Raw genomic sequence first — 71716 nt, 5'->3', positions numbered from 1 at the left:
ACATACAAAAAGTCTCTCAAACTTTGGTGTCTATTTCTTAATGGGAAAATAGTTTTTTGTTCAAAAAATGATAACTACGTTCTATAAAGCTAATTTCATAAAATTTATGATTTATTAGGCTAAATATTTTCAAAATGGCAATATTGTCCTTAATTTCAATTAACATTCAAAATTACAATTAACAAACAATTATTAAATATTAAAATATAATTTTAAATAAAATAAGTAAAAATATTAAAAATCCAAAAAAGTTTTTAAAATCATGTCTTTTTAAAAGTCATGTTTTTTTAAATTGAACTTTTTTCTAATATGACTTTTTTTAAATCACGTTTTTTTTTTCTTTTCTCAAAATCGATCTTTTTTAAATCATGTTTTTCAATTTTTTAAAAAATCACGTTTTTAAATCAAATTAATAAAAATAAAAAAACTGAATATTTCCAAATATTTCCTTCCCATATTTTTTGGTACTGATTATCTTTATCCGTAGTATATGTATTCTATTAAATGTAGAACATATCAAACATATTTGAAATCGAGTTCTACTAGTTTTAGATTTACAGTAAATGTGTGTAGCTTCTGATTTTTACAGGTTATAGATTTATAATAATGTGTAGATTTCGATTTCTACAAATTTTAAAAGAATATTTTAAGCATGGAATGTATTTTCTAAACATTTTTAGATTACTATTAATTACGTAGAACATGTATTCTAAACATAGTAGATCCTATGAAAAAAACAGATTTCATTTTCTACTTCGTAGAATGTCAATTCTATTTTCTGTATAACAGAATATGAAATTATGATTTAAACATTTTTAGAACTGAAAAAAACATATCATTAAGTTGATATAGATATTTCATTAGTACTTAATATTTTCCAATTTTTTTATTTGTAAAACTATTTATTTTATTTATTTTCGAAAATACTAAAGGGCATTAGAGGAAAAATGGTACAACATAGAATTTAGCCTAATATGATATAGTTATCATTTCTGGCATAAAAAACATTTTTTCCTTTCTTAATTTGTATTTACTATCTAATTATACATTAATATTATTTGTGAAATACTAAATCTGAGAAACTTTTGATGATAATAACCTTAAAACCTCAAAACATAGACTAATAAAAATATTTTTAATAAAAATGAGTAATGACTTAGAAGAGTAAAAAACTCAAATGTTTTCATTCTAAACATATCATTAACTAAGAGGAAATTAAAAACTGTTCTTTGTCAAAAAATAAAAACTAAAAACTGTTATTTCAAAAAAAAGTTGTTTACATAAATCAACAAAAAAAATATCTATACAAAATCAGGCATACAATCTATCTAGACGTTGCTGCATACATGCAAAACACTAATCCTCCATTACTAGCTTACGTTACGTATTTCAAAATATATAAGTATGGATCGTTCGTCAAAGAAGATTCGATCTCCCCAATTTTGTGCAAACTGAAATATCTCTTTTTTTTTTCAAACTGACTGAAATGTTTTTAAAAGTATTGTAGTCATCTAACGGCTCTTATGATTAAACCGATTAACAAAACTTTGTGTCATCGAACCATCTATTTTTTATACTAATAAAAAATTAGTTAAAGAGTAATAAATTAATTTAGATTTGTTTGCAGTGATAAGTTTCACATTTTTTCTCCCATGATACAATATACCACTCAAATTGGTAGAACTAACGTGAATTCCACAATAATCATTTTATTAAAGCCATGTTCAACAGAAAACTAATTAACAACGTAAACGATCTAACACAACACTATTGTAGTAATCTAGCGGCTCGCTCTTATGATTATACATAAAACTTTCCTACGTACCGGCCAATAATCCCACAAAAATTAAAGCAAAAAAATAAAAATAAAATAATTCCACGGTTCAATTTTTTTTTGATATCCTAGATTTAAGCTTATTTAAAACTGTATGTCTTCGTTGACCAAAAAAAACTGTATGTCTTTTGTCATTTATGTGATTTTTTGTGCCTTAAATACAACTACAAGTTTTGATTAAAATTGTGATGTCCTAAACGGTCGGTTCCTTTGTATATGCTCCGGATCGACTCTGCCCACAACAAGCGACTTGTTAGAAAACATTGCACAATTAACAGGATTTTTACACCCAACTATCTATATATTTTATACTAATAACTTTTTTTCATATCAAATTTAAGCAAAAAAAAAAAAACTTTTTTTCATAAAAAGTATAATAAAAAAAGTTGAGATTTATTTATTTATTTATTTTTTAGTTGAGATTTATTTATTTTTTTTTTGTAAAAAATTAGTTGAGATTTATTTACCATGAGAAGTTTCACTTTTTCTCCCATGATACACAGATATACAGATCTTTAATAAAATAGTGATATACATACATATATATTGTATATAAAGACTCGAAAATGATAGCACTAACATAAATTCCACACAAAAAAATCTAAATCACAACGGAAACGACCTAACACCACATTATTGTAGCTCACGAAAGCTAATACTGTATTATTAATTCATGTATTACAAAGAAATAAAAAGGTGGGAATCGATAAGAATACAATTCATACAACTCATGGTGATGAACCTGATGGTGATGGCATTGTGGGGTATTTCGTTGTAAAGTTATGACCCAAAACACGCTTTGTTATTGTATTTATTTATTTTATACATTAATGATGGATCCTCATGTGCTTCGTATCCTCCCTCGACTCTCCTCCATTATTACTTCTTTTATTTCATTCGCATCTTTTTCATCAGTATTTGTCATTTATTCATTCCCCACATACGAATAAGAACTAGTCTAAGAAATTAAAAGACCTAGTAAAATAATCTAAATTTCATTCATTAAACCCTAGAACTCTACCTAAAGCCACGATCCCCCCTACCTATATTCCACCTGTAAAACTCAAGTTGATTCTCTCATCTCTTGTACGTATCTGGGATATAGTGGTAAAGAGTGTGAAACACCAATACGTTTAAGATTAGATTAATTTGCTGCACGAATTTAAGTTAAATTGTGCACTTATACTGATATGAGATATGTTTTCGATTCATTTATATACCCGTAAACAAATTTATCCGTAGGATACTCTTGAACTTGGGTACTAGTCTTAACCTTTCATAAATTCGGAATATCCTAGTTAATTAGAAAAATTATTGTACGTGCCTCACAAGAAACTCGTATTTTGAATAAATATATGAGTTCTAGTATATTTTACTTGTTTAGATCCTCTAGGTTTTATGCCTTTTTCCTACCATGTGCTAGAATTCTATAGTGCATTGTTATTTTTTCCCCTTTTAACTCATATTTGGGTTATATAACTCTACTTTCACCTAAAAGCAATTTAAAGTAGAATATGATTCATGCAAATTTCAAGAGTTGATTGATTATTCGAAAAAAAGAAAAAAAAAATTCAAGAGTTGATTGATTATTTGCTTGTCGTTGTTGGATCGATCATAAAGTTCAGAAAAAGGTAATAAAAACATTTCCTTTATTAGTAGAATACTTTTTAAAAATTACGGAAAAATGGTGATGAAATATGATGTCTCTCACTAAATTACTAATACATTTTACTAGTTTATCTGCTTACCATATATATAGTGTTATACACTTTAGTATTTTTATTCACTACGTTAAATATGTCGGAGACTGTACGGTATAGGATCATTGCTATATAGAATGTAATTTTCATAGTTATTTTTATTGGCTATAATCATGATCAAAATACTAATTAGAAATTTAAAGACTCAAAAGTTTTCATAATGTAAGTAACATGAGGACCTAAGGCTAAAACATTGATATAGACTAGACGGACATAAAACTCTATTATATAACAAAATTTACAACATAAAAAGAAGCACTAAACTTAAAACACATAAACATTGACATATATCTATGGGACCAACCTTAATAATTTTTGTCTTTGATCACAGCAGTTTCTAAAAGTCGCATCAGACTCACATGCAATCGAATTCGTCCACTCCGCGCGGCTTCTTTAATCATTATCACAGAAATATGGAATAGTAATTTCACATTTAAATCATTCGTTTCTCTTTATAGGTTGGTACGAAATATAATATCTAAACAGGCCTATATAGTAAGGTTTACACTAAGTATATGATAAAGTATGATAACAAAAATATGGGCCTGTTATAATGTAGACCAAATATTACTGACAATGATCCAAAACTTGTTATTAATGTTGTTCAACTAAGTTCCCGGGCCGACGTCAAATTATCGCTACAATCTTTTCGTGGCTTATACAGTTATACAAAGGGAGTAGAGATGTCAATCATGGACCTGGACCGCGGGTCTAGCCCGTAAAGAACTGTCGCGGGACGGGATTAGGCCGAGATTTTACAGACCCGCAAATTAGCGGGCTTTGCGGGACGGGTCTTTGCGGGACTGGGTCTTTTGCGGGACGGGACGATGCGGGTCTGCGGGATTACAAAGACCCGCATTTTTTTCCTCTTCAATTTTTGTTTTACCTCAAAAAGAAAATAAAAAGAGTGAAAAAGGTAATTTATATGACTTTCTTCTGAAAAAAGAAAAAAGCTTCAGCAATGATGATTCAAGCTCCGACGATGATGTTTTGAGCTCCATTAGTGTTTTAATTTGGTTTTTTTAATTAATTTTGGGATTAGCAGCTTAGTTTTGGTGTTTGATTATATTTAGTTTTTATTCATTAAAACTAAAAAATTGGTTATGAACTTAGGAGTTATAAGTTAATGAAAAACATATTCTGAAATTATCTTTAATTGGTATGTAAATATGTTTGAGTGTGACAAAATTAACTATAACTATTTTATTTGGTTAAAATAACATGAACAAGACTAAGCTCTGATCAAAGCGGTAACGAGAATAAGCTATGGTTAGAGCCTTGATCGACTAAGCTATTTAATTCTATAACAATGATGTCGTTCAGCTGAAAGAGTTAGTCTTGTTACTGATTAGAGCCTTCTTCGATATGTATTTTATTCTTCATGTTCTCTCGTTACTTATCATTGTTATCTTGTTACATCAATAGAATAGAATATACATTAACATCTCATTTTTACATGCACTTTTTGTTTGGTTATGACTTCATATATATATATATATAATCATCTCATGTTCTATATGCACTTTTAATAGAGAAAATATGCATAATATATTACAAATTTTGAAGAATTTGCATTGTAGACATTTCATGTATATTAATTATGTGAACTTGGTTATGTAGGGGAGCAGCCTGAGGCATATTAGAGCAGCATGCAGCATCAGGAAGTGTTCTGGAGCGGCCTGCAGTGTCAAGCATGATCAGATACCTTACATTAACGTATGTCCCGCGGGACAGCCTGTAAAGGAGTGTGTAATTTGCGGTACGGGCTTGGGACGACCTTTTGAAGACCGCAGCCCGCGCAGGTCTGACCCGCCGTGACCCGCAAAGAGATGAGCCCGCTGCGGTACGGGACGGGACGGATCAACCTGTTTGACATCTCTAAAAGGGAGGAAGCTAAGCTAACAATGATCGAGACAAGGAGAAACAGAATGTTTATCTCTAGATTTGATACACATTTGATCATTAGGTCAACGGTTTGGGTGTTTGATGACCTCCACGGCTCCACGGCTAAGGAGTCGAATAACAAAATGGTAGATTAAAAATAACCAAAATTCAGATAAAAAGTCAAAACAAATCAAACCAAACAAAATGGTTGTACGGTTGTACCTGGTTAAAGTTTGCATAAAATCGAAAATGCAAACCATGAACCAGATTGCACATACATAAGCTCAATAAGCAGGCTCTTAACCATTATAGTGTTTTGACCAGAAAAAAAAAACAAAAACCATAATAGTGTAATGGAATAACCTTTTAAGACGAGAAATACTAATCAGTGTTATAAAACTCAGGAACAGAAAACCATGAATGGTTCCAGTCCTATGAATAGACTCCCAACAAAAAGACAAACTCACAACAGCAAACAGACAGATATTATCTACGCCCATCCCATCCCAGCACAAAGATTCTGTCCCAATTCAACGTTAGATCAAATATTCCCTTGGAAAAAGCCACACAAGAGTCAAACAACAATATATCAGAGACAGAGAAAGAGAACACAAGTTGACAAAATCATAGACACGTTAACTCCAAAGTAACAAAGAGAAATGCGCTTAAACTAAATCCATATACCATTCATCAAACAAATCCTTAATAAATAAACACCGAAGGTAATGAGGAGATATAGCATCCCAACTGATATTATCCGACCATACAACTGACCTAAACACAAAACAAGTAGCAAATGAGGTTCTTAATATTACAAAACACACAAAGCATAACCATATTTTTTTTGAGTTTAAGGTCACACTTAAATTCCTAATCGCATCCTCAAATCTGAGTCAGTAAAATAGCAATAACTAGAAAGCCTCCTTAATAATCGTCTTCTTCCTCCTGCCAAAATACAAAACAGTCCAGAACGTGTCACATACATGTAAAACAAAAAACATAACAAAACAATAAGAGTTTTATGTCTTAAAATAAAATAAAAACCTCTTCGCTTCCTCCTCCAGCTTCGTCCACTTCAGACCTGGACTCATCATCTTCACCTCTACTGGTTCCATTAGCCTAAACAAGAACACAGTAAGACCATAAAAATACACACAATCTCTCTCTCTCTCTATCTCACTCTAGAAAGTCAAAGCTAAGATTTTCATTTACCAGTTTCATGTTGTACTGTTGCATACTCTTATTATATTCACTCTTCCTGGTCTCTGCCTTGGAAGCATAAGGAGCTTTCTCCTGTACTCAAAACAACCAAAGAGTTCTAATTTTTCTTTTTTTTTTGTAGCTTAATTTAGAAAGATGAAGCCTATTTGAATGGCACAAGGACTCACTTCTTCACTCATAGACTTCCACTTCTCTCCGGCAGCCTTACCAACCTGATTATTATGTTTTACACACAGATGATTGATTGATTGATTATTATTAGTTATTCGAATAACAAATCTGAGATTGAGGTACTTACGGCGGCGACGGACTTGTTGTTAGGGTTCGCCTCTTTAAACTCCCGTCGAAAATCATCTCTGTGACAGAACATTAATCAGTTAAAAAAAACTGAAAAGAAAAGAAAAAGAAAAGCAGTGAGGAAAATGTGAGAGGTTTACAGGAAGACGAAGAAAGCGCTTGGAGGTCTCTTAGGTTTGTTTGGGTCCTTCGTCGCCGTCTTCTTCTTCCTTCCTCTTGTTTTCAGTCTGAAATCAAAAAAAAATAGAGGTGAGTGAAGTTCTGCAGATCTTGGATTTCTGAGAAAAATGGAGAGCGGAACCTCTGGTCGGTGCTCGTCGCTTCAGCTTTCGATTGGCCGCCTTTCATCTCGAGTTCTGTGAACAAGAGTAAAGAATCGTTAGCGAATCGGGTGGCTCGGACTGAGTCCGTAGGAGCGAGTTGATTACCTTTGGTTTGTTTTTTTTGTTTTGTTTGACCAGTCGAATCTGTGAGCGATTAGTTCTTACTTTTACTTTTTAAGTACTGTATTTGTCTTTTGACGCAGTACTGAAGAAACACATCCCCACCGTAAAAAGATAAATACAGAATAATGACACATCAGCATTTGTAGTTTTAAAACGCTGCTGTCGCTTAGGGCTGGGCGTTCGGGTACCCATTCGGGTTTCGGTTCAGTCCATTCGGGTTTCGAGTTTTCGGGGTCAAAGATTTCAGCCCCATTCGGATATTTCTAAATTTCGGTTCGGGTTCGGTTCAGATCTTTGCGGGTTCGGTTCGGGTTCGAATAACCCATTTAAAATTTTTTAAATTTTCAAAATTCATTATATACTTTAAATTTTCAAAATCTATAATAAAGATAATATATTACATATAAATTTTCATAACATATATGTCAAAATACCTTAATTTAATATATAAATTAGTTTTCTTTAAATATTTAGATAAAGAATCAATAGATATTTAACTATTTTGGTGTTTTCAGTATACTTTAGCTATTTTAAATATTTATTTTTGACTATTTGCATATATTTTCCGAATATTTTGGAAAACTTAAAGGTAACTTATATATTTTTAATATTTTAATATACATTATATATATAAATAATGTATATATTTAGGTATATAAATTTATTTCGGATACATTCGGGTACCGAAATTTTGAACCCGTTCGGATATTTAATCAATTTCGGTTCGGGTTCGGTGCTACTTTTTAGGATCGGGTTCGGTTCGGTTTTCGGGTTCGGATTTTTTGCCCAGCCCTACTGTCGCGTATTCAAAAAGTATTTTTTAATAGCCAATTATATGATATATTGTTTGGAGCCTTCTCTCTAGGATTTCTCTCTGCTTTCTCTCTAATTTTCTCTGCCGGGATCTTTAGCCTCCGGCCGACGGGTGAGCTCTTGCAGTCACTGTCGGTCCGGTCTCCGTGTTTTCTCTTGCCTTCTCATGCTTTCTTTTAGATCTAGTCTAGCTTTTCTCTTTTGCTTTGTTTTGTTTTATCTCTGTTTCCGGCATCGCACCTCCTTTCGGTGGACGGCCGGCTAAAGTCTCCATCGTTGCGCCTATCCGATTAGGGTGAACGGTCGGCTCTTGGTTTCCGCGTCAAACGGTCCTTGCGTTTTGACGGCAGCTCTGGTGGAAGTTTTAGGGTTTTCTGTTTGTGTCGCGGTGGTGGTTTCTGGCGTCGCGTTCGGTTGAGAGCTTGACGGACTGATGGCTCTATCCGATGAAAGAAGTGACGGCGGTTTTTGAAAGTTGGCGAATGGTGTCTATTTCTATCCTGGAGGAGAGCGCGGTATGGTTCCGGTGAAGCTCTCCGTGGAAGAATATGCGAAGATGAGAGGTACATGCGCTCCAGTCACGGTGAGATCCGGGGAAACGGTGGTTGCCACGACGTCTCCGGCAAGCATCGATGTTGTGAATTATGATGTGATGTTTCGGATCTCGAGGTGAGGAGCGGGTGACGCGCCTAACGCGTGATGGTAGAGCTTACGCGTGGCCAGGTTGTGAGCATGAGTTGACGCGTGGCGTCGTTGGGTTTTATGTGGGTTGGACCGATGGACCAGTAAGTGTTGCTGTTTATGCCCGCTGGGCTTTTGAGCTTTGGTCCATTGTAATAGTTTTAGGGCTTCGGCTGTTGTACTGGGCTTGGCCCGTTTTATTAATTAAAAACTTGACGAAAAAAAGATATATTGTTTATACGCATCGGATTTTGATTTTGAAAGATAACACACTGTTCATATTCATGGAATTTTCCAAACACAGACAAAATTTCACTGAAAAAAAACAAGTAACTCGATCTTGATGTTAGACACGGTAGCCAGCCACCCCTTCCGTGTGGTGAGTTCAATCGGGAATGTCAATGAGAGTGTCAATTCTCTCATCATACTGGCTCAGCGCTGAAGACTGAAGTTTATAGAATACTAAATTTAAATGCCAAAATTTATGATTTAGAGGAAGAATTTTGTGTTTATGCTTCAGTCAGTTAGTTTTGGTCTTTGGACCATGCATCACTAAGGACCAGACATGTATAGTTGTATGTATAGTTGTAACTTATTTTTTTCTCTTATTCTAAAAGGCGGGCACCTAACCGATTAACCGTTCTGTTAGGCATTCTTCGACAAGCCAACACCATGAATAAAGTCAAATCGTCTTAACTAATCATATGACCGATTAATTAGTCAATAAAGCAATTAATCAGTTTTACAATCAATAAAACATTTTATAGTCAATTTCAACTATTTGGTTAATTATAGCTAATATTTAAAGCCCAATTGTAAGTAAAGACTCAAACCATCTAGTGGTTATTTATAGATGTTTTCAACTTTTCCCCTCATCATAACTCACCGATGTGGAATCTTTGTTATGTATTTTTTAAAAAATATTAGTAAAATCTAATATGCACTGTCGGAGAATCGAATCATGGATCTCTAACTGCACCCCACATCATCGCAGTCCACCACCAACGCATCCTATAATATTTATGTATGTACTTTGATAATTATATTCATATTTTGTTTATATATTTATATTAATAATGAAAAAAATATTTAAAATTAGGTCCCAAATACTTTCTGATTTTTTACTAACTCGGTAGACGTGAACCGACCGTCCGACTAACGCATTACGTACTTCCAAACAAGGTTTCTGTGATGGTGATGAAACTATAGATTAGTTAGGAGGGAGGAAAATTCAGGCTATTAGCACTTCTCTTTTTACTGTTATTCTTGTGTCCCAGTGTTTGATTTTGTTTATTTTCAGAATCTTGGTATTATATGTTGGTAAACTTCTCATGTTAGTATTTTTATGGGCTTATTTGTGAAATAGCTAAGAAAAAAGAGAAATTTGTTTTGTAGAGAGAAGGTAGAGAGAGATAGGAAGAAAAAGAGGTGAGAGAGTGTTATTTTGGTTATTGAATGAATTTTGGTTTTTGGTGTTATACCACCCAATTTCCCTATTTTTATTAATAAAAGTGAAATGATACATATATCATCCATGTTAGCTGGAAACTGAATTGAAAAATGCAATTGATATATAAACGATTGCAAGGAAATAGATGAATAAAAACGATGTTAAAAACATTTCCGTACACAAGTTTAGAATCGAAAATGATCTTTATTTCATCCACTACAAGAAAATTAAGTATTAATAGCACATGAAAAACGCTATATAACGATACGATAGCGTTATTAGGTGTGTTGTATCATCGGCCACGATAATAGGTTGAGCACATTAGATAGCGGTTTTTTGCACTAGTACCATATTATGATTTAGTATAGCGCTTTTTATGCAATTAAATAATTTTTAATAGCATTTTTATTTTGTTATTATTTACATTAAAAATTAGTAATTTTAATAATTATTAAATTATAGTTCATTATTTAACAATAAAACATAAAATAGAAATTAATTTATAATTAAATCTGTTTATAAATTGATATCTTTTTCTCATCCGCAAAAATAATAAGAGAGAAAAGAGATGCCTGCGGTGGCCACCATATGAATATAACACATTTCAGACATACACAAAGATATTTCTGAATGACTAAAATGATTTTAAACCCGAATGCCTGTACATTCCCTACGAGACTCAAAACATGCTAAGTTAAAAAAATTCAAGAGAGTAAAACACTTTGATCCAGAACTGAAACGATGACTTCTTAGACCCCTATAGATGATTCAAACATTTCATTGGTGATACGAAGGCATTTTACTTTGAACTTAAAATATTCCTGCTGTGTCAATGTTATTCTTTTGTCATACGTGTTATAACAATGCTGAACACTGTCTAGCGGAAATTAATGGTTGTTTCTTTTCCTAGTCTTTGTTATAAGCTTCTATGTCTTTATCAATACATGAATCAAATAACAATCCTGTTTTAGATTTTAATTTTGGAGCAATTAGAGTTAGTTATTTGAAAATGTATCTCGCGAATCTTTTAACAAAAAAGGTGTCAGCCACACTTTCACTTTTCCAGTGACTTGCGCAATCTAATATAATGTGAGTAATATCAATGACAGACTTATATTTATTCATTTTGACCGATGACAAACATCAGATGTCCTTTACATTTGAGAGAATGAAAATAACAAATTTAAATTTCAGGTGAGAAATATGATGCAAAAGAGGATTAGTACAAAAAGCATTTGCTCCCCATTTGAGGGAGGATTAATATTTTCTTTTATAAGTCGCCAAGCTTGATATACCATCCTAGATGGTTAGTGAGTCAACTAAATATAAAAGCTAAAAATTTAACCCGCGTTGAAACGCGAATATGTTTTATTTATATTGGAATTTAATTTTTAAAGTTTTCATATTTAATTAAGTTTTCAATTTGAATTTGGAAGAAAGGTATAGCATGTGAAAATATGTTTTGGATTTCAAAATATTTTCCGGGTAAAGTGTTTAATTAGAAACATTTAGTTTATAATATAAATAATATTCAATTTTATGCTACAATATAATATTGGTTAGACCAATTGGTTGATAAAATCAATAAAATATATTGTTAAGTTATCGAATATTCTAATAAAAATCTGTTTTTGAAGAGTTTACATAATCTGCCATAAATAATGAATGTTTATAAATGTGATTGTTGGATTTCTCTTAAGAGGAAAATGAAAAAAAGATTTAGTGGATGTATTCCATGTAAATTCTTTAGCAATATATATTTCTTTTAAAATATAGGAATGGTAAAAAGTAAATAATAGTTTAAAATTAGATGAATATTTGTTAAAAAAATATCGAACAACCTTGAAAAGGAAAATTCAGTATTTTCATTTCTCGAACAGTTAGGTTAAAAAGGATTTCCAGAAAATAATATTGCATTTAAATATGATTTTGAATATTTCAAATATTATGTATAATACAAAATTGGAATAATGAAAACTAATAGACATTAGCACATTACATTAAAACTTGATTTTATAGTTAAATCGATATTCATAACTTACTTAGAATATATTAAAGTTATATTCAAATATATAACTTACTAATTGCATATACTTTATAATACTTTATATATATTATAAATTATAGGTTCAAAACATATATTTAAAATACTAATTTAATACATATGCAATTAGCATTACCCTCTGTTCGAAAACTCGGCCGAGTTGACGATTCTACGGCCGCATAAACGTTCTACGGAAGGTGAACGTAGTGATTTTCACTGATTCGGTTGTGTTGAACAGTAACACGCCTAACTTCCGCCTAAAGCATAGAATAAGAAAAATCGGGCGTTTAATTTTCTGAACCCACATAGTTCGTCACCGTCTCCGTTTCCAAGCGGCGACCCCATCGAATCTCCGGTGTGTTCCTCAGCTCCTCAACGGTCAGTCCCTCCGTAACTCTCTTCGCTACCTCAACAAACTCACCCATCAAAACAATCCAAGATTTAAAGATGGGAAACGAGAAAAGAAAAACAATTAAAAGGACTCTCTTAATCTTTCATTTGTTTCACTCCCTCTCATGTTTCTGAGAAACGAATCGTTAATCATTTGTGCAAAATATTTTAAAAAATTGAAAATATGTTTCAACCTAATAAATGGCTGACGGCAGGAAAATAAATTACAGAACCATAGTAGGAAGATGATGGAGTGAAATGTCTATGTTGCCCTCCATTTAGGTTTAAACTAAAAAATCCAAAAATTTACACTGCACAGCTTTCGAACCCACTACTTCAGGGAAGAGACATAACTCCCAAACCACTGCAACATGTAACAAAATATTACACCTAAAGAAACTACCGTATATATACACGTATAAAAGGAGTATTATACGTATAAAATATAAATAATTCATCCCCGCGTACTCCCCGATTTTTTCCCGGTTTTTCAATAAATCGCTAGGCCCGGAAGCACCGCACGCGTAGCGCCTAGCGAGTTTCCGAACAAGGGCATTACCTAATTTATAATATGTGGGAGGACTATTGTTTATAATATATGCATACAAATCATAAGTTAACATAAATGCCTAATATTATGATAACAATGTATCTAAAGTGTATATAAAATAAAATAATGAAAGATTAATTTCTTCAAAAAGAAAACTAATGGCTATTAATAGGGTATATGCAAGGCCACAACTTTGGTCTTCCTCTATTTTCGGGATAATATGCATGTTATTAGGAAAATACATTTCAGATAAATTATTCATGTATAATAAATGATCAAATTTATATTATGATTTAGATGGACCTATGTTTAGTAGTCCAAAATAAAAATATACACAGTAAAATTCAAGTAGAACTCTATTTTTAGAGTAGATCATTGTAACCAGCTCTATAATATGTTACGTTTTGACTAACTAAATGTAAAGATCATTATCTTGCTAACACAAAACAAATGTAATGATAAAACTCTTTTTATTTCTGTTGTATCTTATATTTGGTGATGATTGCAATCAATGTTTTGAAAATCAGACCAGATATCGAATTAGTATAATTATTGGTTGACTGATTGGACCGGTTAATTCTATTTTTAAAAATTAAATAATAAACATAAATCTAATTATAAACCAAACAATTGAATACTTTGTAAACAGAAACTGATAAAACTAAATGATTAACCTTTTAGATTATCATATTTATTTATCCTTACAACTAAACATCTAAATTTTATAAATGTGGCAAAATAAAAATAGTAATAAGAACCAAAAATATATTAGTTTACGTTGTTCTTAAAATAATATAATTAAATAAATAACCATTTAAATAGTGATAGTTAAACATTGATCATGAAATATTAAATTATAATAATAGAAAACATATGAGTTATATATGTTAATATTTTAGAACTGGATTTTAAAGTTGACCTGAATAATTTTACTGGGTTTTGGCTAGATTTACTGGTTTTTCTCAAATCTGGATTTTAAACTGAATCGGATTCTTTAACCAGCCGGTGCGGTCTGGTTTTCTAAACACCGGTAGCAATCGATCAGAACTCCAAAATCATAGGTACTAGTTTTGCTGAAATGGTAAATTCATAGCGTTTCAGGTATTGTATGTGGCTTTTTTAGATTGACCATTGAAAATTTGCTTTAATAAGAAGTAATAATGAATAAGTATATATTATTTTATGAGATTCATATTGATATTTTTAAAATATGGTATCATTTGCAATTCAATCAAAGTATTCATACATGTCTGAACCAAACTGGTCAGCAACGAACAAAAGGACACCAGTATCCTTTGATTGAATTGTAAGCGTTAAAAATTGTATCATTTATTAATTTTTTTGTTCAAACCTTAATTGTATAATTAATTTCAAAGATTGTAAAATTAGATTCTAAGTTATGTATAGACCCACAACTTAATCTAGTTGAGCATGCATTGCTTTCTAAGTAAAACCTCAAACACTGACCAAAAAGGAAATTGAATAGAAAAGATTAAACCGGATTTTCATTGTAGAAGCTGGAAAACCGAATTGACATAAACGATATAATATAAACGATGTTAAGGAAATAAACAATTGAAGATATGAAATGAAAACAAAAAGAAAAAACATTTTCGGAAACAGACATGGAGTCGAGATACAATCTCTTTCCTTAACTCTAAATATTTGTTCCATATTGAGACGGGAAATGGTGAAATATCGAGTTCCATGATACAACCATGTAAAACGAAATCACACATCACTTGTGACCATCTCTACGAACTATAAATTCTAAAAACTCTCGAACTATAGACTTACGTTAGGGGAATTTTTTTGCTGTTGGTTTTTGATTTGAAAAGAAGTGAGAAATGAATGAGGATGAGAGATAATATTAAAAAGAAGACGGAGAGGTACTTCCCGCAACAGCTGCTGCAGGTGGGCGAAAATCTTGCAGAGATCAAAAGAAGGTGAGTTGCAAAACTTCTTCCTTAACACGCTTTCTTATCGTATAAAATTATTTTGGGTGAACACACAAAATGCGTGTTATTTTGATACGAACTTCACGTCGTTTAAAAACGAATTACATGTTGTTTTTTATTCGAAAATAGGTGAAAAACCCAAAAATAATTTCGTCCAAAAAAGTTTTTATTGGACCAAGGCCGTCCACCAAAGAGCCAACACTCAGGCCCCAGGCGAGATCCAGGGGCTAGCGGAGACGACCGAAGGATGGCAGCGGCACGCGCGTGTGAAACAATCAACAAAAAAGTAGACAGCCAACAACAATCACGTGAAAAATGTAGCTACCTGTATAAATAAATGTGGAAAAATAAGATTACACAATGTAAGAATAGACCAAGGAAACAATAGTGAAAGAATCAATCAACAAAAACTAGACATCCAACATCAATCACGTGAAAAATTTAGCTATCTATATAGTAGATGAATCAATCAACCAAGAGTAGACAACACATCAATCACGTGAAAAAATGTAGCTACCTGTATAAATAAAGGTGGAAGAATAAAATTCCACAATGTAATAATGTAAGAGTGGACAAATAATAAGTCACACGTCCCTTTGGACCAGAGGCCGTTCACCAAAGAGCTAACACTCAGGCCCCACGCGCGTGTGAAACAATCAACAAAAAGTTGACAGCCAACAACAATTACCTGAAAAAATGTAGCTACTTGTATAAATAAAGGTGGAAAAATAAGATTCCACAATATAAGAATAGACCGAAGAGATAATAGTGGAAGAATCAATCAACAAAAAGTAGACATCCGACAGCAATCACGTGAAAATGTAGCTACCTATATAGTGGAAGAATCAATCAACAAAGAGGAGACAACCAACATCAATCACGTGAAAAAATGTAGCTACCTGTATAAATAAAGGTGGAAGAATATGATTCCACAATGTAATAATGTAAAAGTGGACAAATAATAAGCCACGCGTCCCTTTGGACCAGAGGCCGTCCACCAAAGAGCCAACACTCAGGCCCCACGAGCGTGTGAAACAATCAACAAAAGTAGACAGCCAACAACAATCAAATGAAAAAATGTAGCTACATGTATAAATAAAGGTGGAAAAATAAGATTCCACAATGTAAGAATAGACTGAGGGGACAATAGTGGAAAATTAATCAACAAAAAATAGTCATTCAACAGCAATCACGTGAAAAAATGTAGCTACCTATATAGTGGAAGAATTAATCATTAAAAAGTAGACAGCCAACAACAATCACGTGAAAAAATGTAGCTACATGTATAAATAAAGATGGAAAAATAAGATTCCAAACTGTAATAAAAGTGGACAAATAATAAGCCATGCGTCCCTTTCTCTTTGGACCAGAGGCCTTCAACCAAAGAGAATTAAGTGTCCAAATGTAGTAAAAATCATCATTGATAATAAGAGTCCAAAATGTAATAAAAGTGTATAAATAATAAACCTTTTGGACCAGAGACCGTCTATCAAAGAGGCAACACTCAGACTTTAATCTCTAAAGGGACAAATGACTGAAAAAATCTACAACCACCTATTTTAATCTACATGGGACAATGAGCAGAAAATTACAATATTGTCATTAATGATAGAACAATGTGAGCCATTCGATTATTTTTCTCTCTTTAAACCAGAGCCATCATATTATAAGGAAATAAGAGAATATAATATTTACGAAAATGCTATTAATGAAATATGAACCATAGCCGTTAGATCATTTGTCTGCTATTTAATCTTAGCCACACAATTACATCTATCTCTCCTTCTCTCTCTTCCCTCTTAATCTCAACCGCATGATCATTTCTTCCTTATTCAAATGCAGTCCTAGGATCTTTCTTATCTAATTTTTCAATTCGACTAGGTATAACTAGTATAACTCGTACAACTGAACATGTTAAGAAATTTTATAACTGGTATATAAATGTTATAATCTATATATAATATGTACCTACAATGATTAACATGACTAGTAAATCATGTTTACATATGAAATAAACAAAAAATATTCTAATCTGTATATGATGACAAAATTTCATATATTTTATTTGAGATTTATCAACTATATTAATCATATTGTTATGATAAACAAGCATCGGAAATATTTTTGCAAAGCTATGAAGTGAAAATACTGGTACAATCTTTAAACCTAGACATACTAGGTGTTTTCCTGCACCATGTGCAGTAAGAAATTTTTAAATTTAACTTATATTTAAAAAATATTTTTATTAAATATTATAGATTATACTATTTTCTTACTAATATTTAATATAAATTGATATATATTAAATTAATTTGTATAAAATTAATAAAATGATATAAAATTGTATAATTATAAAAAATTATCCTAAACAATATTTATAAAATTTGTAAATATATAAGAAACTAATGATCTTACGATTAGATATTTAATTTTTTTTTTAAATTGTTGAAAGCTTTAGTAACACAAATTGTATAATTATGAAAAATAATAATATTTCGAAATTTGAAATTTTATATATGAATATATTTATTTTAGAGATGATGTATGAGATATTACAATATTTTTTAAAAATCTACGAAAACGAAATATCAATATTAAATGTAATATATAAATTATTACCATATTCTAATAAGTTTGCCAAAATATAAATCAACATTAAATAAAATTATCCATGTCATATTTTTCTGGAAGCCATGTCATCAATTTCGGTAGTCATGTCATATTTGTTTTGTGAAATTGATTATAAAGAGGACATGTGGCAAAATCATTTCGCAAATATAGTCTAGAGGATAAATAATTGATATAATTTTTATTATATATAAAACGAGTATTACGGGTACAACTGGTACAACTTTGACATTTCATAAATTTGACAAAACCAATTTAGTATTCCATATGAGAAAAACAATCAAATATCTCAATTTGTATGTATTCATAAGTTTCTCTTAATTCATTTGAAGTTTTGGAATTTTTTTTTAAAATTATTATAGAACTCCGCAAGGTTACATGATCCACCTTATACTATTAAGGTTTGTTAGCTTGTTTGTCCACTTAATTTTTGGAAAACATACATGATATGTATTTTTACAAAATTGATGATTTCAATGTCATCGGGCAAAGACATGTAAACGTAAATAAGTTGTACAACTAATGTAATTGTATTTACTATGTGGTACAACTAATATTTTACATTTTCACTGCCAAAGTACAACTATGCACAAACTCGTACAACTCAAAAACTAGTACAACTATGTACAACCGGTACAACTAGAAAACTGGTACAACTTTGTTTTTTTATTTATTATAAATGACTATACTACCCTTGATGAAAATGCATTCTCAACCATTAGATCATTTCACCTTCTTTAGTCTGAACCACACAATCTTTCTCCTCTCCTTCTCTTTTTTGGCTGGGACCCACTTCTTCTTTCTCTCAATCCTAGATCATTTTTCCCTTGTTCGATCATGGCCACACGATTTCTCTCATTTGTATGTGTATATAACTAATATAACTTGTACACCTAAACATGCGAACAAATGATATAACTAATATAATAGATATAATTGGTATATAAATTATATAATTCATGTATAATATACAACTGATCTAACTGACACGACTAATAAATCATGTTTTCCATATGAAATAAACAAACAAATATCTTAATTGGTTAAATGGTGAAAAAATTTCGTTTATTTTAACTGGGAGTTTTTGATATTTTGTTTTATTACCAAATGGAGATGCGGTTTCTCTCTCGCGGTTACGAGCCTGCTTGGTTAAATATGACGAGGACCACCGTAGACACCACCATCGAGCTTCCTCTTCTTCGTTATGACTTCACTCTTTTTTGTTGTATCTCTCGTTTTCTTTTTCATTGTGTATTTCTTCTTCTTTGTTGCGACATCTCTTTTCTTCACAATAGTGTCTTTTTGTTTATCATCGGTGAGTCACTCTTACTCATTGCCGACGGTCCCTCTTTCTTCTTTTTCAGCTAACTCATGTATTTGAAACCATGGTTAAATTTTTTTCTGGTTCCGTATCTACTTTTTTTTGGTTTTGAGAGCAAAAAGATGAAGATATTTTTTTTCTAAAATAAACAACTAGTATAACTAATACAACTTGTAACAAATCATTATCCAAATCAAATATTATTAAAAATATTACTATTCATGTCTTTGATACATGCAGGCAGGAAATATTAGAGCAACATGTCTTCTTGGCTCTACATCATTTTTTTCCATCTTTATACGGTTAAAACAAAAAAAATAAAAATCACTATATTAATTGCACATTTGTACTACTTGTATATGTTATAATGGGTATACTAAGACTATTTATACTAGTTATACTCATCGTAATTGTACTAGTTGTACTAATTTGAGTTGTACTAGTTGTAGTTGTACTAGTAGTATTAGTAATATTTTGCGTTCTTCTTTATCTTGAATCTCGTAAATAAAAGATAAAATTTGATTCTAGATAAGATATAATTGATTAAACATGACAATAGATTGATCGATTTGGAATAAGAAAGAGAAATTTGGAGAACTATTAAAGAAATTTTTTGATTTTATTTTAAAGTGGATGAATATTAATAGAGAAAATAAAGAGGAGGAAGAAGAAGATTAGGGTTAAAGTTGGGTCAGGGTCTGGATCCGGGTTGAATATTCTTATGATCTTTTCCCCAATTTATATTTATTTTTAATTTGTTTTTTTGTTAAAAATAGGAGAGGTTCATTCTAGATATTTTTACCCCCTTTGTCCTATACCAGTATTTGATCCTGGCCCCAAGCTTGCCACGCCAAGCCAAGCCGAGCCGGCCGGAGGATGGATATATATACTGTTCAACTTAGCTTCTCCCAACCGATGTGGGTGTTTCCTATTTTGATTCATTAAAGCCAAAGGCTTTTTAAATCACCCGTAGGCCCATTTCTCTTCACTCTTACCGTTTATTATTTTTAGCCAATTTGGCTTAATAATTAGGTCCAACATTCATTAGTGTAGTCCTTTTCTTAACCGGTTCCGGTTTACCAAACTAAATCGTACCCCTCTCCTCTTCCCTCTGCCAACAGTCAACTGTGAATATTGGTCGCGCCGCCAAAAGTTGAGATTTCATCTGTTTTCGAAATCTCCCTTTTTTCAGTTTCCTCTGTAAGCTAGGCGGTGATCTCGCTTCACTCTCAGGTAGGATCGAGTTATATAAACACCCTGTTTTTACCAAATTATCCTTAGATGTATTTTTTTTTCTCATTTTGAAGTGTTCTCTGTATCGATAGTATTGCATTATCTGAATTGTTTGATCTATCAATAGGAAGCTAAAACTCTTGCTTGGAAGTTTTTGTTTTTGCGTTAGTGTGAACTGACAAAACTCTTTTGTTTAGTTTGGTTGGTGACGGTAGGTTTCTCGATAAAGCAATTAATTTTCTTCTCCAATGTTTTTAAAACATTACACAACATGAAGTTTGTAAGATTAGTATGAATAAAGGGCGAAACAATAATTGTTTGATGTAATGGCGCCACTTTTTACTACTGTGTTACACATAAATAGCTTAGGAAGATACTTCTAAACGTTTGTGATACATGTCCTGTTGATATTACATATATGGTTTCTCGCCTTTTATTGATAAAATTTTGCATCATTTCCTATGAGGTAGCAGAGGATACTGGAAGGTGGAATCCGAAATGGCTGATATAATAAGACAACCTCTCGAGCAGATACACGGGTTTTCAAGAAGATGTTTGTTCCGGGTCATATCTATGGGTTCTTTACCCATTCACATGGCCTTTATCATGGATGGAAACCGTAGGTATGCGAAGAAGCGCGGTTTAGAAGACGGGTCTGGTCACAAAGCCGGTTTCTCTGCGCTTATGTCGATGCTACAGTACTGTTACGAGCTAGGTATCAAGTATGTAACTATATACGCATTTAGCATAGATAATTTTAGAAGAAAACCTGAGGAGGTTCAGTCTCTAATGGATTTGATGCTGGAGAAGATCAAGTCTTTACTTGATAAAGAGAGTATAGTGCATGGATACGGGATACGTGTGTATTTCATCGGTAACTTGGCGCTTTTAAGTGACCAAGTGAGGGCTGCTGCAGAAGAAGTCATGGAGGCCACTGCTAAGAATAATCGTGTAGTGCTTCTTGTCTGCGTTGCATATAACTCGACAGATGAGATCGTACAAGCTGTCAAGAAATCTTGTGTTAACAAGCTAGTTAAACACTCTGAGGGTAGAGATAGGGACATAGAGAGAATACAGTTGGTGGATATTGAGGAGAATATGCAGATGAGCGTGGCGCCGGATCCTGATATACTGATCCGGAGTTCAGGAGAGACGAGGCTGAGCAACTTTCTTTTATGGCAAACAGGTAACTCTCAGCTTTTCTCTCCTGATGCTCTGTGGCCTGAGATTGGCCGTAGGCATTTGGTCTGGGCTATATTGAACTTCCAGAGAAGTCATTCATACTTGGAGAAGAAGAAGAAACAGTTGTGATTGTCTTCATCTTTTCTTCTGGCCTTTTTTTCTTTTTGTGATGTGTTGTTTATGTGGGATACTGTCAAAAGGAAACTTGGGATTGCATAGAAATGGCATTGTAATTATTCACACGGTAAATACTCGTTTGGGAGTTTTCTATTGAACTAGAAAGTCCATCCTATACAAATCCAGTCTTGTAAATACACAAGCACAAAGTCATTACTATATACTTCATTCATATGCACTCTTTACTGTATAAAGCATCATTGAGAACCAAACAATACTTGTATTGATCGGACCATGGATGTAACCATATCCTGATTGCGACTGAACCTGCGTCGTTCGAAGCACACCGGATTGTTTGGTGAGAGCAACAGTAGAGTAGCACACAGTGGTTAATTTCGATAATATTGAATGCTATAAGGGAAAAGAAATCAGAAGAGAGAATAAGATAGACAAACGTTTCTGATAACAATATCTTGGTTGCATCCCAGAATCGTCATTGATCTTTGTGTGAGATCACACAAAACTCTATACTTATTTGGAATACGGTTTTTATATCATTTGTTACGCTCCAACTTTTACTGCTAATAGGCTTCTCATATACGTTCACTTGGTCCATGGACTCTATTCCATATAACAGTTGGTGCATTATTTTTCTAGAGATCCAAAGGTCTTCATTTGTACAGTCATAAACAGAGCACGTGGGTTGGAATCTTTGTTATCCAAAACAAGACATAATCAGATCAGTCCCCTTCCTTATCTCTCAGTTCGACAGATCAAACAGTTTCAGTTTTGAGAAGTCAAACAAAGACAATTCAGATTGTTATAAACCATGAGAATCTTGCTATCCAAAAAGGCATTCAGAATCTTGACCCCACGTTTTCAAACGCTCCGGTTGACCCGCTCCTCCTTCTCAACCTCATATTCCGGCGGATTCTCCGACGATCCCGAGCCGGAATCATGGAGAACGATGGAGGGTCTTCTCCGATCTCCCGCCAATTTCTCTCCTCTATCCCCAATCACGTTCTTGGAAAGATCCGCCAAAGCTTACAGAGACCGAACAAGCGTTGTGTTTGGTTCCGTCAAGCACACTTGGTTCCAAACTTATCAACGTTGTCTCCGTCTCGCCTCTGCTCTTACACACCTCGGAATCTCTCCCGGCGACGTGGTTAGTTAGTCTCTAAAAACTTGTTTAAATTTTTCTTGTCTGGTTTTGGTTCAGATTAGCTTAGGTTTTTTGATCGGAACATTTAGGTTGCGGTTTTGGCGCCGAACGTTCCAGCGATGCACGAGCTTCACTTCGCTGTTCCGATGGCTGGTTTGATTCTCTGTCCGCTCAATACTCGACTCGATACTTCAACGCTCTCTGTTTTGCTCCAACACTCTGAGGCGAAGATCCTCTTCGTTGATCATCACTTACTCGAGGTTGCTCATGGAGCTCTTGATCTTCTTGCTAAATCAGACAGAACAAGAAAAACACCAAAGCTTGTCTTAATCTCTCAGTCTAACGATGATGATGATGATGATGAGGATGATGACAGATCATCATCAAGCTTTGATTCTAACCACTCTTTTGATCACGATTACGAAGCTCTGGTTAAATCGGGAGACAGAGACTTCGAGGCGATCAAACCGAGAAACGAATGGGACCCGATCAGTTTAAACTACACTTCGGGGACGACCTCGAGACCTAAAGGTGTAGTGTGGAGTCACAGAGGAGCTTATCTCAACTCTCTCGCTACCGTTTTCCTTCACCAGATGTCTGTCTCTCCTGTCTACCTATGGACGGTACCCATGTTTCACTGCAACGGGTGGTGTCTCATTTGGGGAGTAGCGGCGCAAGGCGGTACGAATATATGCCTCAGAAAAGTCTCTCCTAAGCTGATCTTCAAGAACATTGCTACACACAAAGTAACGCACATGGGAGGAGCCCCAACGGTGCTGAACATGATTGTCAACTCCGCGCGTGAACCGCTTCCTCACAGGGTCGAGATCATGACTGGCGGGTCGCCGCCTATGCCGCAGGTCTTGGCTAAGATGGAAGAGTTGGGATTCAACGTGTCTCATCTTTACGGATTGACAGAGACATATGGTCCAGGGACACACTGCGCGTGGAAGCCTGAATGGGATTCGCTTTCGTTGGAGGAGAGAACTAAGTTAAAGTCTAGACAAGGGGTGCAGCATTTGGGTTTAGAAGGGCTCGAAGTGAAAGATCCGGTGACGATGGAGACTGTGAGTAACGATGGTGTGACCATGGGTGAGGTAATGTTTAGAGGAAACACGGTGATGAGTGGATACTTCAAGGACTTGGAGGCAACGCGAAAAGCTTTCGAGGGGGGTTGGTTCCACAGTGGTGACCTCGCTGTTAAGCATCCGGACGGGTACATAGAGGTAAAAGATCGGTTAAAAGATGTGATCATATCGGGAGGAGAAAACATAAGCACGGTGGAAGTGGAGAGAGTTTTGTGCAGTCACCAAGCTGTTGTTGAAGCTGCTGTCGTGGCGCGTCCTGATAATCACTGGGGACAGACTCCTTGCGGGTTCGTGAAGCTGAAAGAGGGGATTGATGGTGTTGAACCAGAGGAGATTATTGAGTTTTGTAGAGATCATTTGCCTCATTACATGGCTCCAAAGACTATTGTGTTCGGGGACTTGCCTAAAACCTCGACAGGGAAAGTACAGAAGTATCTGCTGAGGAAGAGAGCCGATGCGATGGGTAGCTTGTGATACACGATTACACGTCATCAGAGAAATAATAAACAAATGGAATGATGGTAGAAAAATGAATGGAATCACAATGATTTATGTAACATGAATGGTAGTGTTTTTTACAGGAATTTAGTGGAATATAAATAGAATTTGATTTAAACTAAATAAAAATGTTAAAATAATATAAAACTGTTATTTTATATTTTCATTCTTTGTATTCCATCTATTCAAGAGACTTTTTTTTGTTTTTGAATGATTTTTTACTTCAGCTCTTCTCTTTCAGTACATGGAATTAATGAAATAAACATTTTTCTCATTCAACTCAAATGATTACATTTTTGTGAAATCTTTATGAATGGCTCATTCCACAAACTTTTATTCCAATAACATACATCAAGGGGTTGATTGGTATGGTAGTGGCTGTAGATGCTTTGTACATCCATTCTTTCTAAAGTAATTTTTTAAAGCAGTCATGCTTTATATTTTAAAAGTAACTAGATTTTGATCCGCACACCCGTGCGGATATATATTTCAAAAATATCAAAGTATATAAAATTTAAAATTTGAAGAACCGAACAGATCACGATCCGAAAGAGTAATACCAAATCCGAACCAAAATTGATTAAATATCTAAATTATTCAAAATTTTGATATTTAGACAACTGAAACTATAACCAATTCGAACCGAAGTATTTTGAATATCAAAATGTATTCGAAAAAGATTTATATACTTATATTATATATATATAAACTTATATATATATTAATTATTTTTAGTTTTAATGTATATAAAAACATCCAGAATATATATGATACTTTTTGGTTTAAATATGTGAAAATAAATAAAAATAATCAAATATAAATATCTGACATAGTGGAAGTACATTCAAAACACCAAAGTATTTAAAATAATTATTGATTTTGATCTAAAATTTAAACCAAACCAATTTATATGTTAAGTTTAGATATACTGACATATTTTATTCAGATTTATATACAATATATTATTTTATTTATAGATTTTAAGAAATTTAAAATATATAATAATTTTGAAAAATAATTTAAATGGGCTACCCGAACCCGAACTGAACCCGCAAAGATCCGAATATAATTCGAACTGAAATTAATGGGGATGAATTCTTTGATCCCGGAAACCCAAAACTCAAACAGATCCGAAACGAATCCGAATAGATACATGAACACCCAGTTCTAATCATAATTTGAACTGAAATTTAGAAATATATGTAAACAAACAGATAAACAATAAAAAATAATAAATATCGAGTACTACATTAGAAAGGGTCGGTTAAATAGGATAAATCAAAAAAAAAATTGTTAGTTGTGATTTTAACGGAAAATCATTCAAAATATATGATTTAAATTAATGTATATACTTTCCTTTTAGATTATACCAAATTAAAAACAGAATATACTTTGTAAATATAAGGAGTACATGTTTTGCAATTTGCAAGTTTTAGTTTTTCGAATATAATGGTTGTCTTACTTAATAGATATCTTTTTATTGATATGGTGACTGCGTAGAAATATGAAACAAATTTGGATGTTGTTTTGTTTTGGAATATCTAATCTATTAATTTAGGGATTATCTACTATTTGAAGTTCTCATTTAAATTTTGGACTCTTTCATAGTTGTTGCTAGAATATATCATACTTCCTATACAATGTAACTTACCAACTTAAATTAAACCAAATCTTAACCAACATAGATTAGTTAAACCTAACCAGTAACACTTTTATTATATTTTTGGTTAATCTCTTAATATAATTAGATCATATAAAACTGAACCACTCTTAAATCAACGAGTTCCATATCATTCCAGACATAAGAAAAAAAATATCCAACTCATTTACAACATAAGCATACAAAGACTGTGTATGCTTATGCTCATTGATCTTCCAAAAACCTAATAATTGTGGCATAGACCAACATAGGCTCATGTTCGTATCACTAACTTTACTTCCATATATTTACTCTTCACCTACATCATATCACAACATACACAGTTATGCAAGAACATGATTTTTTTTTTGTTCAAACATCTAATCTATTAATTTAGGGATTATCTACTATTTGAAGTTCTCATTTAAATTTTGGACTCTTTCATAGTTGTTGTTAGAATATATCATACCTCCTATACAATACAACCTACCAACTTAAATTAAACCAAATCTTAACCAACATAGATTAGTTAAACCTAACCAGTAACACTTTTATAATATTTTTGGTTAATCTCTTAATATAATTAGATCATATAAAACTGAACCACTCTTAAATCAACGAGCTTCATATCATTCCAGACATAAGAGAAAAAATATCCGACTCATTTACAACGTAAGCATACAAAGACCGTGTATGCTTATGCTCATTGATCTTCCAAAAACCAAATAATTGTGGCATAGACCAACATAGGCTCATGTTCGTATCACTAACTTTACTTCTATATATTTACTCTTCACCTACATCATATCACAACATACACAGTTATGCAAGAACATGATTTTTTTTTGTTCAAACAACCAAATAATGATGGCATATGGTCAGTAGATTTTTTAAATATGTTTTTTTATATATTACATTTTACGAGACTATGTGTATAAGTTTTTTTTTTGAAAAAAGGCATAACTATGTGTATAAGTTAAAAGGTAAAAGGTGTGACAAGGCAAATTATTATACTAAAAATGAAAGAAGATTAAATACAAACTAATAACAAGTACAACACAAATTATAATACTATTAAATTCTATATATATTTAATAAAATATTATATATATGTCTAATATGTATATATATATATAAATGTTACACAAAATATATATAATATTATATACACATATTATATATACCATATATTATTAATTGAAATTTGACAAATCAATTTCCGTCCTTTAGGGCGGGTCCTAATCTAGTACAAATTATTAGGTATGATTTTATATACTTAATGGTGATTGCGTGGAAGTAGGAAGCATTTTTGAATAGTATCGAGTTTTGCAAGGAATATTTTGTTTCGATTTTTGTAGGCAGAATAAATCTAATGATATCCTTATTATACTAACTAACATAACTAAGTTTTGTTTTAAACATCATAAATCTCTAAACCATATTCAGTGTTAAAAAATCGCTAAACCATAAATTCGCTTAATACGCTAAAACCATACCTTGATTAGATCGATATACAATTTTGGTCTACATAATTAATACCAATAAAGATAATGTTAATTTGACTACATTGACCGCCTGCTATTCTTAAGAAATCGTCTATATGCTCTCATTATTGTCTATCATTGTTCTTCCATGAAGAAACATTCTCTTCTAAAATATAAATTTCATGTTTTTAAAAACCTATCGTTTGATTAGTAATGGGTTATCTATTTTATGAAAGGTGAGGTGCAAGTTAACGCAGGAATATTGGTTTTGGTATGTGTAAATCTCAACGATGTAATTAAGGTATGTGATGGTTAAATATAATTAATTATATATTGTCAACCGAACGGACTGGTTAAATGATTTTATTGATGTACAAAATTAAGGGAAAATTGCCAATATAGAACAAAAAAACAAGGGTGTTGTCCCCTAGGTATAAATCCATCATATAGTTGTCCTAATGGTATAAATCTTTTCATAATCCCAAAATTAACCTTTCATTAATTGATTTAAAAAGTATATAAAAAGAGATTAATTAAATCTTAAATTAATTATAATGAAAAAGGTATTAAAAAAGCTTTTAGTAAGCAAAAAATAAAATAAAAAATAACATGAATAAAACTGTGAAATTTTTTTAATATTTTTATAAAGTTTACAAAGTTTAATTTTATTAAAATTTTATTAAAATTTTTATTAAAAATTTGGATAAAATTAAATAAATTTACAAATGTTTTAAACTTTTTATAAAAATTAAACTTTGTAAAATATTTTTTATAATGTTTAATATTTTTATTAATTTTTTTTTGTAAAGTTTTATTTTTATTTTTATAAAGTTTACAAATTTTATTTTATTATATTTTTATCAAAAACGTTTTAAACTTTTTATAAAAATAAAAAATTTGTAAAACGTTTTTAATAAATTTTATTTAATGTTTTTTATTAAAATTATTTTGTAAATTATTTTTATATTATAAAGTTTACGAATTTTATTTTTATTAAAAAAATTTTAAAAAGTTTTATTTTTGTTTTACCTTTTAAAAACATTTAAACAAAATCTCATGTTTTAACTGAACTCCAAATCGGCTAAGCTATCTTCTTCCATATCAAAATCTTCCACAACCATTCTTTTTAAATCCTCTAAGGTAGAATTTGATTCCAATAAATATAGCCTAGCCCCTTTGTCATCAGCAGCAAAAACTCATCCAGTAGTTGCACCTAAATTCCAAACACTACATGTGGTATAGATATGCATCATAGAGAAGAAGAGTTTGTGAAAAAAATCAAAAGAAAAGCTATGGAGAAACCATAGATTGATGAAGAAGAAAAATGAGAATCGTTTTTTTTTTACAAGTAAAATCGAAAATAACACGTTTTAGGAAGTTAGAATATTTTTAGGAGATTTTTAGAATATTTCCTTAACTGAAATTTTCATTAATTTTCGCAAATATCAGGTAATCTTATCCGTAGAAGGCGCCTTCTAAAAGTTTAGAACATTGACAAAAATCCAGAACACGCTTTCTACTTTTAGTAGACGGAAGAGTAAATTTTAGAAAACACATTCCGCAAAATTTAGAATACTTAATAAAAGTAGAAGATGCTTCCAGATGAAAAGTAGATAGCTTTAGGATTAGTAGAATGCGCATTCCACATTTTTAGAAAATTAGTAAATAGTAGAATGTACGTTCTAAAAATAGTAGATGAACGTGTTTATTTTAGAAATCGCTTTCTACTATACCATTTTCCGTAGAAGGCACATTCTACCTTTAGTAGAACGTATTTTCAAATTTTTATTTATCAACTTTTTGAAAGAAAAAAAAATACCAGCGTGTGTATATATGTGTTTTATTAATTGTTTATATTTTTAATATTTTTTTTTGATTCACAAAAGTATTTATTTTATTAGTTTTCAGAAATACAAAGGGTAAAAAAGAGAAAAATATGACAAAAAATGATTTATACCAAAGGGACAATACTGTTGTTTTTTTGTTCTCTATTGGCAATTTTCCCCAAAATTAATGGGTTAGTAAATGTGTAAAACTACTGTGTTTAGATTAGCGGCATGTCATTGTAATTATTTAAGAAAATTAAGGGTCAAGTTCTATTTGTACTTCAGTTTTAATAGATTAGAAGTTACAGAAAAAAAGTTAGAGAACGAAATATATGCCAAAAGCTTTGCTTCATCTCTATGGATTATGGTATATTTAAGGAAAGAAAAAGATATCACCGCGTGGGAAATGAAGAAACAGATCAGCCATGCACAAGCAGTTGCTATAATTAGATTTCTTGGGCGGTAAGGCAAACGGTTTTGTACCTCAGAAAGATTTTTAATTTAGTAAGACATTTAAAGAAGGCAATAGAATATTCTACCGCGTCTGAAACGAGTTCAATTCGTAGGAAGATTTCAAAAACAATCTTTTTGTCTTCTTTCTTCCTATTCAGTTTCTCTATTATAAATCTTCATCGTGGGTCAGACGATTTAGACAAAAACATCAACTCGACAAAGAAGAAGAAGAAACAAAAGTTTTTTCTTTCTTGTTGTTGTCTGAGAGGTTAAAGATTGTTATTTTCTTGATAGAAAATGGCATCAAACGACGCTGGAAGGCCGTTACCTAAATTTGGGGAATGGGATGTGAATGATCCGGCAACTGCGGATGGATACACGGTGATATTCAGCAAAGCCGGTGAAGATAAAAAGACGGGAAGGAGTTCGACAAAGACGGCTTCTCAGAGGAAACAAGACGGTGATAAACCAGCGGTCAAGAAATGGCTTTGTTTTACCTTTTCTTAAACTTCTTTTGTGTTGTGTCAATTGTTATCCTAAGGGAGAACTTAGCTTTGAGCCTTTGATAACTCTTGTCTTAGAACTTTTTCGTTTTGGTTTAGTCATCTGATAAAATAAACTCTTATGTTTATTTTCTTACGATGAATCAACAAAACTTGTAGTTTTTTTTTTTTTTTTTTTTTTTTTTTTTGTTCAACAAAACTTGTAGTTCTCATTTTGTAACTGAATGGAAAATTTTAGAAATACGAGAATGCGAAAGAGAATATTGATTTTGAGGTGATCACCTCCCTTATACATCCTTTTTTTCTCAGAACTTCAGATTCAAACACAATTTGTTCACCTCCCTTATAAAAATCATTTTGTTTAAACTCTGTTGATTTGGTATGCAAGTTGGTGTATCAATGCTTTGTACCGGTTTAGTGAGGAAAATGAGAAGGTGATTGAGTTTTTTTGAGGAAACCTAGAACATTAGCCTCCAAAGATTGTCGTTTTGGGGGTTTCGCCAACAAATTTGTAGAGGAAAGTGTGTTAAGGGAGACAAACCCTGAATTTGGGCCGATCATTTAATAATAGTGAGTTGCTCAAAATTTTTTTAATAATAGTGATTGTATATATAGTTGAAAAGAAGCAAAATTTTGAATTTTAGGTAAAAAGATTATGTTTACTCCTTGTGTTTGTTTCAATATAAGTGTTGTAAAGCTTTTTGAACATGAATTAAGAAAATACAAACTTTTATACAATTTATCTTAGTTATATAGAAGTATCATTAAATAAAATTAATTAACCAATTAAAAATAAAGTATTTTATAATTGGTCAGAAATTCAAATGATAATAAATTCTATTAAAATAATGTGAACATTAATTATTTTGCAACAAAATAATTGTTTATTAAACACCATTTAAATTAATGCAAAAAGCATTTTATTATGTAATACTGTTACAAGATATGAAGTCTGTAAATTATTCATAACATAAAAAACGTTTTATTATGTAAGATGAACATCAACACAATATTCATAACAAATAAATACTGCATAACTCAGCTTGTGGCGGCTAAATTTTCATATCACACAGCATTACGATCTGTCCTATTTGTTTCTACTGGATCTGACATACTCTTCATTTCTTTTTTCTTAGCCCATAAGACGAGGTACAATCCTCCCACAATAATGACTGTACCTATAATGCTGCATCAATGTTGCCAAGTCACATCAATAACGTTCTGTTACTTGAATCGATATCTCAAGAAATCAATACTAGATGAAGATTTAGTACCTCCCGGAATGTATAGGCTCTTGTAAAATAAGTGATGCAACGATGACGACGACAACAAGTCTTACAGGCCTAAACATGGACACAAATACTGGTCCATTAGCGTCCACACACCACACAATGACAGCAAATGCCATCCCGGAAATCATAATTCCCTAGAATAGGCGACAATAGTTAACCAACAAGATCGATAAAAAAAGCTTTCAAAAAAGAAGAAAAAACAAGATCGACAAAAAAGAGCGAGAGAATACAATTTAATCATGATTTTGGTTTATTTACCGAAAATATGCGGGCAAACAGTTTAATATCCCATCCTAGTCTCCATTCTTCTAAATCGGGTTTCCAAATAAGAGCCACAAAAAGAGCCATCAAGCTCCCCATCATGTTCATCAAAGCAGTGTTCCAACAAGGTCCTCCAAGTCCGTTACCTATCTTAACCTATTTCGTATATAAAAATAATCTTTATACCATTTGTATGCATTTGTCACTGTATTGATACTATTAGCATTTAGTAAGATTGGAGAATGTTAATAAAAAACAAAGCAATTTGTTAACTCTTTTGACTGATGACGATGAAAAAATAATGAAATATACTCCAGATGTTCCCTTACGTAAAATGTTTTTAGATTTTTTTTTTGGTTTTATTCTTTTTATGTAATTCAAATTATACATCTAATTTCGTTTCAAGAAAAAATTCATCATAACCTTTTTTGTTTCAGCTGAAGAATTGATTTAAATTTTAGCTAAAAACTTGAATAGAATTATAATTTCAATTCATATTACTTAAATTTATTAGTGTAAAGAGTTCAAATTCAGTAACTTATTAGTAAAAATTAATGTGTTATGCATGTGGCACATTTTGAACGGATACCTAAACAACTAGGTCTAGATGTAACACTGCATAGGATAGTTCATTACGCATCGCTTATTATCCAAAACAACAATTGGTGGGCTAATTAAGCAATATATGTAACTAATCTTTAATTTAAAACATTTTGTTTTGTTTTGAAAACTCTAGATTTTGTAAATCCTAGGTAATCTGCTATGGAATAACCAATAAATTTTAGTTACAAAAAAATAACCAATACATTTATGTCACCAGTTATCATTACTCTTTCTATTCTCTAATATAAGGGGTTTTTGAAGTTGTTGTTTATGATTTGATTTTTTCCAGTTATCCATCTAATTTATAGTCGCTAACGATTATGTAATAATTCTGATTTAGTTGAACTATAAATAATACTAGAAAATATGACAATTTAGATGAGAAAAAATGATAAATTAAAAAAAATTGAGATCATTGATGTATTTATACTAACTTTAAATGATAGTATTTAGCTAAAAAGTAAGACAACACTCTTTTTCTTTCTAAACAGGATGATTACATGCTCTAATTATATACTCCATCCATTTTAATCCATTTTACAAAGAGTGTTGTCTTGCATTTTCTATACAAAATTTTAAGTAAATTCTCATTTTAACCTCATTATTTCAATGTATTAAATGGAGATAGAAATTAAAGATACAAACAAGAATTTTTAATAGTTCTAAAATCATAATTATCTGGTGTTAAAAAATAATTTTTAACTTGTGTAAAAAACGTCAAAATAATACATTTATCAAACAAAAGAGTTATAATGAAAGAGAAATTTACCTGCAATAGAACCCAAAAGGAGTAAGAGATTACGCCTCCTAGTGCAAGAAATGCCGCAAGTATAGAAATGTTGGGAGTGGTATCACTGTGTGGCCGGCCTCCTAGATGAATACGAGACGACCAAAGATGGATCTCTTTTCCTTTGTACAATACAAAGAAAAATGTTCCACCAACTCCAAGTAGTGTCCCGATCACTTTAGCTTTTCCATATTTTGATCCAAGATGTACATGTTCCGTTCTTTGATATATATGAAAACATGTAAGTATATATTTTAATGTATATATTGATTTCCTCTTAATTTTAAAGGCAATTCATACAAACATAAGAAAAAAAAATCTTTTTAGCAACAATCATTTTAAAATGTTTGACTAATAACAAAATATTCATATCAAAATGACCAAAAAATCTTTACAATAGAAACAAGTTTAAACTCTAACTTAGAAATTGAAAAACTTTTATACCCAGTAACTAAAAATTTTGGAACTTTAAAGAGTAAACAAATCTTTTCCACAAAATGATTTGGTCTGATTTGAAATTTAATTATTAATATTATGATTATTTTTGAGAAAACTTGTTGTTTTATAATATATTTATCTGAAATCTTTACAACTCTTCAGCTTTGACTAGTTAGTTGAGTAATTTACATGATATGTTAATATATTATAGGAAGTTTAAAATACATATGTATACACACGGAAAGTGAGTAGTATGAAGTAGTTACAAGTTTTGCACTGTGAGTTGTATATATAAATATGGTTTCTGTATATATTTATACGGCATAACTTACACTTCTTTTGTTCAAAAATGATTTACACTTCTAGTCAATATATCATACATCATAATTTTATTTAACTGATAGATAAAAGTTTAGATCATTATAAGAAAATTAATATTATAAATAATAAACCCCTCTCTACTTAATATTTTTAGTTTTGTTACATCATATAACAAATATTTAACAATCTTTTTATTCAAAATAACATCTGGAGTTCTACAGCCAAAAATCTAAAAATATACAGTCTAACTAAGATCCAAAATTCACCATTATAAAAAAAAGATGCACATTTATCTGTCACAAATAGGTATGGGCACGGATCGGATATTCGGATGTTTGAAGGTATTTATGATTTACTTTGTATGTTACGAATATCTAATTTTTCGATTTGTTTTTTCTTCGGAAGAATACGGATATTCGGAAAATGGATATCCAGAAAATAAATAGATATTTGCAGATATTTATGAATACTTACGGATATCTCATCTGTTTTTTGATTAATACAAATATTCTCAAAAATTCGATGAAAATTTGTTTTGTATAATATTTTTTTGCATGATTTATAATATACAAATTAAAATAAATAGTAAATCTACATATTTTATAAATTTTTTAAACTTAGTTAACAATTATAATAACACAAAACTTAAGAAAAAGTTATAGTTGTCATAACTTTTGATGTAATACTGTTATATAAATAACAATGTGGATATAATTTGTCAAATCATATGTTAGAATAATAATTATAAAATTTAATACATTTAAAACTTTATATACATATATTTATATATTATCGGATCGGATTGGATATCTACTTTCCAAATTTTTAATATTTGTGATTTTTTCGATTTTAACGGATATTAATTTTTAGTATTTGCTTTGCTTCAAAAGTTTACGAATATCCGGAATTTTTAATCAAATCGAAATGAATAACAAATCGAATCAAATTTAACGGCTAAAATGTCCAACCCTAGTCGCAAAAACAATGCCCCCCCCAAATGGATTTAAATCTTGACACCACTGATATTTAAGATTTTATACCATTTCCATAATAATTTATTATAAGATTATTGACCCTATATTCTTTGACTAAAACTATTCTTTGACACAACTGGTATTTAAGGTTTTATACCATTTCCAGTAATAATTTATTATAAGATTATTGACCCTATATTCATTGACTAAAACTATTGATCATAAATTTTTGTGATTTACTTTATTCTTTAATTTAGTTTATTTTTTAGTTTAAAGTTCAATCACCAGAATGAAGCAAACTTTCACCAAAAAGTTACCTAGAGGTTAACTCCATAAATTTTGGTCGATTCAATTAATGTATATAGAAAGAAAATCAAACAAGTGAACTGATTAGTAAATTTTAGAATAAATTTCTTAGAAGTTGGACTGAAAGAGTTTGACTAATTAAATGCCAAGTTAGAATACACCCAAAACTATTTTTATCGTCACAATCATTCATGCACACTGCTATCGAACTTATAGAAATACATGAAAATTTAAATGTATACCGTCAAGGTTAATAAATTCAACGCGTCTTTTTAAAACTTTTGTATAGCAACTCTCAGTCAAAGTTTGAGTGATTCTGGTAATTAATAAATATTAAAACCGTTGAACAAAACAATGTAAAAATAAAGATACCAAAATTTAGTTTTTGTAAACCGCAATAACATCATAAGAATTACCTAAGTATAGCAGCCAAGACGAATACTACTAGCGGGACTAGTATGGTCGCAGTTGAAATAAACGTAGCTGTTGTCCTGGCCAAGGCCTCAGCAAATAGGATATTCGGTCCTGCCGAGCTGCATTTTCCAAGTTGATAAAATGTAAGAGAAACATGATTATTCATATTTAGCAAAAAAAAATTATTCATCTACTCGCGATACTAGATTCCACGTTATTTCATCTACTATTAATTTGAACGTTTCTACTTATTGTTGATTAGTACAATTACTGGGATGTTGGGGGTGAGTTGTTACTCATGTTTCTGAGAAACGAAAGATATCTATAGAACTCACTTTATATCCTAAATACATTATGAAATGTTGATCTACCGTACACAAGAGATCGAGTAATCTTCCAAACAAAAGGTGATCACATAAAATTGATTGCGTTACCCACCCGAATAACCCCACGAGAAATGCCAGGATAAGCAGCCTCCATGTAAACTCTGGCCTCTTGTTCCTATGTAATGACATGGATCAACAAAATTGGAATTACTAAATAAATGTTGAGTAAAAATGATTTCAGCATTGATTATACATGCATTTGTAAACAAACCTTTCGAAGATGAAGGCAAGAAGGAACATAAAAATGGTGGCGAAGATGAGACGATATGCTACAACAACTCTGACGTTCACACCATCTTCGATCACAAGTTTGAATAGAATATCTTGGCCTGCGTAACCAATTTGTACAATTATCATTGCGATTAAGGCCTTCGTTTCTCTCATCATTCCCCACACTGGAAAGGACATTTGAGAGAGAGGGAGATAGAGGGAAAGGATATTGGATGTGTTTCATACCTACAGATTATATGTATATATAGCGTTATGTTTGCACAGGGCTAAGCAATTGATGGATCTTTTTGCGAATTATTTATAATATAGGGGTCGATTGGTTACAAACTAACAAATCATGTTCCTTTCTTGGAGTTGAACACAGGTGAAAACGGCTGTACAAGTTTTTGTTTTTGTTTTCCTTTTTTTTTTTGCTTAACTTCTTTTGCTATTTTTGTTTTAACTTTTAATTCATAAAATAAGATATAAAAGTTTGTTAAACCACATAACAAACAAATAGAAAAATATATATTTTTCTTAATGAAATTATGTTATAGTATATTAATTAATTTAATAACAAATAGAAAAATATATTTTTCTTAAACAACATAACAAAAAACCTTTTTTTTTGAAACACTAACAAAAAACATTTAATAAGATTCTTTTGGTAATAGTCAGTTTCGTATTAATGTATACATTGTTTCTAATAAATATATTTTTCTTAATGAAATTATGTTATAGCATATTAATTAATTTTAAAATTCATTAACTTTATTATCTGAATTATCTTATATATATTCCTAAAATGTTTAACATATACTATGGAGTTCTTCTAAGATTTTATTTTAGATGCATCTTTATAATGCTATATAAAAATTATAATCAATTAAGAAATCTTTATCACATTAATGATTTTCTTAGTTTGTTAAAGACGTACGAAATGTTATAAGACAAATACGTATACATCGTATTGCTGAAGTACAACATATGATTGTCTACAGTAGAGATTCAAGACCCTGTAGAGATGATTTTTACAAATGTGAAGTGAGTAAATGTCATATTCACACGAGCTATAATGAATATGACATTCTAAAAATATTTCAATTTCTAAAAGTTTTTAACATCTCTTACTTATTTTTTTCTTTGTGACATGCAAAGATTGGAAGTATTAGAGAGTATACCACTACAAGAAAACGCGTCTATAACAACGACATGTTATGAAAAAATTATTTCCTCGTAAATTTATGTGGTGTTTACGACAAAGTTACGAATAAATAAATATTCGCCGTAAAGGAGTTGTAAAGTTACAACGATACCGTCTCGTCATTAACCCAATGTAATTTTACGAGGCTTTTACGTGGAAATCTCAATTCGTCGTAAACTCATTGTAAATATACGAGTGATTTACGACGAATCATGTAACCGTTACTTTTGGTGAAAACGTGCATATAATGTGGTTTAAAGTAACTAACTTCGTTGTAAAATCATTGTAAATTTACGAGTGATTTACGACGAATCATATTACTGTTTTTTTTTGGTGGAAACATGTATATACTGGGATTTAAATAAACTAACTTCGTTGTAAATTCATTGTAAATAAGATGTAAAAACAATGTAAAACCATAGTAAAGCTTTTCGTTGTAAAATCCATGTTATACCTTCACCTACCAGATACGAAAATCGTCTATATATATGATCATTTCTCAATTCAAATAACACACAAACGAAATCAAAGAAAAAAACCAGAAAAAAAGAAAAACAAATGGCTGATGGCTATAATATTTACGAGTTACGAAGTTGGATGTATTCGCATAAAGATGATTCCGGTAGAGTGACGGATGCATTTCTAAGCGGGCTAGAGACATTCATGCACCAGACGGGCTGTACACCGATCACGCAGGAAAGCGGTAAGATGTTCTGTCCTTGTCGGAAATGCAAGAATTCAAAATTTGCTCGTAGTGAAACTGTATGGAAGCACTTACTAAACAGAGGATTTACACCACAATATTATATTTGGTATCAACATGGGGAGGATTATGGTGGAAATAAAGCTAGTAGTAGTAATAATTTTGAGGATGCTGGTAATAGTGAAGAACCGAATCATTTGCATAATGAATCTAGTTATCATCAGGAGGAGCAGATGGTAGATCATGATAGGGTTCAAGACATGATTACTGATGCATTTTTAGAAACAACTACAACAATAGCTCATGAAACTGGAAATGTAGAAAAACCTAATTTGGATGCAAAAAGGTTTTATGAAATGTTAGATACTGCAAATCAACCAATCTACACTGGTTGTAGAGAATGTCTCTCTAAATTGTCTCTAGCAGCTAGGATGATGAACATTAAAACGGATCATAATTTACCTGAGAATTGCATGGATGCTTGGGCGGAGTTGTTCAAAGAGTATTTGCCAGAAGACAACATGTCAGCTGAATCTTATTATAAGATTCAGAAATTAGTTTATAGTCTTGGGTTGCCTTCGGAGATGATAGATGTTTGCATCGACAATTGCATGATCTACTGAAAGGATGATGAGAAGTTAGAAGAGTGTCAATTCTGCAAGAAACCACGATTCAAGCCACAAGGACGTGGGAGGAATAGGGTATCGTACCAAAGGATGTGGTACCTACTAATTAAAGACAGGTTAAAAAGATTATACCAATCGGAGAGGACTGCTGCATGGATGAGGTGGCATGCTGAACATGTCCAGAAGGATGGCGAGGTCGCTCACCCATCAGATGCAAGAGCGTGGAAACATTTCAACAAGGTATACCCAGATTTCGCTGAAAATATTCGGAATGTCTATCTTGGGTTATGCACCGATGGATTTAGTCAATTTGGTATGTCTGGGAGACAGTATTCTTTGTGGTCAGTTATTCTTACGCCATACAACCTGCCGCCGGACATGTGCATGAAACAAGAATTTATATTCTTGACCATATTAATCCCTGGGCCAAAGCATCCAAAACGGTCGTTGGATGTATTTCTTCAACCACTGATACAGGAGCTAAAGGAGTTGTGGTCAGAAGGGGTAAGAACTTATGATTGTTCCACGAAAACCAATTTTACGATGCGAGCAGTTCTGCTGTGGACGATAAGTGACTTTTCTGCTTATGGAATGTTGTCTGGCTGGACAACTCATGGAAGGTTATCTTGTCCATATTGTCATGGATCTACAGATGCTTTTCAACTGAAGAATAGTAGAAAGAGTTGTTGGTTTGATTGTCATCGTCGATTTCTTCCCATTGGCCATCCCTACAGAAGAAATAAGACATTATTTAGATCGAGGAGAACATTGATTATTACGGAGCTCAAGAAAGTGTGAAGAAAGGAGGAAACTGGCATGTTCCTGGAAATATACCTGATGGGTATGGGGTATCTCACAATTGGCATAAGAAAATTATATTTTGGGAGCTACCTTACTGGAAAGATCTTCTTTTACGCCACAACCTGGATTTGATGCATATAGAGAAGAACTTTTTTGACAACATCATGAATACAATACTGAACGTCCCAGGGAAGACGAAAGATAACAAAAAGTCAAGGATGGACATACCCGATATTTGCTCAAGAAGTGAGTTACATATCAAGAGCAATGGAAACGTTCCCGTTCCCGTCTTTCGTTTGTCATCAGAAGCGAAGCCAACTTTGTTTGACTGGGTTGCATCAGAAGTGAAGTTTCCTGATGGTTACGTTTCAAATCTGTCAAGATGTGTTGAACGAGGTCAAAAGTTCTCAGGAATGAAGAGTCATGATTGTCATGTGTTTATGCAATGACTAATTCCATTCGCTTTTGCTGAGCTCCTTCCAACAAATGTACATAAAGCACTTGCAGGTAAATATCAATTAATAATATACATATATATATATATATATATATATATATATTATGAAATGTTACTAATTTGGGTTATATTTGTAATATACAGCGATCGGAGCTTTCTTCAGAGACCTTAGCACACGTACGTTCAAGGAAGAAGTCATCGAACAACTTCATGAGAACATCCCGATCATAGTGTGCAACCTAGAGAAGATATTTCCTCCATCATTTTTTGACGTCATGGAACATCTAGCTGTCCACCTCCTGTATGAAGCATTACTTCGCGGATCTGTTCACAACAGATGGATGTATCCATATGAGCGCTCTATGAAACATTTGAGGGGAAAGCAAGAAATCTTGTAAAGGGGAAGGTTCGATTGTGGCTGGAAGTTTGACAGCAGAAACATTTAACTTCACATCATACTACTTTGCTTCAACAGTTCGTACGAGAAAAATAGTTCCTAGAAGATATGATGATGGTGGAGTACCGCAATCTTATGCAGAAGACGGTGTTCCTGACATTTTCTGCCAAATTGAACGGTTTGGTGGTAAACTGAGAGAAGTATGGTGGTCCAGTGACGAGGATAATCATAGTGCCCACACTTATATTCTGCTCAACTGCAAGGATGTTGTGACACGTTCTTTTGAAAGGTAAATAATATTCGTGTGTATTATATGATATGATGTTAATTAATTATATGATATGATGCATTTGTTTAATTTGCAGCTTGTTTGTATCTCAAGTTGAAGAAGCAATACCAGGAATATCCGCAACCGAGGTGGATGCAAGGAAAGATAAGCACTTTGTCAAGTGGTTAAAATGATAGGTAATATTAACATATTAAGTAATCTTTGGTACTATTATTGATAATGTAAAATTCTAACAGTGATGTATTAATTTGTAGGTTGATTATGACGATTCATATTATCCTGTATGGTTTCATGATTTGATCCAATGTCCAGTAGCAAAGGTCACCACATCATCTATGTACTTCACACGAGGTTTCACTTTTCATACATATGAGTATGTGAGACATCGGGCAACAAGCAACTACGGAATATGTATGAAAGGTGAAACAGATTTTTATGGGATCTTGCAAGAGATTACTGAAGTGAAATTTCCAGGGTTGTTGAAGCTAAAATGTGTCTTCTTCAAATGCGAATGGTTCGACCCCGTGGAGAATCGTGGTGTTCGGTTTAACAAATTTGGTGTTGTGGATATCCATTCTGGGAGAAGATATAACAAATTCGAGCCTTTCATCTTAGCTTCCCAAGCCGAACAAGTTAGCTTCCTTCCATACCCTCGCCTTCGAAGTTCTAGGATAAATTGGTTAACTGCTATCAAAATTACACCTCGTGGACGGATTGTTGCTGGAGAAGAACCACATTTGCAAGAAGAAGATGCAATCAATGAAGTTGAGTTACCTGATCAACAAACTGATGAAATTCTTTTGATCGACCCGGATAACCGTCAATATGAAGATCTTCCCGAAGATGTAACGGATGAAACACGTGAAGATGAGTTCGATAGAAGCGATGATGATCATTGTAGTGATGTTGATGAGAACTCAAACGATTCTTCATGACGTAAAATATGTAACAAATGTTGATTTTTATTAGAAGATCTTATTTTCGTATGTGTATCAAATTCTATTTTATATAATATGCATTTAAAAAAAAATAGGAGTTTGTGGTTTGAGTTGGAAAAAGAGGTTGAATGTGTAAAAGATATGATATGATATGTAAGTTTGGGGTTTAGGGATTTTGATTTTCGGGGTTTCACATATTTCGTTGTAATTTCGTTGTAAAAAAAACGCGGCCTGATACTTTCCTCGTAAAATTTAGGTTCGTCGTAACTTCGTTGTAAACCATGAATCGGAGTTTAGGGATTTGATTTGTGGTTTCATACAGGCGTTGTAAATACGTCGTAAACAAAAAAACGCGGGCCTGGTACTTTTGTCGTGATTCCTGAAAGCACGTGTCCTCGTAAATTCGTCGTAAACTAAAACACGGGCCTGGTACTTTCGTCGTAAACCCAAAAACGCGGGCCTGGTACTTTCGTCGTAAACCCAAAAACGCGGGCCTGGTATATCCCTCGTAAATTTACGATGAATTTACGAGGAATGTGTTTTCTATATATATGCAACGCCTCTGAACGAGGCTTCCTCGTTCATTCCTCACAAACCTCTCTCTCTAAGGTAACTCCTCTCTCTCTCTCTCTCTCTCTCTCTCTCTCTCTCTCTCTAGTTAGTTTTTTATAGTTAGTTTAGGTGGTTAGTATAGGGAATTAGTTTAGGGAATTAGTTTAGGTGGTTAGTATAGGGAATCTTTTTTAAAAATAATTAATTAATAGTGTTGTGATTTTTAATTATATATTTTTTTTTAAATAATGTAGATCATGGCTCCTAGGAAAAAAACACCACCGACTTATGATGAGATGTTTGGCGACGGTGTCGGGACGTCTTCTTCCGGCGGCCGAACATCTTCTGATGCCGTTCCGGACTCTCAGACATCTCAGAGAGTTTGGAGTCCACCTCCTCCACCAGCAGCTCTGCATGAGCCCATCCCAGGGGCAGATGTTCATCTAGACTTGCGGGTGCCTCCTCATGCACCATACGCAAGATATACGGTGGAGGATTTGCTTTCCCAGCCTGGACGGGAGGGTATGGACGTTTTGGACCCCGGTAGACCGTCGGATACTTATTGGTAAGTACATTTATAATTTAAAATTTTCAAATCATTTTTATATTTTTTAATTAACAAGTTGGTTCAATTTGCAAGTTTGGGGCCAACAACCGTGTTTCCCGGAGCGTTTCACAGACGATGAAGGGATACTTAGACGGAGCTTATCCAAACTAGAGCTTGACTCCAGATCACGTCAAGACCACTTGGTTTAAACAATTTGCGGTAATTTTTCAATTTTCTTTTTAATATTTAATTTTATTATTTTTATTAATTATTAATTATTAATTGTTAATTTTTAATAGTTTCATAATTTTGTTTATTTCAGCAAAGGTGGCACTGATCCTTAGGAATCACTGAAATGGTGAAGAAGGAATTCGAGGCAAAGGCGAAAACTCGCTTTACCAACACGGTCTCGGATTGGAAGGATAAGTGGGAGATCTACGGCTATGACGGGAAGCCCACTGGGGTCACCAAGGATGTATGGGATGGCCTCATCGCCTTTTGGAAGCTACCCAGCTCAATCCGGAAGGCCAACTCTTGTTCCGCTTCCCGTAGGACCAAGGATAAAGACGGGAATTTGCCTATGGTTCATACCACCGGGCAAAAGCCTCATGCCGGGATCCGTTTCGAAGCTGTAAGTTTTAGTTGTAATATTTATTTTATTAATAAATTTGAATTTCAATATTTAATATTTTATTATTGTTTTTTCTAGTTTGAGAAAACCGGAGTCATGCCATCTTTGTCCGACCTCTTCAAGATGACTCACGCCAAACCGGACGGGACTTTTGTTGATCCTGCATCCGAGAAGCTCTTCAACACTGTGGCTGCTCGGATTGATGAGCAGGAGACGCAACTCACCCAGCAGTCTCCGGATGGATTACCCGTCAAATTGACGACGGAAGAGGTCGACATGATCTTCGAGGAGGTAAAATTTAAAAGCTAGTTTAAATTAATTTTACTATTTCAACAATATTAACTATTTAATATTATTTTTTGTAGGTCGCTCCAAGAAAGAAGGACCGGACGGTGGTAATCGGTTCTGTTAACGAAGTCGCAAGGGCGACTTCGTCATACTCTTCGAGACGGGACCAAGAGACTTCTCAGATGCAGGCTCGATTGGATACCCAGCAGGAGCGTTTAGACTCTCTCGAGAACCTGTTGGATATTATGGCGATGGGGAACCCGACCATGCAGAGAGCGTTGGCGGCCAGACGAGAAGCTCTCGGGATGCAACAACGGGATCCAGTGGGAGCGGGACCGAGCGGAGCGGGAGCGAGCGGGAACGACTACTTTGATGATGTATCGCTCCCATAGTTTTTTTTTTATAATTTCGCTTTGGAAAATATTAAAACTTAAATTTTATTTATGAAATATTTATTTTCTAAACAATTGTTTTTTATTATTTAAAATTTTAATTTTTATAATTTCCAATTTTATTATTATAAATAAAAATAAAATAATAAATAAAATTAATATAATAAATAAACAAACGATGTAAATTCGTCTTAAAGTTTACAACGAATTTACATCGAAGAAATCGTAAATACGATGTAAACAATTACATCGAGTTTGCAACGATGTACATGTAAAGTCGTCGTAAATTTTACAACTAATTCACATCGAATATTTACGTGTATTTTACATCGAAATGTTTACAACTCATTTACGACGAAACTTTACGAGTTAGTTACAACGAGTGTTTACGTGGACATTACGACGAAAGCTTTCCTTCTCGTTTACGACGAAATCATTTACTCGTAAACGTTACGTGGCGTTTACGACGAATCTTCCTTTACAACGGACGATTAACAACAAAACCCTTTTCGAGGTAAATTCGTCGTAATCCCCCTTTTACAACGAATTTACAACGAAAAGCGCCCTGGTAAATAATATGTTTTCTTGCAGTGTACATGTATCCCTATTTTACATATTTGTATTTTTCTTAATATAAAGACTTCATCTTCTTGTTATAATCTTTGTTAGAAGTATCATTCTCATAGTATCTTAGGTGCTGACTGGTTTTCCCGCTACCACCCGCAAACGCAGCTTTTGCGATTCATAGCGGTTGTTGGCGTTTCGAAAAAATCATAGAAAACGCTACAAATCGCTTCAAACCGCTCCGAACCTCTTAAAATCAAAAGCTGGTTCCAGCTAGCGTTTGCGGTTGCGGGGGGTTGCGGGAGGGTAATTTTTTTTTCTTTAAAAACAAAATAAATAAAAATAATACTATAAATTTCCAATAAAATTTTTCAATTGAAATAATAGAAATTGTAAAATGTATTCATATTATATTTCAATTTATATTATAAAAATTCAAAACTAAAATATTTTCTATAAATTTTTAAAATTGAATAATATGATTTTATAAATATAAATTTTATATTTATCATATTTTATGATTTTTAATATTTTTATAATTACATAAAATGTAAATATTGTTAAATTATTATTTAACAGATGTTGCGTTTGGTAGTTTACCAGTCATAAGAGTCCCGCAAACGCAACAATTTCTAACAGCTATACCAGTCGTACAAATCTCTAGAAAACGCTTAAAACCGCAACCACCCGCACCCGTAAACTCCCGCAACCGCAACCGCAACCGCTGCGGTTACACCTAGTCGATCGAAGCACACGTCGATTGCTTTTCTGGTTCATTTTATGTTCCCCTCTCTTGTTATCCTATGTTAAAATTAAAACTATGTATAATTTTGTTTTTTTTTTTTTGTAAACTATGTATAATTTTGTTCATCGCATGTATAATCTATTTAATAAAATATTGAAAAATGTGAAAATGACTTCATCTTACCCATTGTTTACATTTATAAGAATTAGATGATGGCCTTGGATCGCTCCTTTAGACATCTTATAATGTGCACCAGCAGCACGATGCATATATGTATGTCTTGAAATATTTTATACTTCCTTTCCCTTGATATAAAACCTGGCCACCAGGACGAGTAAATGGCGGGAAAGTCTGTCTGCAGTGGTAGGACGCGGCGAATCAGGCCCGATATAGTTCCAAGGTGAAACTAGATTTTGACATGCGCCTTTAAAGCACGGAATAATTGTTTCACTTTAGAATTGTTGAGTTTTAACGTTTATAATTGAAAGTAATTTATTTTTACGTCTTATAGTGCTAATCATTTAGGATTTTGTTCAGGTCTTTTCAGGTTATTCTGTTTTTGGGTTATTTGGGTTGGAGTGTTTAGGACCCGTTTAGGAACAATACATTCTTCTGATCAGATTAGTTCGGGTGATGTCGGATTTGGATCGCGTTTATATTTTTTGTAAAACCAAATTAGAAATAATTTGAACTTGATTCATGTTTAAAGCCAAAAGTCTCGAAAAACCTTAAAAATTCGAGTTAAACCCAAAAATCCAAAAGTTGGGTAATTATAAGTTTTTGAATATGTAATTTATAAATTATGTAATTTATAATTTTTGGTTTTCGGTTCAGTTTTAGTTAATTTTCAATTATCAGATTTAGAGAAATATAAACCATTCGGGTTTTTGCAATTTTTTCTGCTTTTAGTTTCAGTTTTTTTTCCTTATTTTTTTTTGTTTCGGTTCCAATTTGATTTTCGGGTTTTGGATAATATGTTCAAGACTAACGTCTCAATATTCAAGAGTCAGATCCTTCACCGGGTGGTGATGGTGAAAACAATACTGCTCTTCTCATCTCTGGTATCCTGATCTTGTCACATGTATAGGTATAAAAAAAACAATACAAAAATAAGGTATGTAAAAAACTCACAGTTAAGTGCATAAGTTCAAATATATATCAATATAAGTAGGATACAAGAGATGAGAAGAATAAAACCTGACCTTTCAGAGCTCTGTGAGAGAAATTTCTTCTCGAAAGTTGACTTTGCATTTGTACCAGAACTTGGTTTGGAGGACAACCATCTATATTTTCGGGAAAACAAACACAGCCAGAATAAATTTCCCAGGATAAGAAACTAGGACCTCTACCAAGGATCTTTGGGATATTTAGTTGTATGCCAAAAGACCATTTCGCAAACACTGTTAACAATTTCGTTGGACACTGCTATCCCTACAGCTAAATATCCAGTTGTATAGACAAAATCTAACATAAAGATATGTGAAGAATTATGTCAGTCACATATACTTGAAATCTCTGTGTCTGAAATTTACTAGGGATAATTTGTTAAACCTATCAAATACAATTTTGAAATTAAAATTCATCAACTTTCTTTCTCTCTCTTCCATTGGTTCTCTCAGAACCCAAACATTTGTTTGGTTTCTCTCCTTCCAGAATTATTCCCAATCCATCTAACAAACCCTAATTCTTCAATTAGATGATACCAAATGGAGCATGACAAAGACCGGCCATCACCACCATTCTCTATATTCGAGATATTTTTTGCGGCTGGAGAAGAACCAGTCTGAATGAGCGCTGTATCACAAACCCTATGCAATCCGTTAAATACTAAACTGCTACTATTGTGGATATAATAAAACTTATATGTCCAAGTTTTAATGTAATCTGCTACTATTGAACACAACCTTTTACTTTTAACTAGGATAAGACCTGCGCAATGCGCATGATGAATTTTTACAATAAATATTTAAAACATATGATATTCATAAATGATATCACGTTAGCAGTCACTCAGTTTTATAAAGACTGGACATTTTGCTGTAATAACATGTTATGTTTAGGTCTGGTTTGGTTTGGTTTATTTGGGTCCAAGAGAACCTTAACCAAAGTTAACTCAGATTAATTTTGTTTGGTTTGTGTTTAGTTTGGTTTTATTTTGATTTGGTTTTTGTTTGGTTCGTTTTAATTTTGTTTTGATTGTGTTTGTTCAGTTCAGTCGAATTGATTCTTTTTAATTTAGTTGTACAGTAGTTATGTTACAAAATATAATTTATAAGAACATAAACAAATCATCATTTGACGTTAAAATATTATTTTCATATTTAAACGTAAAACTAACAATATAATCCTATAATTTTATATTATTATATTTAAATCTAATATAAATATACAATAAAAAGTTTATAAATTAGTAATGTTGGACTATGGTATTTTCTTAATTTATAGAATTATTAATTTATAAAAAAAATTCTTTATATTTTTGTATTTTAAAGCAAAATAAAATAACTTAAATTTTACTACCAAATTTAGAGTTTCTAGTATTTACAATGTTAATATTCGTTATGAGAAACAAAATATACAATAGTTATGATTGAAATCGTAAATATCAGTTATTTTGTCCAATTTATTTGTTCATGTATTTATTTTTGCTTGATAACGAAGTCAAGCCGAACACGCACCGCCACATACTAAGGGCCTGGCTGGTTTAACCGCAGCGGTTGCGTTTGCAGTTGCGGGAGTTTACGGGTGCGGGTGATTGCAGTTTCAAGCGTTTTCTAGAGATTTGTACGACTGGTACAGCGGTTAGTAATTGTTACATTTGCGGGACTCGTATGACTGGTAAACTACCAAACGCAACATCTGTTAAATAATAAATTAAAAATATTTACATTTTATATAATTATAAATATATTAAAAATTATAAAGATATAATAAATATAAAATTTATATTTATAAAATCATATTATTAAATTTTAAATATTTATAGAAAATATTTTGGTTTGAAATTTTTATAATATAAATTAAAATATAATATGTATACATTTTACAATTTCTATTATTTCAATTTAAAAATTTTATTGGATATTTTTAGTATTATTTTCATTTATTTTGTTTTTAAAGAAAAAAAATTATTCTTCCGCAACCGCCTGCAACCGCAAACGCTAGCTGGAACCAGCTTTTGATTTTAAAAGGTTCGGAGCGGTTTAAAGCGATTTGTAGCGTTTTCTATGATTGTTTCAAAACGCCAACAACCGCTGCGAACCGCAAAAGCTGCGTTTGCGGGTGGTAGCGGGGAAACCAGTCATGCAATAAGTTATCACAATTAATGGTGAAATCCTATCAAACGTGATCATATTTAACACACCCCATATATTCGATTATAATTATTTTTGTTTACACTATGGTTTGCTCAAATCTCTTCTAAGAGTGACACATAGGATTTTTCACCTCTTAAAAACTCGCCACATAGGATGGGATAGTTTTATAAATCTTACAAAAATGAGGTTCATATTTTTTAAAATTTTCCCAAATAATATATAGGGGATAATAATCCTATGTGTCAGCTACCATTGTCTATTTTTCTATTAGACTCTTGTTATATATATTATTCATATGTACACTATCAAATATCTTTAAGTATTTATTATCCGTGTTGGAAAATAAATATTGTCCATAAATTTAGATGTATGGCTAAGTTATAATTCAAATTGCCATCCTTTTTAGGAATGATATATTTGAATCATTTATATCCGGTTAAACTCCACTATACAGAAGCTAAAAATTAATATATACATCCATGCTATATTGTCATATTATCACAAAATTTGAATTCACTCATAAACACAAAATTCCGATGTCTTTGCTCATTTGCATCAAAGATACACTCAAGCTCCACAATCAAATACACATTCATTGAGAGATCTCGCTCGTCAATTCACAAGTGGTTTTCACTTGAAAGAAAACACATCCCATACTCTTTCAGTGAGAAAAAAAATTGCAAATCTAATACAAAATATTTGGCAAATCTTATTGTACGTAAATAGATTTCTAAAGATACTAATATCCCTATATAGTAAATGAGAAGTCACTTTAGTGATTTCTGGTGACGTGTCGCTCATATGTGAAGTTTCAAAAAATTGTTCTAATTTGATTGGTCGATTGTTTTTTAATTTTTATTTATTTATATTATATCTAAAAATTTAATGTAAGTCTAAAATCATTTAACATCACTTGCCATATAATCTGAAGAATATTACAAATAAAAATTTATGGCAACTAATTCTCGAAATTATAGAAAGATTAATAATGTTTTATTTATTACTTTTAATATTTATAAACTATAAAATATAATGAACGAATTTTTATATAAGATAATTATAATAGTTTTATACTATACTTGATGAATTGTATTCAAATATAATTATATAATAACTATTTTAAATATTACAAAATCCAAACGTGTTTATTAATATGATTTTTAAATTATTTATCGTTGTTTACAGAATAAATTTATAAGAATTTTAAAATAATTTATAAAATGTTATAAATTATTTATAAAAATATAAATCCTACTATATATTGATTGAGAAGTCACATAAGTGATTTTTATTACATGTCGATCATAAATGAACTCTTAAAATTGTTATAATTTGATTGACCAATGATTTTTAATTTAATTTATTATAATTATATCTAAAAGGAAAAGATAATTCAATTACCACTTTCCAAATAATATACATAATATTAGAAATAATTATTTATGGTAACTAATTGTTGAAACTATGAAAAAGTAATAATGTGATCAAACTTTTTATATATTTATAAATTACATAAAATAATAAACAAAAATGTTTATTTGAATTGATATAATGATTTTATATTCGTATAGAAAGCCTTTTATTTGTATATAAAGTATCATAATAACTATTAATGTCTAATAAATTCCATGCATGCTTTATAAATCATTTATAAAATTAATACATTTATAAAATTATTTATATTGGCTTGTCAGATGTTTAAGCTTATATATTAATTTATAAAATGTATTTTGAAAATTTATGTTATGAAATTGCCTAAAATACCATTTTTATAGTACTACTTTTCATGTTTACATTAACCACTTTTACCACCACTTTTAATGAAGGGTTTAGATTTGAAGGTTTAGGATTTAGGGTTTAGATTTGATGGTTTAGGGTTTAGGGTATATAGTTTAGGGTTTAGAGTTGAGGATCTAGGGTTTAGAGTTGAGGTTTTAGGGTTTAGGGTGTTGAATTTAGGGTATAGAGTTTAGGGTTTAGAGTTGAGGATTTAGGGTTTAGGGTTTAGAGCTGGGGGTTTAGGATTTAGAGTTTGGGGTTTGAATTTTGAAAAACATATAAAAACAAGGATATAAGAGTATTTAATCAAGCACGTGGGGTTTGTAATAATCCAAATGCTCTGAGGCACTACTATCGATAGAAGTCCTTACCCAACAGAGTTTTAGCTATCTCGATAGTTGACCTTCCTCTTTGGGTATCAGATCTCTGCCACTTGCTGACTCTTTTTCGAATCTTTTCTCCTTCAAGTAATTTCCAGCGGACACAACACTCCAACCGGTCTTTGCACACCGGGTTTTTCCCCGGCCTCGTCGGAGGACCTTCCTTCTCCGGCCATTCTCCACACCGGAACAAGCCTCTCCACGCCCTCAAATGATGCAGACTGGCTATAGAATCCCCATCACTAGGTCTCTGATTTGAGTAACAGAACAGCTTAGAGTCGACAAGGAAACTCCTCTAAAACTGCTGGTACTACGGTGACTTCACCTTCAAGCAAGACTCCTACGACTCTACCATAACTACATACGACATCATGGACCACCAAAGATTCACAGCCGCCGAAAAAGGAAAAGACATCATGACAACAACTAGAGGACCCCAACGCAAACGTATCCGAGCTTCAGCCTTTGACAACTCTACGCTCTTACTAGGAAACGCTCTCACTCTGATAGGAAGACTTACTAACTCGAAAGAGCAGTCTATCACTCGTATCATCAACGACCTCCCACAGATCTGGACTCTACAAGGAAGAGTGGTGGGCTTATAAATAGGAAACTACTTCTTCCAGTTCAGATTCCAGGAAGAGGAAGATCTTCAAAGGGTTCTTAGCAACAGACCTTATCACTCGAAACACTGGACGCTCATCCTCCAGCCCTGGGAACCTGTCATATCAGCTTCTTTCCCTTCACAAATCCCATTCTGGATCCAACTCAAGGGACTTCTCCTTCACTACTGGCATGCTAAGATGATAGACGACATTCCTGACGCACTAGGAACGCTTGAGGGGACTGACATCTCTTCCAATACAGTGCGTATGAGACTCCTCCTCAACGGCTTAGAACCACTGGTGATGGAGACAATTGTGAAATTTTCTGAGGGTGAGGAAGCACTAGTAACACTAGAATATGAGGAGTTGGAAAACTTCTGCAGTATATGCCACTCCCTCACGCATGCAGCCTTAAACTGTATACACTCTCTAGAAGTAGCCAACTCAACTCCTCGTGAGTACGCTCCCAATAGGGGCAATGAGATACACAGTAGCAAAGCTCATTCTCAAAGAAGAGACTCCCCTGGCCGCTCGAGAAGTACATACAGATCACATAGAAGCCAAGAGAAACGTCAAACTCCATCCTTCAACCAAAGATTGGACCGTAATGGCAGACCATTTGGGGAACGTGTCTTTTACCCTTCCCACCAGGTGAAACCTCTGAAGAATAAAATTGCTCCCTCCTACACTGTTGATCAACCAGCTAGGAGAAGAACCTATGACATACCCTCAGAAGGGTAACGTGAAAATCAACTCCAATGGAGAGAGAAAACCAGTAAACGGGTTGTTACCCCAGAACCTCATCGAGATGACATAACTGTTACTACTCTCCCCTCCCCCCCCCTCCCCGACGCAAGAACTACCTCCTCCACGACCCCTTGGTAGGAATTTGGAGACATGCGACTATCCACAGCTTCCTCCTATCCCAACAACAGAAGAGGTGATGACGGAGCTACAGGAAGTCACCATTCAATACATCAACTGCCCTGATCCAGTTGAAAGTGCAGCCCGAGGACAACGAGTCGAGGAAAGCGATGAAAGAGGAGATATGGAGGAAACGACAGCTAGAATCATTGCAAATGCACAGGCAACCAGAGCAGCGATGCTCCCTCATACCACAGTAATCCCTTCAGACTCTACAATCATCTTGGGAGACTCTCAAATAACGGTACCAGCCACACATGCTAAAATAAGAGGCCGTCCTCCAGCGGGAAAAAGAAACAATCTCCAGCTCCAAGGAAGATAGTTGGAGCCTCCTCCTCCAAGAAGATGAACTTAGCACTCTCTTATGCATCGCCTGGCAAAGCGTCTGGTTCCTCTACAAGACTACCTCCTGCACGAGCTGATAACCCCCGAAAGAAACAATTCCTCTTCAGAAACCACTGCAGCTAACTCTAGGGTCCCAAATTCTACACAGGATTTTCACGACTCGGAGCCTCCTCTTCCTTAGCCGTATGCAGCTGGAATTGTTACGGGCTGGGGAATCCCGAAACAATCCAGTGTATCAGGGAGCTCGAGAAGCGCTACTCCCCTGATATTTTCTTCTTCACGGAAAAGAAGAATGACGATGCTCTGGTCACGCAGGAACTTAACAAATCAAACCTTCTTGGTCAACACCTAGTCTCTCCCCATGGCCCGGGTGGTGGAGGTTTGGCATTCCTTTGGGAAAAAGACATCGATATTTAAATACTGACATCGAACCACAACTTCATAGACTCTCATATAAAGGGAAGAATTTATTTGCTACCTTTGTTTATGGAGCTCCAAAAGTTTCAAATCGTCAGGCTGTGTGGGACCAGTTAGCATTTATTGCCCTGACAAGAGACTCGCCGTGGTTCCTCACAGGCGACTTCAACGAGATAATCGACAACTCCGAGAAATCTGGAGGGCCAGAACGGCCAGAGAGTTTCTTCGGACCCTTCAGAAGTTTTCTCTCTGCTGCAGACCTCTTCGATTTACAGCACACCGGAAACTTTCTCTCCTGGAGGGGGAAGCAAGGCACACACCTCGTCGACTGTCGCCTGGACCGATCTATCGCCAATAGTCACTGGTCTGATATGTTCCCCACTGCTAAGAGTCATTACCTCGAGTTTGAGAACTCCGATCACAGACCACTACTGTCTACCTTTGAGCCTACAAAGAAAAAGCCAAAGAGAATATTCAGGTATGACCAACGGCTAAGATACAATGATGAAGTCAACCAAATAATTGAAATTGTGTGAAAGGAAGGAGTAAACTTATCTGTCTCCAGTAGAATCGCTAGCTGTAGACGAGCCATTGCTATGTGGAGTAGAAAACACTACATCAACAGCCGGAAAACAATAGATAAGCTTAAAACATCCTTAGATGCTGAACTCTCCAAAGAAACGACCAATGACTCTTTGATCTCTAGCCTCAACACACAGCTTCTACTAGCCTACAAAGCAGAGGAAGAATATTGGAAACAACGCAGCAGGCAACTTTGGTTAACACTAGGAGATAAGAATACTGGATTCTTTCACGCATCTACTAGAGGAAGAAGAGCTAGAAATCAACTTACTGTGCTCGAGAATGCCCAAGGAGAGGAGGTGTTTGGTAAGGAACAGATAGTGACCACTATCACTGATTATTAGCAAAGTATCTTCACTTCTCTCAACTCAGAACCCTCTGATGTTGTCTCAAAAGCAATTCAACCGTCTATCTCACATGCTACAAACGAGAAGCTGACCTATATTCCCTCAGCTGCTGAAATCAAAGAAGCGTTATTCTCCATTCACCCGGACAAGGCCCCTGGTCCTGACGGGTTCTCGGCAAGCTTCTTCCAGTCTAACTGGAGCACAGTTAACCCTGCAATCATCAAAGAGATTCAAGACTTTTTCGCAACAGGGGTGCTACCTAGCTCTATCTATGAGACGCACATAAGATTGATCCCAAAGACTATCAATCCGAAGAAAGTAGTGGATTACAGGCTCATTGCATTATGCAATGTATACTACAAGATCATATCTAAACTATTATCCCTACGTCTCAAACCAGTTCTCGAAGAGATCATCTCTGAAAATCAATCTGCGTTTATACCAGGGCGTTCTATCTCAGAAAATGTTTTGATTACCCACGAGATCCTACATTTCCTAAAAACATCAGATGTGCAAAAGAAGTGTTCAATGGCTGTCAAGACTGATATCAGTAAAGCGTATGACCGCCTAGAATGGAATTTGATAGAGAAAGTGCTATTGCAAATGGGATTTCACAGCATCTTTGTCAACTGGGTGATGCAATGCATAACTACTGTTACGTATTCATTCCTAATAAATGAAGAAGTGCTAGGACATGTCGTACCTTCACGTGGAATACGCCAAGGAGATCCCATCTCCCCCTACGTCTTCATCCACTGCGGGGAAGTCCTCTCCGGCATGTGCAAGGAAGCTCAGCGAGATGGTTCAATGACTGGAATCAGAATCGCAACAAAGTTCCCCCGGATCAATCATCTCTTATTTGCTGATGATACATTGTTCTTTGTGCGCTCTAACCCCCAAAGTTGCTTAGCTCTAAAGGATATCCTACAAAAGTATGAACGAGCGTCAGGACAGATGATAAACACAAGTAAGTCATCAATCTCTTTCTCAGCAAAAACACCGCAAGAGGATAGAACTTGAGTTAAACAAACGCTAGGCATAGAGAAAGAAGGAGGAGCGGGGAAGTATCTAGGATTACCTGAGTTGTTTGGACGCAAAAAGAAGGACCTGTTTGCTTCCATTGTGGACCGCATCAAACAGAGAGCCGTCTGTTGGTCGTCTAAACAACTCTCTGCAGCAGGGAAGCTTACTCTACTCAAATCTATCCTCACTGCCATTCCTACTTTCTCCATGACCTGCTTCCTGCTTCCTGTTGGCCTCTGCAAAAAGATCCAGTCAATCTTGACTCGCTTTTTCTGGGATGGTAATGATTCAAAACGAAAGATTTGTTGGATATCATGGGATAATCTTACCAAGCCAAAGAGTATGGGAGTTCTCGGTTTCAGAGATATTCAACACTTCAACAAAGCTCTACTCGGTAAACTCTCCTGGAAAATTCTCATGAAACCCGATTGCTTACTGCCAATACTACACCTAGGAAAGTATTGCCAAACAGACTCTTTTCTTAGAGTCAAGTGTAGTACCTCAGCGTCACACGGTTGGAGAGGAATTATCGAAGGCAGAAACGTCATCTTACAACACCTTGGCAAGATTATAGGGAATGGAAACTCCACCAAGCTATGGCATGATCCATGGCTGTCGGTGTCGACTCCTACCTCAGCAATTAGCCCTGTAACAATTAATGAGAAAGATATTATGGTCTCAGACATTATGACAAGAGAAATAGGGATTTGAAATAAAGAAGCCCTCATGAAACATGTACCTCATCTTGTGGAAGAAATTCTGCTCATTAACCAAGCTCCTCTAATGTTGCAGATTCTTATGGATGGTTACTCAACCGTTCAGGTGAATACTCATCCAAATCAGGTTACCTAGCCTTGCACCTCACCGAAACAAACGCCGCAGGAACAGCTCATATTCCAGACGATTTCAACTGGTACAAATCAGTATGGAGCCCCACTATGCTGCCTAAAATACAGCTCTTTCTGTGGAAGGTCCTCCAAGGAGCCATATCTACGGGAGAGAATTTGCAGAGACGAGGGCTCCTAACCGAGACCAACTGTATTCGATGTGGAGCTCAGGAGACTACTAATCACATTTTCTTTCACTGTGATTTTGAGAGACAGGTATGGAAATATATTATTTCACCTCTCACAATCACAGCAGAAACATCTTTCGGACACGAACTCCAGACGTCTCGATTCCGCATCAACCTTCCTCCAATAGGAGTTGCACCCAACCTCTTTCATTGGATCGCATGGACAATATGGACCTCAAGAAATCTCTTAATCTTCGAGAACAGAACACTCTCTCCAACACTCACTATGACTAGAGCCATTGCATCAGCGAGAGAATGGACATTAGCACATATCAACTCTCCGAGTCCGAGCCCTAAGCCCATCGCGCTTGAACCAAGAAAATCAACCTCTCCCAATGGGACGACTCTAATCTTCACAGATGCATCTTGGATCGCTAGCACGAAACAGGCGGGCCTCGCTTGGATCTCCACCGACGCGAACAAGCAAGAGATCAATCGAGGATCGCTAGCCACAGAACACATCGCATCTCCCCTCCTTGCTGAGAGTTTGGCAGTCAGAGCTTCACTACTCCACGCCTCTACCCTCGGCTACACCAAAATCTGGATTCACTCAGATTCTCAAGAGCTCGTGAGGCAATCAATGGGAAACGACGATCGGCGGAACTCTACGGGATTCTGTCGGACATCGCCTCCTTGTCTCTATCTTTTTTTTCTGTCGTTTCAATTTCATTCCCAGATTAGATAATGGGCCTGCAGATAGACTAGCTAAATCTGCTTTCTCCAATGGGCTTATTGGACCAAATGTATGATCCCTCCTAAGTTTCTAATCAATTGAGGTGCACAAAAAAGAATATTTAATCTTTTGATAAATAAAGTATTTTTAAAAATGTGTCTTTAATGGTGGTAATTGGTAAATATGAATAATGGTACCTTCAAAGTGGTACTTTGAAAATTCTCTTATATTAAGTGAGAACTCACTTAATTAATTTTTGCTTAGGTGTCTTTGAATTTTAGAAAAACTATTATAATTTGATTCGTTAATAGATTTTCTATTTTTTATTTTTTTTATGAGTAAGAAAATCACTTATAGAACCAATTTTTATCAGTATCCAAACGATATAAATATATTGCATAAAATAATTTATGGTAATTAAATATGTGATTTATATAAAATATATATAATGCTCATAAAATCATTTTATTACTCAAGTATTTATAAACTATATAATATATTTCAAAAGTAATTTATATAATTGATATAATAGTTTTTTATTCCTATGTAGTTGAATAAGAATATGTAGAGAATGTGTAACAATCATATTGTTTTATCTTTAATATTAACTAGATTTTGACCCACCCTTAAAAAGGACGGGTATATTTTTTGATGGAAAAAATTATTTTACGTATTAAAATTATGATTTTTGATAAATTATATATTTTAAATCTTTATGAAATTTATCTTAAATTTACTTATATGACTTATTTTTATTACTTTAAATATGACTAAAGTTTTAAAGATTCTAAATAATTATAACCCGTAATATAATTTTATTTATTTAATCCAAAGTTAAACTTATTTTACACTGATTTTTTCTAGTTTAAATAAAATATTTTATATCTTCAATACTCTCTGTATTGGAAAATTTATTTGTGCATTTCAAAATATTTTCTATAATTTTATTAAATTTAGTTTATGTGATTTAGTTTTTATTTTAAATGAAATTATTTTTAAAGAGTTGAAATAATTCAGACCTGTATTATGATTTTGTTGATTTAATCATTTATTATTTCAACTTGATTTTATTTTGAGGTTTCATTTAATGAATGCTTTCTAATAATTAATAATGTATAAAAAATTTGGAAAGATATGGTGCAAACATTTAGGAAACAATTTTCAAAAAGGTTAAGAACTTAATTATATTAAATACTCTTTAATATGATTGCAAGATCATGACTTTTGATTGGTTGCAAATAATGCTCGGAAAAAAATACATGAAATTTTTGTAATTATTTAAAAATTTTAGAGGCAGATTCATAAATAGTCATCTGCTTTAATAGTATAGATAAAAACATATGACTTTAGCTACAAATTATTTAAAAATCAAATGTCTCAATACTACATACCTTCAAAACTCATTTTTATTAAAAAAAATTAATTATGAATATCATATATAACTAATTTTAGTAAAAAAATTAAATACATAATATCAACAGATATTTAAAATAGTCATAATCATTTTTCCAAAAATAATTATTCTTTAAAAATATTTAACAATAACCACATATACAATTTTTTGATGATAAAAGAATATCTTAATTTGAAAAACTATAATAAATATATTATTACAAAACATTCAAACCCGCAAAATTGCGGGCATCCACCTAGTTGTACTTATCCTATACTCTGTGAAACAGAAACCTGGCCATAATAAAGGGGTAGTCTCCACAATTACATTACCCCATATCACCTTCTTTTTTTTGCATGTTTCACTATTTTAGATAGTTCACTAGTTTCACTTTTTCTCCTTTGTTTTTGAGCAAATTTAAAGAGCCACTAGATTCTGATCCGCCCTTTAAAGGGCGGGTATATTTTTTTGTTTTAATTTAATTCTCATATTTTTGTTTTCTTTGTGATTATATATATGATTTTTTATAATCATATTTATGTATAAATCTTAACCAAAATATATTTTATTAAATAATAACAATTTAAAAATTGATCTGGTATATTGCGGTCGAACCCGCCAACCCGCGGGTTTCAATTTTGTTTCGTCCAAAACTGAAACCCGCGGGTTGAAAATTGAAAATTGAAATCCGCGGGTTTAGTCAACCCGTTGAGAAATATATTTTGACCCATTTTTAAAAAGACGGATATATTTTTTGTTTTAAATTTAATTTTTGATATTTATTTTTTCTTTCTGATTATATTTGTATTCTTTGTAATCATATTTGTGTATAAATTTTAATCAAAATATATTTTATTAAATAATAACAATTTAAAAATCGATCTGGTATACGCACAGTTAAGGCTGGGTTTTGGGTCGAACTCGCCCCGTTGACCCACCAACCCACGGATTTTCAATTTTTCTTTGGTTAAAAAATATGACCCGCACAACTCGCAAACAAATAATTTTGTATTCGCACCTGCTTCGCTTTAGTTATTATTAAAATATATTTATAATAAAAAATTCATACATGATTTAAATTCTAAATTATTATTTTAAAATTTCTGTATTTTTTTATATTTTTTTAATTTTAATTTTTTAAATAATTTGCGGGTCGACAGGTAACCACGATTCGAAATCCACCAATCCACACTTATTTAATATATAATAATTCTGCCAATGTTCATTTTTTCAATGTAAGAAAACATTGAGAAATATAAAAGTTCAGAAATTATAATACCCGTTGAGAATATAACTGTTTTTTATAGTGTTGATGAGAATTTTTTCAGAAATTTTTTCAAACACACCTGTTGAGAAATATAATTATTTTCATGGGTTTTTTGGAACTAAGTTAAATCACCAAGAAACATAACTGTTTTTGAGAAATTGTCGCATGAATAATTTCTGAGAGAATTGAAAGTTCATAAAAACTCAATAATAATAAACATATATATGACGTGGTTGATAACAATATTAAAGTAGGTACAGTTATAAAAAATAAATAGAAGTTAGATATTATTAATAGAATAAATAAATAATTAAACATAACATATATCAATATTTAGAAGGTGATTATAATTATTTAGATACAGTTATAAAATAATTAGGTGGACGCAACTTATTAATATCAACCCATTAGAACCTTAGTCAAAAGAAAAAGTAGACACAATAACTAAACCGCTTAAAAAAATGTATTATATCTTGTTATCAGTTGTTAATATCAAATACGATCATCATTTATTCCTTTTGCTTTGTTATTAATATAACTGTCTAATAAAACTGAATTTGGAAAAGTGGACTCCTAAAAATTTGGGATTACAGTGAATGTTACGTATATGTGTATTGTAAAAGGTCGTTATTTTTATATAATTAGTTTTATATTGATATATGAGTCCAATGTAATATTGATCATGTAGTAACATTTTTTGGACCAAACTAATATCAATAGGATATACTTTATCTTTAATAGTATTGATACTATTGATGTTCCATATATTAGTCCGAGGGGTAGGTCGAGCGAGAAGCAAAATTATTATATTAGTCCTTCGTAACATATACTGTACAATGGCGGTCTCATCCATTATTCATTCCTTATGTATGCTAATCATCCACGAAAAGATAATGTTCACTTTAGCCAATCCGTTTTTATACTCTCTTTTTATCTTTTACATACAAAGAACTGTTAGTGAAAGGGGATTTGATAGAATCAAAGAAAAGACTCAGAAAAATATATTATAAGAAAATCATAAAATTGGCATAAGAATTGTCATTCAAAAGAAAAAAAAAGAAAACAACAGAAAATTGTCACAAAGACATTTGACTATCAATGTGATTCGGGAAAGAAAGGAGCGCATAATCATCATCATCATCATCAACAACTCCATTATGGGCAGATACCTTGTTTGCCAATCCTTTAAATTCAAATCTTTTCCAGCTGTTTCTCACCGGATCACATAATAAAATATAAGACGATTGGCTAACCTCTTCTGGTACAAAAATAAATTCGCCAGCATGAGTGAAACCTTTTAGTTTGAAAATCCGATCATGTAAGTCATCAAAAGGTGAAAGAAAGTCTTGTCCCGACCATATGTGTTGCTGTGCATCCTCCAAAATCCATAACCTTCTATGATTTATTTCATAATCTATTTCACTAACTAACCCAACCTTCCCGTATATGTTATTAGCACGTCGTCCCAATCAGAGTCCGAAGGAAGTCTTATCATATCAAACTTTTCAGATCTGACATTGAAGCTCATTACAACTCTACGGTCACTCTCAAGGCTAGATGCTAGATAATATATCACGCCCTGGATGCATTGCCCATATGTATAACCGGTAGGACGATGCCGAGGATTAGTTTTGACCGTTCTCCATGATTCTTGAGATGATCCCAATGTAATGACTCGGCACATATAACAAATCCTTTTATAGGGAACGCACACTACTTTGTGTTTGCCTTCAACGGGATCATACCCTAGAAAGAGTTCTACTTTGTTCCAGTCCTTACATGGTGTGGGTATAGTTGGTAAAATTATGAACTGGCTCGTGCTAGGGTTCCAAACTCTAGGTTTATTTAAAACAAAGCAGATCAAGCCGTGGACAGATTCCGTAGATGCGTGGTGATGAAAATTTATTATGGGTTTCGTCAGATGATGATGATCAGAAAACAGAGAAGAAGAGTAGGACCTTTTTGAATTATGAGTATGCTGTGGAATAGAGGAAACGAACAAGTCGTCATCTTATTGGAAACAAAGAAGAAGGCGAGGCGTGGGAAAGATGGGTCGGAGGTGATTGATGACCAAAGCTTCGACACACAACTAAACCTCGCCACAGATTTCTCAGGCAGCCTTGAGAGTATCTCTATGGTTAGGTCGGTAGGAATCGATTGTATTCTTCTTGTTTTGTAGTTTGTCTTAGGGCTTGTTTGTTTCTCCATTTAGATGAATCCATTCAGCTGGTTCATTTGTGTGCTCCATCTAAATGATCCATTCAAATTTTTGGCCATGTTTGTTTTTCCATTTAGATGAATCATTTGAATGAACTATTTGAATGGACTTTATATTTGTTTATATATTTAGATGAATCATCCAAATAAATTTATTAACCAAATTACATATATACCCATGTTTTGGTTTAATCATATGTTTGATATCAATTTTAACTATACAAAATTTTATTATTCATTCTAAAATATATTTACAATGAAATTATTTTAAAATTAGCATTTTAACATTTATAAATTTGTATTTCATATAAATTTCTTTTTAAAGAATATTTCATATAAATTTCATATAACTTTATTTATAAAATAGACTCAAATTTTAATAATTTTTTAATAAACTTTCAAACAACTCAAAGTAGATATTCAAATTTTAATAAACTTTCAAACTAGATATACAAATTACTTATATACCCTTGTTTTGATTTAATCATATGTTTCATATTAATTTTAACTATACTAATTTTTATTATTTTATCTAAAACATATTAGCACTAAAATTATTTTAAAATTATCATTTTGACATTTATAATTTTTTCTTCATATAAATTAATAAAATTTTGTTTAAATTTTCATTTTGACATTCATAAATTCATAAATTTATAAGTTTCATAAATGAGAACCAACATTATAGAATGTAATAAAGTTAACATGAGACTTGAAGCTAACATGATAATGGATCATTTGCATATACGAATATTCAATTTGAATTTCGGTTAAAGAAGTGTAATCATCAAAACGAACGAATGTGAATGAATGATTCAACAAGAATCCATTGATTTGTTCGAAGGTAAAGACTAATTACATATATACATCAAAGGCGCATTTTGATGTTCTCAGTGCAATATCTATGTTCCTTTTTCTCACAGAAGAGAAACATACACCGTTTGGTCATCTCATGTTGCAGCAATGAGGTTTGCCCATCAGTAACAATTTGTCCCACAAGCAAATCAAGTGATGAACCATATGCAAGTTAATAAAACCCACATGAGACTTGAAGTTGACATCTTAAGTAATCTGAAGCAATTGATGAACCATATGCAAACTAATAATCTCAGAACAAACATGAAGACTGTACAGAGCAAATCAGAAAACAATCAAACCCATCATTCATAATTCACAAACCAAGCAAACCCATCCATAATTCACAAGTTATGAGATTTTACTAGTGAGATAAGCTAAGCTAAGAAGCAGCAGCTCAATTCAAATCACACAGCAAACAACAATCTATTTGAAGCAACCTGGTAACAAGATAAGGAAATCTGATAATAAAACAGAAGCACCACTAAGCTTATTAACAAAAGCACCACTAAGCTTCACAATAATCATAAACAGAAGCACCACTAAACAGAAGCACCACTAAGCTTCACAAAAACGAATTCAAAAGGGAAACACATTCTCAAACACATTAGAAGCAGACCCATCAACTCAAATCAGAGCTATGAACACACAAGCTCCAGAGATCAAATTTCATAAACACATTCTCAAAACCAAGCAAACCCATCAATGTTTCAACCCAGATCAGAGATCTCTCTATGAACACACAAGCTTCAGAGATATATAGAGAGAGAGCGTGATAGATACCTGAGAGAGAGTGAGCTGACAAGAGAGTGAGACGCAGAGAGAGACGCCGGAGAGAGAGAGACACGGAGAGAGAGTGACACGGAGAGAGAGAGGCGGAGAGAGAGAGAGACGCGGAGAGAGAGAGGCAGAGAGGAGAGAGCTCAAGCTTTCATGGTGATTTCAAGAGAGAGATGGCTAAAGAGAGAGATATGTGGAGAGGTTTCACGTTTGACGGCAAGAGGAAGAGATAAAGTTTGTAATTTTAGAATTTGGTGAGGGGCAAAATCGACATTTTCTTATTTTGACTGAGCCATCTCCAGCCAACTGCTTTATTTTGGTTCAGTCAACTGCTTTTTGAAATTAATATAATTTTTTTTAAATCATTTGAATGATCCAGTCGAATGAATCGTAATTTTTGTGTATAAACGAACAAAAGGCTCAGTTGCATCCAAATGGTTCAGTCAACTGATGAAACGAACATGGCTTTACTCTTCTTCTTTTTTTTTCTCTCCATATTTTCTCAAAATCCTGATTTGATCGAAGAGACCCAAGTTTATGTATATAATAATCAAACCTAAAAAAAATAAAAAATAAAGAGGCAAAAACACTAAAACTCTAAACCCTAATTTACGTAGAAAAGGAAACATACCAAAACCCTTAGAAAGTCCTAAACTCCTCTCGCGTATAATGTTTGTGGATGGAGTCTCGTGAAAACGTTTCAACATTGAAAAAGCAGATCACTACCAGAAAACAGCGGTATTCTGAGTGACATTCCGAGAGAAAATGAATTCCTCGGAAATTTCTGACAAAATACCGAGGAAATACCGAGGAAACGCGAAACTTGGTCTCCTTGGTATTTCCTCGGAAAATATCGACGAAATTCCGAGGAAAGCCAAGTTCATCAGAATATTCTTATGGATTTCCGAGGAAACCACCTTCCTCGGAAAAAACCGACGAACCTCCGAAGAAATTTTATAGCCGTTGGGAGATTTTAAAAATTCCGACTGTCGCCAGGATTTCATCTTTAAATACAACAACCCCTCTTCCTCTTCATTCACTCCATTTCTTCATCCTCCCTCCTACTATCTTTACACACGAATTTGATTGAAAAAAAACATGTCTTCTTCAAATTATTTTCGTTCTTGGATCGATCGACCTCATTTAGATCCGAACACGAGATTGCTTACGGAAGAATACCGACGAGGTATAACCGAATTCATGGGGTTAGTTCGCCAACTACCGGAAACAGAAACAGGTATGTTAAGATGTCCTTGCTCTAATTGTAAAAATAGAAAGGTTATTAAAGAGTGGGATGTTTGGACTCATCTTTTATTGAGTGGGTTTACACGAAGTTACAAAATTTGGTATCGTCATGGGGAAACTGATTATGAACATGGTAGTACTAGCGAACCTCAGCCGGCGGTTAGATTAGAAGAACCAATTAGAACAGATGTAGATTATGGTGTAGGTACTGAGCAGATGGTAAATGATCATTTTAGAGGGAAAGATTTACCCAATGCAGAAGCTAGGAGATTTTATGATATGTTGGATGCTGGAAAGCAACCATTGTACGAAGGTTGTAGAGATGGTCATTCAGTTTTATCATCTGCTACAAGACTGATGGGCATTAAACAGATTATAACTTGGCTGAAGACTGTGTGCATGCGATTGCTGATTTTGTAAAAGGTATTTTACCTGAGGATAATGTAGCTCCAGGTTCATACTACGAGGTTCAGAAACTCGTAGCTGGTGTTGGTTTATCTTATCAGGTAATAGATGTATGCAGCGATAACTGCATGATTTATTGGAGGGCGGATGACCAGCGGGTTACATGCAAATTTTGTGGGAAGCCTCGTTATAAAGATACGGGTGGAAGAGTTCCAGTTCCATATAAAAAGATGTGGTATTTGCCTTTGACGGAAAGGTTGCAGAGGTTGTATCTTTCTGAACGCACAACGCAACGAATGAGATGGCATGCGGAGCACTCAACAGATGGTGAGATTAGACGTCCTTCAGATGCAAAAGCGTGCAAGCATTTCCAATCAAAGTATCCCGACTTTGCGTATGAGAGAAGAAATGTCTACCTTGGATTATGTACTGATGGTTTCAGCCCGTATGGCAAGAGTGGAAGACAATATTCTCTATGGCCAGTCATTGTTAGACCATACAACTTACCCCCAAACTTGTGCTTGCGACGAGAGTTTTTGTTCCTCTCCATTCTCGTTCCCGGACCAGAGCATCCTAAGAGATCACTTGATGTGTTTCTTCAGCCACTAATATATGAGTTGCAACAACTATGGGCTGAAGGTGCTGAAACATACGATATTTCGTGTAAAGAAAACTTTCAAATGCGGACAATACTAATGTGAACAATAAGTGATTTTCCAGCATATGGTATGTTATCTGGATGGACAACGCATGGAATGCTATCATGTCCATATTGTCAAGATAACACTGATGATTTCCAACTAAAATACGGAAGAAAAACGTGTTGGTTTGACTGTCATAGGAGATTCCTACCACCTGATCATCCATATCGTAGGAGTAGGAATTTGTTTACGAAGAACAAGAGGGTGTTTGACAGTCCACCTGCGGAAATTAGTGGGAAAGGTTTGAAGACACAACTAAGAGATTTTGGTGCAGAAGGAACGCCAGACGTCGGTGGACATGAGCGTTTTCCGGTAGATGCTGTTGGAAACCTACATAACTGGCACAAAAAAGTATATTATGGGATCTGCCATACTGGGAGGATCATTTGCTAAGGCATAATTTAGATGTCATGCATATTGAGAAGAACTTTTTTGACAATCTCATGAACACGATCCTTAACGTTCAAGGTAAAACAAAGGATAACTTGAAGTCAAGACTGGATTTAGTAGATATATGTGCTCGTTCAGAACTTCATGTTGATGAGAATGGTAGGGCTCCTTTTCCCATATACCGACTTGATGCAGAAGGAAAAGATGCGTTCTTTGATTGGATTTCAAACGATGTGGAATTTCCAGACGGTTACGCATCTAATTTGCGTAACTGTATTGACTGAAAGGAAGGAAAGTTTATTGGCTTGAAAAGTCATGATTGCCATGTGTTGATGTAGCGCCTCCTTCCGTTTGCCTTCAAGGAACTATTACCACGAAATGTTCATGAAGCAATTGCAGGGATGAGTGTTTTTTCCGCGATTTATGCACGAGATCAGTGACTCTTGAAGGTATTGAAAATTTGAAGACTAACATAGCCGTGATTCAGTGCAACCTTGAGAAGATATTTCCTCCCTCATTTTTTGATGTTATGGAGCATCTTGTTATTCACCTGGTAAGAGAATTGGAACTTGGTGGTCCTGTGCAGTATAGATGGATGTATCTGTATGAGCGGTATATGTTCCATTTGAAGAAGATGGTGAAAATTTTAAGTAGGGTGGAAGGTTCTATAGTCGCACAGATGATCAATGAAGAAATTTCAAACTTTGCCGAGTACTACTTTCCAGCAGAAGTTCAAACCAAAAACAGAAGACCTGTTCGGCATGATGATATAGGCGAACGGGCAACATATCATGTTACGGTTCCAGACATTTTCAGAGATGTTGGACGACTTAGTGGAAAACCAAAGGACCGTCGACTTAATGAGCAGGAGCGCAGTCATTTGCAAACATATTTGTTCACCAACTGCGAAGATGTTCTTCAATATGAGAGGTAAATAAATTAGCTTACAATTTTTTATTTTAACAAGTTCAAATTTAAATCTTAATTAATTACATTATTGTCATCATATGTACATGGTTTTCATGGCACAAAAGCGGTTCGAATATAGATACGCCACAAAGGAGGAACTAGAAGAAATGAAGCAGAGAGAATTTGCTGGATGGATGCTTACTTATGTGAGTGCCTTAAACAAATTAAAATATCATTTATCACATATTTATACTAATTCACATTTATTGATATAACCTATATATATATGTGCTATTAATAGGTGTCTGCTAGTTTGGCCAGAGGTGAAACATTTGACGATTGGATACGCGAGATGGTGGTTGGACCAAAATTTGTTGTGAAGTCATATCCGAGATTTTGTACTCGAGGATATGCATTCACAACTCAAAAGAGGAGACGTTCGAGAACGACCTATGATGGCGAGCCGGTTGATGATTACGAACTAATGAAGACGGCGTATACTAACAAGAAGACCGGGGAGATTGATGATGGCGTTGTGAGGGAAGTGGTTAGCCTGGTCCAAAGGAAGAAGAATTGTCTCAGCTTCAAACCGACGAAGACGATTCGACGGCTGCGACCAACTTGTCCCAGATTCGAATCAACGAAATCGTTGAATCAGTAAGTTCTTTTTTTAAAGTTCAATTCATTTATTTCTTGATTTTTCTTATCATCTTTTCTATTATTTTAATTTGGTTATTTTCTATTTCAATCGGTTCCAAAGAAGAATGGACGTTTGGTCGGTTTGGGTCGTCGCTCCCGGTCGGTTACTGCTGCTTCACAACAGCCCTTTGTTGATCCAGAAGTACTTATGAGTCAGTTGAAGGACAAGGATGATCGCATATCTGCGTTGGAGGCCCAGATGGCAAGTCAACATGCGGGCTTTGAGGCACACAGGAGGCAGCAAGAGCAAATGATGGAGATGATGAGGATTATGTACCCGAACGAGGTGTTCCCGGACGTTCAAGACATGTAGTTCTTTTTTTTTTTCAAAAACTCGGAATGTTTTATTTTTGGAATGTTTTATTTTGATTTGTACAACTTTGAATATTATCTAATATGTTTTCAATTTTAATTTTAATTTTATATTTTTGAATTTAAATTAAAAATTTATAAATTAAAAAAAAATTTGAAAATTCCGAGGAAGTTGTCCCTCGGATATTTTCGAGGAAGGACTCCGAAAAATCTTCATCGGAAATTTCCGAGGGACACTTTCCTCGGAATATTCTGAGGGCTCGGAAATTTCCGACGAAGATTCCTCGGAATCTTTCCTCGAAAATTTCCGAGGAACTTTGCCCTCAGAATATTCCGAGGAAAGTGTCCCTCGGAAATTACCGATGAATTTCCCGAGGACCGGTCCGACGGAAACTTTCGAGTATAGTTCTATCGGAAAGCCATCGGAATATACCGAGGAACCGTACCCTCGATATATTCCGAGAAAAATACCGACGATTATGGTTCCTTGGAATTTCCTCGGTAATACACGTCCTCGGTATTTCGTCGGAATTTTCCGAGGAAATTCCGAGGAATATTGGAATTTCGAGGAAATATTTCCGACGGCCATAATCATCGGTTATTCCGAGGAAATACCGAGGATTACGGCCCTCGGTATACCGCTGTTTTCTTGTAGTGGATGTATACTTGGTCGACAAGGAATGTGAGATTCATATGTTCATCGGTTTCTCGGTTATGGTTCATGAGTTCTACGGATGACTCCAAATGTTTCTATAAATCTCATACCATACTTTACCATCTCCAACGAGCTCAATGGAAAACAGCTCCTCTCCAGCTAGCAAATGTCTCCATGCAGGACCTTTTGGTTGCAAAGTGACGGTTCGAGCTTAATTAAAGTTACTAAACCAATAAACAGTGTTGTGCGTTCAGAACAAGTCATTACGTTAGTCATCCCGATATGTTAGCGTACGGCCATGAACACGAGTTTGTTGCTGTTGGTCAAGCTCAAGTTGTCTCAGATAAAGAAAATGATGTTGGCGGTGCAGACTGCAGGACCTTTAATTTGGTTGCAACGTAATGGCTCGAGCTTAATTAAAGTCATTACGTTAGTCATCCCTATAAGTTAGTTTGACTCGTACGGCCATGAACACGAGTTTGCTGCTGCTGGTCAAGCTCAAGTAGGGTGTGTCAGTGGCAGACATGTGTGGGAATTAAGTAACAATCAAAACAATATGCTCATTAAAAAGGATATGCTCTGTTCACTAGATAAAGAAAATGATTTTGTCAATTGAATACCCATAATTTGGGGAAAGGGTTTTCTAAGTAGAAAGAGCAACTAAAAGGAGAAAAAAAACTCTCTAAGGTCCCCCATCAGCCCACACCAACCAACTAAAGGAAACAAGAAAAAAAACTGTACAAGTCCATATGTAAGAGAGTGAATTGAGTGAGAGGTATATCACTGGATCAGAACTAGTAACGGGGCTTTCTGAAGGCGGCTTGTAAGAAACCAAGACAGTGCTTGTCCTTGTCTGCAGGGTCTTCATCTCCAACCTGCTTGTTTTCACCACCACCAACCACATCCTGCTCTCAGAAATCTCGCTTCTAAAGGGTTTTTGTTTTTTTTTACTCGGATCATCATCACGGTTGGACGTTTACCTCAATCATTATCTGTTGAAGCATTTCTATGATTTCCTCAAACTCTGGTCTTTCTTTTGGGTCTTGGTTCCAGCATCTCTGTAGAAGTCCCTTCACTTTTGGATGTGTCTTCTTTGGAATCTTCGGTCTAAGCCCCTGTAAAAAACAAAGAATTCAATTTAGCCTCTGAAACATTCTAACTGCAACGTTCTTAAAATAAATACAATACCTTCTGAACAACGCCAACTGCCGCTTGGAGTGGAGTCAAGTAAGCATATGGGATCTGTTTCCATTTACAATTAAGTCAGTATCTTTAGATTAGCATTAACAATTCCGATAAAGAATTGTAAGCAGAACTCTTACATGACCAGTCAAAAGTTCCCATATCACTATCCCATAACTGAACACATCTGCTTTGTGACTGTAAGGTTTGTGTTCAATCACCTGGTTCTCAGAAGTATATTGTCAAAGTGAGTGAGTGAGAGATTAAACAGAGAATAGAGAGACAGATCCAATAAGTTCCATAGGCTCAAAGTAAGTGAGTTATGGACTTCATACCTCCGGAGCCATCCATCGATATGTGCCTGTTTCAGCTGTCATCACCCCTGACTCAATTTGTACTCTGGCAACTCCAAAATCAGCAACCTTGACAAGCTGCTCAAACATTAACCCAAATTTTAGAACCCCAGAGAGAGAGAGAGAGAGTCTGTTGCTTCTATAAAAAACATAACCAGAGAGAGAACAAATCTTACTCCATATTCATCCATAAGAAGGTTTGCAGTCTTAAGGTCCCTGTGGATGATATTGTTTTGATGCAGATAGCACACTCCTTTTGCAACATCAAGTGCAACTTTAAGCAATGTTTGAAGCTTGAAAGCGAATTTCTGCTTGTGAAGAAAATCATAGATGCTCCCTCGAGCCATAAACTCTGTCACAAAAATAATACTCAAATGAGACATGTATTTGTGAATTACTACTCAAATTCGCATCTACTGATATCATACCAGTCACAATACAGAGGGTCGGAGATAGTGTGCATGCACCCAAAAACTGAACAATGTTTTTGTGTCGGATTTTCCTAAAGACAGTAAGAATATATCAGCCTCGAATTGACACAGAGAACAATGAAGCATGCATGTTGGTTACTTTATACATCATAAGATGTTAAAACATGTCTACAACTTTCAAAACGTAAGACAAGGTCACTAAGGGCCTAAGGCATGTTTCCTTCCGTACATAAACTATGACCTAGAGATTTGTAGTGGAGTATCAGCGAAACTAAGATGCATTCCACATACTGATCTGAAATTAATTGCACTGACCTCATGATATAAACTTCTTGAGAAAATTCTCTAAGCATCTCCGCGTTTACACGCTCAGGCTTGAGAAATTTGATAGCAACCTCCTGGCTGCAATAAGTGCCTCTGTGCCTGCATAGGAATCAAAAACATATTAGTGTCACTTCTCGATAAAAACTCAAACACTTTTTTAAAACAAATCTTACAAAACAATAAAACTCACAGATCCCCATATGAACCAGATGCCACTTTGTTTTCAATTTGGAGCTGTTTCACGTCAATTTCCCACTCGTCAGTTCCATCCGTGGGTATCTCAATGCAGGCGGGTATCTCAAAAGAAGAAATAGGCTTCTGTCTTGAACCAAGCTGATCCTGTAGAACACAACCAACGGAAAATATATCGTTGCAGCCTCCATAATCAATTTGAGAATCAGGATAGAGAAAAATACCTTAAGCTTCAGTATCTCCTTGCCTAGTGCATCTATTAGACCATCTGTTTCCTATAATTCCAAAGTTGCTAAAGTTTATCAACCAGTTTAGTCACAATAAATACATAGAGCTATAATAACTTACAAA

The 71716-nt window shown here is 33.5% G+C and overlaps 8 protein-coding genes, 1 long non-coding RNA gene and 1 pseudogene across 11 annotated transcripts in view; 5 read left to right on the top strand and 5 right to left on the bottom strand.

Moving 5' to 3' along the window:
* Nucleotides 1-6164: 6164 nt before the first annotated feature.
* Nucleotides 6165-7529, bottom strand: LOC108809576 (high mobility group B protein 4). Its single transcript, XM_056989685.1, has 8 exons — nt 7425-7529; nt 7298-7352; nt 7137-7223; nt 6998-7055; nt 6867-6911; nt 6691-6771; nt 6523-6597; nt 6165-6423 (listed from the first exon to the last, which is right to left on the bottom strand). The coding sequence occupies exons 2-8, from the start codon at nt 7342-7344 to the stop codon at nt 6403-6405; spliced, it is 414 nt and encodes a 137-aa protein (XP_056845665.1). The 5' UTR covers nt 7345-7352; nt 7425-7529; the 3' UTR covers nt 6165-6402.
* A 12820-nt stretch (nt 7530-20349) lies between these two features.
* Nucleotides 20350-22041, top strand: LOC108809795 (dehydrodolichyl diphosphate synthase 6). Of its 2 annotated transcripts, none has more exons than XM_018581938.2 (2): nt 20350-20510; nt 20984-22041. In XM_018581938.2, exon 2 carries the CDS (start codon nt 21009-21011, stop codon nt 21819-21821), a length of 813 nt encoding a protein of 270 aa, XP_018437440.2. In that variant the 5' UTR covers nt 20350-20510; nt 20984-21008; the 3' UTR covers nt 21822-22041. The 2 variants fall into 2 exon arrangements, with proteins under 2 accessions (XP_018437440.2, XP_018437441.2); XM_018581939.2 differs by having other exon boundaries at nt 20353-20510; nt 20981-22041.
* Nucleotides 22042-22513: 472 nt separating this feature from the next.
* Nucleotides 22514-24664, top strand: LOC108836991 (isovalerate--CoA ligase AAE2). The gene is made up of 2 exons (XM_018610077.2): nt 22514-22974; nt 23061-24664. The coding sequence occupies exons 1-2, from the start codon at nt 22639-22641 to the stop codon at nt 24531-24533; spliced, it is 1809 nt and encodes a 602-aa protein (XP_018465579.1). The 5' UTR covers nt 22514-22638; the 3' UTR covers nt 24534-24664.
* Nucleotides 24665-29897: 5233 nt separating this feature from the next.
* LOC108810401 (protein NOI4-like) lies at nt 29898-30625 on the top strand. Its single transcript, XM_018582513.2, has one exon. It carries the CDS (start codon nt 30257-30259, stop codon nt 30464-30466), a length of 210 nt encoding a protein of 69 aa, XP_018438015.1. The 5' UTR covers nt 29898-30256; the 3' UTR covers nt 30467-30625.
* A 902-nt stretch (nt 30626-31527) lies between these two features.
* On the bottom strand, nt 31528-36601 carry LOC108808211 (WAT1-related protein At1g68170-like). Its single transcript, XM_056987128.1, has 5 exons — nt 36456-36601; nt 36293-36359; nt 32013-32171; nt 31737-31888; nt 31528-31648 (listed from the first exon to the last, which is right to left on the bottom strand). Exons 1-5 carry the CDS (start codon nt 36599-36601, stop codon nt 31528-31530), a joined length of 645 nt encoding a protein of 214 aa, XP_056843108.1.
* A 14834-nt stretch (nt 36602-51435) lies between these two features.
* On the top strand, nt 51436-52410 carry LOC130495679 (uncharacterized protein At4g02000-like). Its single transcript, XM_056987127.1, has 2 exons — nt 51436-51610; nt 51674-52410. Exons 1-2 carry the CDS (start codon nt 51436-51438, stop codon nt 52408-52410), a joined length of 912 nt encoding a protein of 303 aa, XP_056843107.1.
* A 202-nt stretch (nt 52411-52612) lies between these two features.
* Nucleotides 52613-57131, top strand: LOC130495678 (uncharacterized). The gene is made up of 7 exons (XM_056987125.1): nt 52613-52837; nt 53454-53833; nt 53924-54243; nt 54334-55251; nt 55321-55701; nt 56100-56955; nt 57059-57131. The coding sequence occupies exons 1-7, from the start codon at nt 52613-52615 to the stop codon at nt 57129-57131; spliced, it is 3153 nt and encodes a 1050-aa protein (XP_056843105.1).
* A 3660-nt stretch (nt 57132-60791) lies between these two features.
* Nucleotides 60792-61923, bottom strand: LOC108808209 (putative F-box protein At1g47765; annotated as a pseudogene).
* A 728-nt stretch (nt 61924-62651) lies between these two features.
* LOC108809483 (uncharacterized) lies at nt 62652-63769 on the bottom strand. Its single transcript, XR_001942843.2, has 2 exons — nt 63571-63769; nt 62652-63003 (listed from the first exon to the last, which is right to left on the bottom strand). It is a non-coding gene; the product is annotated as an uncharacterized LOC108809483 (long non-coding RNA).
* A 5654-nt stretch (nt 63770-69423) lies between these two features.
* LOC108813147 (serine/threonine-protein kinase STY8) overlaps nt 69424-71716 on the bottom strand; it is a 3633-nt gene continuing 1340 nt past the window's right edge. Inside the window, exons 7-16 of one of the 2 annotated variants that reach the window (XM_018585611.2) lie at nt 71590-71640; nt 71364-71512; nt 71165-71272; nt 70847-70920; nt 70595-70770; nt 70401-70496; nt 70206-70286; nt 70072-70125; nt 69864-69998; nt 69424-69788 (exon numbers count right to left, since the gene is read on the bottom strand). In XM_018585611.2, the coding sequence (XP_018441113.1) occupies nt 69678-69788; nt 69864-69998; nt 70072-70125; nt 70206-70286; nt 70401-70496; nt 70595-70770; nt 70847-70920; nt 71165-71272; nt 71364-71512; nt 71590-71640 (1035 nt within the window). In that variant the 3' untranslated portion in view covers nt 69424-69677. The remainder of the gene's footprint in view (nt 69789-69863; nt 69999-70071; nt 70126-70205; nt 70287-70400; nt 70497-70594; nt 70771-70846; nt 70921-71164; nt 71273-71363; nt 71513-71589; nt 71641-71716) is intronic. The other variant, XM_018585612.2, reaches the window with a different exon arrangement.

This window comes from Raphanus sativus, chromosome 6 (genome assembly GCF_000801105.2).
Source record: "Raphanus sativus cultivar WK10039 chromosome 6, ASM80110v3, whole genome shotgun sequence".
NCBI lineage: Eukaryota > Viridiplantae > Streptophyta > Magnoliopsida > Brassicales > Brassicaceae > Raphanus > Raphanus sativus.
Note: the sequence above shows the minus strand (reverse complement) of the source record. Positions and strands in the feature narration are given on the sequence as shown.

Bases quoted from the DNA above. Each gene is read 5' to 3' on its own strand.
- LOC130495679 (XM_056987127.1), top strand. From the start codon at position 51,436: ATGGACCACCAAAGATTCACAGCCGCCGAAAAAGGAAAAGACATCATG. The intron at 51,611-51,673 runs GTATCATCAACG...GCTTATAAATAG, and splicing joins GAAAGAGCAGTCTATCACTC to GAAACTACTTCTTCCAGTTC.
- LOC108808211 (XM_056987128.1), bottom strand. From the start codon at position 36,601: ATGATAATTGTACAAATTGGTTACGCAGGCCAAGATATTCTATTCAAA. The intron at 36,360-36,455 runs GTTTGTTTACAA...GTCATTACATAG, and splicing joins CTTGCCTTCATCTTCGAAAG to GAACAAGAGGCCAGAGTTTA. The intron at 32,172-36,292 runs GTAACGCAATCA...TATACGAAATAG, and splicing joins TCGTGGGGTTATTCGGGTGG to GTTAAGATAGGTAACGGACT.
- LOC130495678 (XM_056987125.1), top strand. From the start codon at position 52,613: ATGACGGAGCTACAGGAAGTCACCATTCAATACATCAACTGCCCTGAT. The intron at 52,838-53,453 runs GTACCAGCCACA...TCAAATCGTCAG, and splicing joins TGGGAGACTCTCAAATAACG to GCTGTGTGGGACCAGTTAGC. The intron at 53,834-53,923 runs GTATGACCAACG...TGTCTCCAGTAG, and splicing joins AAGCCAAAGAGAATATTCAG to AATCGCTAGCTGTAGACGAG.
- LOC108809576 (XM_056989685.1), bottom strand. From the start codon at position 7,344: ATGAAAGGCGGCCAATCGAAAGCTGAAGCGACGAGCACCGACCAGAG. The intron at 7,224-7,297 runs GTTCCGCTCTCC...TTTTGATTTCAG, and splicing joins GCGACGAGCACCGACCAGAG to ACTGAAAACAAGAGGAAGGA. The intron at 6,772-6,866 runs GTGAGTCCTTGT...TTTTGAGTACAG, and splicing joins GGAAGTCTATGAGTGAAGAA to GAGAAAGCTCCTTATGCTTC.
- LOC108810401 (XM_018582513.2), top strand. From the start codon at position 30,257: ATGGCATCAAACGACGCTGGAAGGCCGTTACCTAAATTTGGGGAATGG.
- LOC108809795 (XM_018581938.2), top strand. From the start codon at position 21,009: ATGGCTGATATAATAAGACAACCTCTCGAGCAGATACACGGGTTTTCA.
- LOC108836991 (XM_018610077.2), top strand. From the start codon at position 22,639: ATGAGAATCTTGCTATCCAAAAAGGCATTCAGAATCTTGACCCCACGT. The intron at 22,975-23,060 runs GTTAGTTAGTCT...CGGAACATTTAG, and splicing joins GAATCTCTCCCGGCGACGTG to GTTGCGGTTTTGGCGCCGAA.